The sequence below is a fragment of the Hyla sarda genome, chromosome 1, assembly GCF_029499605.1.
Source record: "Hyla sarda isolate aHylSar1 chromosome 1, aHylSar1.hap1, whole genome shotgun sequence".
Taxonomy (NCBI): Eukaryota; Metazoa; Chordata; class Amphibia; order Anura; family Hylidae; genus Hyla; species Hyla sarda.
This window is the reverse complement of record NC_079189.1, coordinates 449,594,527-449,666,615: the sequence shown is the minus strand read 5'-3', so window position 1 is coordinate 449,666,615 and position 72,089 is coordinate 449,594,527. Positions and strand designations below refer to the sequence as shown.

At 44.7% G+C, this 72,089-nt stretch overlaps 1 protein-coding gene across 2 annotated transcripts; it reads left to right on the top strand.

The window, feature by feature from the left end:
- The first annotated feature begins 28,229 nt into the window (after positions 1-28,229).
- On the top strand, positions 28,230-42,156 carry RAN (RAN, member RAS oncogene family). Of its 2 annotated transcripts, none has more exons than XM_056533260.1 (7): positions 28,230-28,336; positions 29,750-29,794; positions 29,874-29,958; positions 38,504-38,629; positions 40,018-40,205; positions 41,155-41,325; positions 41,762-42,156. In XM_056533260.1, exons 2-7 carry the CDS (start codon positions 29,759-29,761, stop codon positions 41,804-41,806), a joined length of 651 nt encoding a protein of 216 aa, XP_056389235.1. In that variant the 5' UTR covers positions 28,230-28,336; positions 29,750-29,758; the 3' UTR covers positions 41,807-42,156. The 2 variants fall into 2 exon arrangements, with proteins under 2 accessions (XP_056389235.1, XP_056389245.1); XM_056533270.1 differs by having other exon boundaries at positions 28,234-28,336; positions 29,747-29,794.
- Positions 42,157-72,089: the final 29,933 nt, after the last annotated feature.

Here is a 72,089-nt window from a genome sequence, read left to right as displayed (position 1 = left end):
CAGCGGATCCACAACCCGTAAGCCGAATCGTGACAACCAAGATAGCCATCCCAGACATCTTCCTATTAGAGACTGCGAGGAAGGACTGGGGGTAAGAGTGTTGAAGAAATTGGAAGGATCCAGAATGGTCAAAGTGCATCTCCTGAAGGAAGACAATATCAGCACGCAGGTACACCAGCTCACATTGCAGTAAACGCCTCTTAGAAGGGGAGTAAAGGCCCTTAACATTCAAGGAGACACATCTGACCATGGTGGATGATGGGAGGAAGAAGAAAGCCAATTAAGAGTCATACTCACGAAAGACCGTGGAAAGGCTTCAGCAGACCTGTGGAGAGGAGACAAGGGATCCTTTGCTGCAAAGAGGAAGCATGAGGAAAGGTGACCTATGAAAGATAGAAAGTAGGAGAGGGGAGGGAACGGAGGAAAACATAAAGACTGACAAACAAACAACACACAAACAGGACAACAACAAAAAAAGATAGCAAAAACAAAATAGTACAAGTAAAGGAACCATTGACAATAAAGCCAATGCAGAGGCCAAGACCACCAAGGTGGATCGAGAACCAAGGCATGGACAATCCATTGCTATAGCCTCGAGAGGGGAAATGGAAGAACACCACCAAGGGATGACTACAAGGAAGGGTAAGCATCCCACCCCGAGGCCACAGCAAGAATCACACAATCTAGAATGAAATTAAACTACAGGTGACCAATAATGCAAATGTAGAACAAATGAAAATAAACTATGCAAACAAAGTGAATGAGTAGGAAAATAGCTGGCGGTCCGTGCAAGACCGGATCAAGTAACATGAGAAAGTCTCAAGCCAGGAGTAATCAGGATAAACGGAAGCCGTCTAAGACAACTCAAGGGGGGATCCGCGGGGAGCCCCTGGAGTCACGAGGACAGGACTTCTTCTGAGCTCCAGGCCTGAGGGACCGGACAGGTTGCCACACAGGAGGCAAAGGTGGGGGAGGAGAGGTGAGGTCCCAATCTACCAGCGGGGGGACTGGCAAGTCCAGAGCAGAACAGAAGGCTGAGGGGTCAGAGAAGGAGCGCAGAACAGCAGAGCGTCCATCCCTACGGGCATGTAGAGCAAACGGGAAAGTCTATCTGTAAGGCACCTGGTGGGAGCGAAGGACCGCCAAGAGAGGTTGGAGCATGCGACGCTTCCATAGCATCAGCCAGGATAGGTCTTGGTAAAGCTGGACGGGGGCTCCATCAAATTCGAAATTCCGTAGCGAGCCGGCCATGATGCCCTCCTTCACCTGGAAATCGTGCACACAACAGACAACATCCCTGGGGGCACAAGTAGCGGACTTGGGACAGAGGGCCCTATGTGCCCTGACCCGCTTAATCTTGTGGGAGGGTGACTCCCCCAACATCAGGTTGAAGATGGCTTCCAGGGTAGCAAATAAGTCTTCCTCACGTGTTGCCTCCGGAAGCCCACGCACCTGTATGTTGTTTTGCCGACCCCGATTATCCAAGTCATCCACATGGGCATGGAGGTCACAGAGAAAGTCAGTTTGGGAAGCAATGGCGGAGTGGGGTTGGGCAATGTAAGCTCTGGTGGTATCATGCGCATCCTCCGGACCCTCTACCCGGTCAGAAACATGCTGTAGATCTTGTCGCATAGAGGCAATTTCTGCCCGACAGGTATCCTTCACCTCAGCAATAAGGGAATGAAAATTCTCCTTCGTCAGAATTTGGGAAACAAGCTGACCAAGGTCTGGCAGTGTAGAGGGTAGCACTGGCTTGCCGGAGCAAGGCATGTCAACCTCGGAGATAGCATCCCAGGATGAGGAGGCTGCTCCAGAGGAAGAGGGCACAAGGGGTCCAGGGTAGTGGGAATGAGACCCCTGAGAGGACAGATGAGGAGCACCAGCAGACATCTTAGCAGGCAGTGGAGTCGTCTGTTGCTTAAGGGAGAGTGACTGAGGCCTTTGGGCAGCAGGGTCCTCCAGGGTGGCAGGGTAGGAGAGTGCAGGTGAGCCCAGATCCTGAGAGAGAAGCTGAGGAGCGGGCTGCACAGGTCCCCAGGGTAGACAGGAGGGTGCAGGGGAGCCTGACCAGGGGAGGCTGCCAAGGGCTGTTGCAGAGGAGATGGAGGAGGATGCCTCAGGCCCTAGCAATATTCGCTGGCGGGCGGGCCCTCAGTCCAGGATGATGTGGAAGGAGGGTGTTCCCCAGGGGAGGGAGGTTGAGGGGGAGTGCAGGAATCCCCACGGCCGTGGGGCAGGGGACCACAATCACTCACCCCTACACCCGAGCAGGCAGGAGTCCCAGAGGTAAATCCGGCAAGAACGGAGGCCACAGCAGGAGGTGTCGGCATCAGCGGCGCAGCAGGCAGCTGAGGAGGCCGGGCAGGTGCACAGAGTCGGCGTGAGGCACTATGGGTCCACGGCTGCAGTGAAAAGCGCGGCACTAGGGACTCCGGTCATGGCGGAAAGAAGACAGCGGGAGCACAGTTCAGGGCTACAGCAGATGGCCCCAAACGTGATCTCAGGCACTGCGCCGGCCAAGTAATGGCAGGTAGGCGCGCGAGGTCTGAGGCCGGCGGCGACTGCAAGTACCTCCGGATGCCTCCAGGCGAAAAGGTCGGCTGCCGGGTAAGTGCTAACGGGGTCCAGGGCTTGCAGGAGGTCCTCCCCATGTAAAACAGCTGGGTCACCGGGAGTTTTCAGGCATGTGTATGGCCACGTGTGCGGAAGCTCTCTCACAGCACGGCCATTCCGTAGCGCGCCAAGCCACGCCCCCTTGGTTTTAAAACTTTCACTATACCCCTTAGTGAATACCTTGAGGAGTCTAGTTTTTAAAATGGGGGTCACTTGGGAGGGGGGGGGATCCTATGTTCTACCACCTCTAAGTATATGCATAACACATTAAAAATATGCCCTTTTCAAATTTCCAAAATGTTCTAAATTTCAAGTAAAATTGTTATGCTTCTAATTCATTTAAAATATAAATTAAAAAAAAGTGTTGTCAAAATAACGTAGACATCTGAAAGTATAAGTTTCATAAACTATTTGCTCAGTAAGCATAAATATATGCAACCTATTAGTGTTAAAATAGCAAAAATTCATTGTTTTTTTTTTTATTTCATGATTTTTTGCATTGTAAAATAACTACAAATGATATCAGCTTACCTTTACTATGTACATGAAGTACAACTTGTAGGGAAAAAAAACTATGTCAGAATTATAATGATTGACAAAACATTACCAGAGTTATTCCCTCATGAAGTTAGACATCCTCGATTTGAAAAAAACAGGCTTTGTCTTTAAGGGGCTTACAGGCCTAATTGTATTGGTCCTTAAGGGGTTAAGGGTATTTTGATCATATAAATGGAAAGCTTTTCAGAAGAATATACATGCTCCTGACTGCTTTCAATGCTGAAATAAAACAACATATTTCGTCCTGACACTTTTTTCTTAGCACTAAAATATTTTGGCCTTGAATAGGAGGCTTTATTAATGTACAAAGCTATTGACATAGTAAACTTAATAAGGATTATTATATTATTGTGCATGGAAACTAGTTGACGTCAGCAATTTTTATTTGCAATAATAATATACCACTCTTCCCAATAATGAATTTCATGGTGACAATAATTTAATTGTACATATTTATTGCAAAATAAATATGATCATGGGCATGTCTAGAAAAGCACACTGGGTAGTACACATTTGTAGGGCAATAAAATGCTAGCAGCACACCAAATAAGCTTCACATAGCAAGTGAGTATACATGAAATTCATAACTCACGATTTCTTTGGAAATATTCTTCCTGTTTTATTGCATCATTCCTTATTGCACATGGATTCGTCTCACAGGACTAGATTAAACAGCATAGTAGCAGCAGAAAAAAGCAGCATTTTCAGTGATTTCACCAGTCATGGCACAACGTTTCTGGGGCGGAACCCCTTATTCATGCGCCAGAATCCGCCCCTGAAACGTTGTATGTTATGTATATATTAATGGAAAAAAATTGATTATTTTCATGTAAAATTTCTAAAATAAACAGTTATATAAAAAGAAACTACATATACTTTGCAAAGGTCATCTTTACACTTTTGGGTGCCCTAAAGGGGACGACCAGCTCTTTTCCCATGATTCCAGCCCAAAGCATGACTACACCACTGTCTTGCTGATGTCGCAGCCTTGTTGGAACAGGGTAGCCGTCCACCAACCATCCACTACTCCATCCATATGGACCATCCAGGGTTGCACGGCACTCATCAGTGAATAGGACTGTTTGAAAATTAGTCGTTATGCTTTCTGTTCAATGCAGCTGTTTCTGCTTGTGATCATTGGTTAGTGGTGGTCCATTAGATGGTTTATGCACAGTTACAAGACTCTGGAGGACTCTACACCATGATGTCCGTGGGACTCCAGAGGCACCAGCAGCTTCAAATATTTATTTGCTGCTATGTAATGGCATTTTAGCAACTGCATTCATGATCCGATGCATGGATATGGCTGAAATCTTCCTCAATGTGCCTTTATTTGCACGAACCCATCTGTGTTCTGAATCAGCCACAAATCTCTTAATAGTGCAATGATCACACTTAAGTTTTCATGAAATATATAATGTTTTCATCCAAGGCATTGAACTATTTCACTCCTTTCTTCCCCATATTGCTTGAACATGGTGCTCTGCGGAACACCGGCCCTTAGTAGTTTTTCCTTAAATTGGGCTCCCCTGGCAATCTAATTATCACAGGTGTCCGAGATTGTTTTCAGTGATCAAAAGAGCCCTGAGACACAATGCCATTCATGAGTTAAACTGAAAAACAAAATATTTAATCTTTGTGACACTTAAATAGAATTTGCATAATAATTTAGAATCGGGTGCATTAGCTACATAGTAGCCTAAGAAATTTATTGTGCACAGGACTATTGTTTAAAATGTTCCATATTACTTTTGGACTGTCTATTTGGGAACAATTATATTGCCAAATCCCTGGATAACGTCTCCCAACCCTCCCATATTTTTATTATTTTATTTTAATCTGATGCACATTTTATCATTAGTGTATTCATTTCTGCTTTATTTATTTACTAGCTGAGTACCCGGTGTTGCCCGTTTTTTCCTTCCTTATCCTTGTTGTGGAGGAAAATCAACAGAGGAAGCTTTTGACTTCATATCCCGTCCTCATATATTGTTGTCATATCCCAACCCCTTATCCCATCCTCATACCCCGGCCTCCTATCCCGACCTCCTATCCAGTCCTCCTATCCTGTCCTCCTATCTCGACCTCCTATCCTGTCCTCCTATCCTGTCCTCCTATCTTGACCTCCTATCTCGACCTCCTATCCCGTCCTCCTATCTTGACCTCCTATCCCAAACTCCTATCCCTTCCTCCTATCCTGTCCTCCTATCTCGACCTCCTATCCCGTCCTCCTATCTTGACCTCCTATTTCAACCTCCTATCCCGTCCTCCTATCTCGACCTCCTATCCCCACCTCATATCCTGACCTCCTATCCCGTCCTCCTATCTCGTCCTCCTATACCGACCATCCCGTCCTCCTATCTAGACCTCCTATCCCGTCCTCATATCTCGACCTCCTATCCCGACCTCTTATCTCGACCTTCCATCTCGACCTCCTATCCCGACCTCCTATACCGACCTCCTATCTCGACCTCCTATCCCGTCCTCCTTTCTCGACCTCCTATTCCGACCTCCTATCCCCACCTCATATCCCGACCTCCTATCCCCTCCTCCTATCTTGACCTCCTATCTCGTCCTCATATCCCGTCCTCCTATCCCGACCTCCTATCTCAACCTCCTATCTCGACCTCCTATACCGACCATCCCGTCCTCCTATCTCGACCTCCTATCCCGACCTCCTATCTCGACCTCCCATCTTGACCTCTTATCCCATCCTCCTATCCTGTCCTCCTATCTCAACCTCCTATCTCGTCCTCATATGCCCACCTCCTATCTTGACCTCCTATCTCGACCTCCTATCCCAACTATCCCGACCATCCAAACCATCCCGTCCTCCTATCTCGACCTCCTATCCCGACCTCCCATCCCGTCCTCATATCCCGACCTGTAATATGTGTACCAGGTATTGAAATATCTCCAGCCGTACAGAAGTTATGTGGGAACATACATTTCCCATTGATTTGCATGGGACTTTAAACAAAAACCCCGACCCTCACAAATGGGGGTAGTTAAGGGTTAAATTAACTATCCTATATTTTAAGTGGACATATAAGTAACATATGACCAAGTATTATCGAAATATCTGCAGCCGTTTGGAAGTTATGCCGTAACATATATTTCCCATAGACTTGTATGGGACTTTAAACGAAAAACCCCGACCCTGGCAAATGGGGGTGAGTAAGAGTTAAATTACCTATCCTATGTTTGTTGTTGACATATAAGTAACATGTGTGCCAAGTTTCATGTTAATATCTTTAGCCGTTTGGACGTGATTGTGGAACATACATACACATACGGGGACATTTATCATCGTTGCTTTGGTAAGCAAGTTCTGTAGTCATTTTTTTCTTGCTATTTTTTTGCTTATGTATGACAAATTTATCATACTATCACAGGGGGTTGATAAATTTGGCTTACATGAGCAAAAACCAAGAAATCACTTTTAAATACCATTTTTTTAAGCACACATAAGCAAAAACCAAATAATGACTACAGAACACCACTTTGCCGCTTTGAAAAAAAATGTGCACACACACATATATATATATATATATATATATATATGTATATATATATATATGTATATATATAATGTGTGTGTGTGTGTTTATTACATTTTTTTAACACTGTTTTTTCTCCCTAAATGTACTTACTCATTTTTTTTTGTTACTTCTTCTACAGATCCGTGTATCCTGTGGACTCCTTCGGATTCGGTGGACTACTTTGACGACCAGAAATGGTTAAGGAGGGCTTGTGGGGGAGTGTTTTTTTGTAATAAATTTTTTTTAAAACCTGTTGTGTTTTTTTTTTTTACTTACTTGACAGGCTTAGTAGTGGAAGCTGTCTTACAGACGGAGTCCATTACTAAGCCGGGCTTAGCGTTAGCCACAAAAACAGCTAGCGATAACCCCCACTTATTACCCCGGTACTCAACACCACCGGGGTGCCGGGAAGAGCCCGTAACAACAGGCCCGGAGCGTAAAAAATCGCGCTCCTGGGCCTAGGCGGTAACAGGCTGGCGTTATTTAGGCTGGGAGGGCCAGGAACAATGGTCCTTGCCCATCCTGGTAACGTCAGGCTGTTACTGTTTGGTTGGTATTTGGCTGAGAATAAAAATAGAGGGGACCCTATGTGTTTTTCTTTTAATATTTAATTATTTATTTAAAAAAAAAACTCATAGGGTCCCCTCTATTTTTATTCTCAGCCAAATATCAACCAAACAGTAACAGCCTGACGTTACCAGGGTGGGCGAGGACCATTGTTACTGGCCCTCCCCAGCCTAAATAACGTCAGCCTGTTACCACCTAGGCCCAGGAGCGCCATTTTTGACGCTCCGGGCCTGTTGGTACGGGCTCTTCCCGGCACCCCTGTGGCGTTGGGTACCAGGGTAATAATTGGGGGTTAGCGCTAGCTGTTTTTGTGGCTAACGCTAAGCCTGGCTTAGTAATGGACTCCGTCTATAAGACAGCTTCCACTACTAAGCCTGTCAAGTAAAGTAAGGAAAAAACACAACAGGTTTAAAAAAAATTTTATTAAAAAAAACACTCTCCCACAAGCCATCGTTAACCATTTTATTAAAATCAAACAAAGAAAAACGCTGGTCATCGAAGTAGTCCACCGAATCCGAAGCAGTCCACAGGATACACGGATCTGAGATGAGAAGAAAAAAAAATGGGTCAGTACATTTATCATCACCTGCTCGCACATCTCCCGCCCCGCACGACTACAACTCCCAGCATGTCCTTACAGTAAGGACATGCTGGGAGTTGTACTTGTGTGGTCCAGGAGATGTGTGGGCAAGTGATAAGCTTGTCCCCTGCCCCCAGCTGCAGGACTACAACTCCCAGCATGCCCTTACAGTAAGAACATGCTGGGAGTTGTAGTCCTGCAGCTGGGGGCAGGGGACAAGCTTGTCATTCGCCTGCACTGCACAACTACAACTAGGAGCATGTCCTTATAGTAAGGGTATGCTGGGAGTTGTAGTCCTGCAAAGGGAGCCCGGGCACACACACACAGAGAGTCACACACAGGCACAAACCCACACAGTCACACACACCCTGCGAGTGACCTCACTGACGGAGGGAAGTTAGGCCGGCGCAACCGATGACGTGGGAGTGGAGGCAGTGCACAGTGCAGTTGAAGGCCGGGGGGGGGGTGAGAGGGGTGCTGGTGGTGGCGGAGGCCGGGAACAGTGCAGGTGAAGGCCGGGGGGGGAGGTTACGGACGGGCACAGCGCAGGTGAACGCCGGTGGGCGGGGGGGGGGGGGTGTATGCTGACGAACCCCCCCCCCCCCCTGACAGACTCCTATATCCCATAATCATGTCACTGTTCCGGTCGGGTCGTGTGATTGGCTGCTGGTCCTTGCCAATCACAGGACCCAGCGGGAAATGTGAAATGACAGCAGGGGATTTAGGAGTATGCGGTGCCGGTATACGTTATAAGGAGCCCGGGCTGACATTACAGTGCAGCCGCCCGGGCTCCTCAGGGTGCGTTCACACGGAGTAAATGAAGAGTAATTCACACTGAAAAATTTACGGGCGAAAAAAATAATTTTTTTTTCGGACGAAATTTGCGGGAAATACGCACGGAATTGCGCGCAGACATGGGGAAGAAAGAAGTCAAGGGTTTTTCAGCCATTTGTGCGCAAATTGCACGCAAATTCAGCGCAAATTGCCCGCGAATTGAGCCCGAATTCCGCGCGAAAATTATGTCGGGCCGAATTTTTTTTACCATTGACTTCAATTGATTTATGCTAGCGGATTCCGCTTGAAAAATGAACATGTTCTTTCTTCAAGCGGAACGGAATTCTGCGTTAGAATTCTGCTAGCAGAATTTCCGCAGTGTGAACAGGCCAGCAGAAATAACATTAAAGTCAATGGGCAGAGGAGATGTGAATTAATTTGTAGAAGAGAATTCAAGAGGATTTACTTGAGTAAATTCCTCTTGAATTACTCCGTGTGAAGGCAGTTAATAAATACCTGACTAAAGCAAATCCATTTTGAAAAATTAACTACGTAAGCAAGTTTGAATTTTCTTGCTTTTCTTGTTCTTCACGCAAATCGCGTGAAAGTGTCGCACGAAAACACACGTAGTCGCAGTTGCGACAATTATAGTAAAGAAAACCTGACTAAACCCCTTGATAAATGTCCCCCATAGAGTTTTATATTATATAGATTTATTCATTTGTGCACTTGTAGCTATTAGTAAGGTGACCGCAAGGGCCCTGCCATCTCACCTGTAAGGCTGTAACTGGTAGTAATAACATCAGATTTGTGTGCATAGTCAATAAAAGCCATTTTAGTTCAATGGTCTACCGATCTCTGCTCTAATGTCTGTTTTCTTTTCTTTTCTCACTCCCTTCCCCCTTTTTCTTTTTTTTCTTTTCTTCCCACACCTAGTCCTAATATATATCCCACTTTAGAATATCTTGAGGAGTGTACAGTTTTTCGTTGGACACAACATGTATAGTGTTTTTTTTCTTTTTAAATATAAATTACTACTTTTTCACAATAATTTTTGAATCATTGCATTCCAAAAAGCATTACTATGAAGAAAAAAAGTGCAGAGCCTCCCATGGGACAGTATGTATGATAAAGTGTGAATTTGCAATGTGGTGAGATATTTACTCACCTCTCCGGGTTGTGTTGGCAGACACAAGCACTTTGCAAAGCCTTGTGTAGGATTTGCGGTGCAGCCACCCGGGGATCAGGTCCTGGATGATCCAGCTGATTGTGGTAGATAGATATGGGGATAGGAGTGCTATCTGAAAAATGCCGGGATGAAGAGGCGCAATCCGCTTGAACGTATGACAATACAAGTGTGGTATTGTACAAAGATTTCTTTATTGAGCCCGTATCAGACGTGTTTTGGGACCACACATCCCTTTCTCAATTAAAAATCTTTGTACAATACCACACTTGTATTTTCATACGTTCAAGCGGGTTGTGCCTCTTCATCCCGGCATTTTTCAGATAGCACTGCTATTCCCACATCTATTCCAAAAACAATAATATTTTAATTATTTCATTGATGTTATTTTCTAAAAGAACCATTTTGGGGTACATACAAATCATGATTAACTTTTAACAATAAAGTTAAACTGAGTTTTAAAGTTAATTATGGCTGCCTATACTTATGTATAGCAAGTATATTATATATGAATATAGGATACTATTTTTATTTGTTATTTTACACTGACATTTATGTGTTTGTTACTTTAACCTCTGACCTTGCCACCATTTTATTTTTCAATTAGTGTGTGTATAAAAAGCCAATTTTTTTGGTGTACTGTATCAATCTGTCAATCTGAAGAAGGGGTTTGAACTTTTATTAACTTCCATGACTTGGTTGTGAGCCTCCTCTGGACACCTGAGCGCCTGCATGAAGGTAATCTTTCTCTTGCCTTATCCAGTTTCACTACAGGATCGCCATCTGGATTTATACTGAGACCTGAGACCTATCACGAGATACTCTATTGTACCTGATTGAGGTTATATGCGTATTTACAATACGCTCCAGGTGAGCAGCCATTTTATAGATTCTCCATTCACCCCCCACTCAATGTGGGGAGACTTTTGTTGTCTCCTAGGGTAATGCACTAGGCACCTTTTTTTCTACTTCTATACAGGCCCATCCTAGTATGCCGGCTGACCAAGGAAGTCCTCCTGTACCATTTACGGGTGAATCTGTCTGGACTCAGTCAAGATTGGCATTGCTGGCTTCACTGAAATTGACTTTTTTAGTTACTTTTTCAGTGAAGACTTTGTTAATCTAATGGTGGAGCAGACAAATCTGTACTCCCAACAGTGCACACCCGGGCTCCGTTTTGGCTAGGCCCAATGGATGGTCCACTGTCAGTGCAGCCAAAATGAGGACATATTAGGGCCTCGTGCTGCATATGGGCCTAGTCAAAAAACCTAGTGTCAGGCAATACTGGAGTGGGGACATCCTCTACCAGACCCCACTCTACAGTATTGCCATGACACGGAGACGTTTTGAGGCCTACGGAAATGCCCTTAATTAAGTGGATAATGCAGCATGTCCCCCCCCCCCCCCAAAGGGATTCTGCGTATGATCTCCTGAACAAAATCAGGCCGGTCATCGATCACTTTGGAGCCAAGTTTTTGGAGGCCTATGTACCTCAAAGGAAGGTCTCTGTTGATGAGTCTCTCATTAGTTTTAAGGTGAGACTCATTTTTTGCCAATATATTCCCACTAAGTGGCCAAGGTATGGCATGAAGCTCTATAAACTCTGTGAGAGTACCTCAGGGTAAACTTACAAGTTTAGAGCATACAAACCTCCCCATTCTGTGAGTCAGCGGGAAGCTCATGTGGGACCTTTTACACCCACTGCTGGATAATGGTAACCACCTTTACATGTATAACTTTTATACCAGTATCCCCCTTTTCAAATCCCTGGCCACCAGAACCACGTCCGCCTGTGGGACCATGCGTAAAAATCACAGAGGCCTCCCGACCTATCTCCTCCAGGCACCAATCCCCAGGGGTGAGAGCAGGGCCCTTACCAGTGCAAACCTGTTGCTGGTCAAGTATAAGGTCAAGAGGAAGGTCTGTATGCTGACCACAATTCATGGTAATGGCAGTACCCCTGTCCCTATGTGAGGTACCGTAACACCAGTCCTCAAGCCTGATAGTGGACTACAATCAGTATATGGGGGAGTTGATCTCTCTGATCAAATCCTCAAGCCATATAACGCACTGCGCAAAACCCGGGCATGGAACAAAAAAGTTACGGTCTACATGGTCCAAGTTGTCATCTACAATGCACCTGTACTATACTGGAGAGTTGGCAACACAGGGAGATTCCTCCAGTTCCAGGAGGTGCTCATAAAAGTCCTGATCTTTAGTGATCAGGGGGGAGCTGCCCCCGAGTCCTTCCCGAACAAGAGGCGCCAGGATCTTCCCAGCCCAACACGCTCCAGGTGAGGTCCCCACACTGGAAAGAAGGAACAGTCCCAGAAAAAATTGTCCCAGGAGGGGGATAAGGAAGGACACCACCACTTAGTGCGACACATGCCCCAATCATCCGGCCTCTGCATTAACAATTGTTTCAGTGTGTGTGGGTTTTTATCTCACTTGAGCACTATTTTTTGTTGCATGTTATTGTTACATTATGCTCTCTGGACGCACACACTGGCCGTGAGTGCATGGTCCCGTTACCTGCTGCTGCTGGCGGGGCTGGGATTCGCATCCCGGGAAGGGCCACATGCGAGCCCCAGTCCATCACTCACCTGATGCTTCTCCTGCCCCAGCCTCTGCCTCACTGCTCCGGCGAGCGTGTCCGCATCCCCTAGGGCGCGCGCCGGAGCTTTAAGATTTAAAGGGCCAGTGCACTCATTAGTGTGATTCACCTGTGGCTCATTTATACATTCCTCCACCCTCCTCACTCCCCTGCCGGATCTTTGTTGCCTTGAGCCTGAGAGAAAGCATTAATGTTTCTGCCTTTCCGAGTATCTGATCCTTTGCTTTGTGACCAGACCTTGCTTCTCTGCCGCCTGCCTATTGACCTCCTGCTACGTCCTGACTACGCAACCGTGCCACCTGCCCTGACTATCTGCTATCCAGACTACAAGCTGCCTTATCCCTCCTGTGCCTCGCATCTCCTCAGCCACCTGTGTGGTCAAGTCGTGTCAGGGATAGCGACCCGGGTGCCGCCTGCCGCAGCAAGTCTATCCCGCTTTGCGGTTGGCTCTGGTGAAAACCAGCAGCACCTTAGTCTCCAGCCATGCATCCCGCTGAGGTACTCCTGCATGAAGTCGCGGATCTTCCCTCCATTGTGGTACGTCAGTCACAGCAGTTGTCCAGACAGGCGCAGCAACTTTCTCAACTTTAAGCTATGATGCAACAGCTTTTGGCCTTGCAACAGCAGCAGGTCCCACAACCTGGCCCACTCCCACCACCAGCTCCTGCAGTGTCTTCTGGCTCCCAGCTATGCCTGCCTTTACCTTCCAAGTATGATGGAGATTCCGAGTCATGCAGAGGCCTTCGTTACACAGTGCTCCATGCACTTGGAGCTCATGTCTGAACTGTTTCCGACAGAACGTGCGAAGGTGGCCTTTGTCATTAGCCTACTGTGCGGCAAAGCCCTGGCCTGGGCTACACCCCTTTGAGACCACAGTGATCCAGTAGCTTCCAACTTAACAGCTTTTCTGGCAGAATTTCACTGTGTGTTTGAGGAACCCGCACTTGCCTCTTCGGCTTTGCTGAACCTATGTCAAAGGAATTCCGTTGGTGACTACGCGGTTCAATTCCGCACTCCAGCCTCAGAACTGGCATGGAATGATGAGGCCTTGTGTGCCACATTCAAGAAAGGACTAGCTAGCAGGATTAAAGATGTCCTTGCTGCACGTGATCCTCTTTTTCTCTGACTGAACTTATCCACCTAGCCACACGTATTGATGTGTGTTTTGCTGAGAGGCAGGAAGAATTGCACTTAGAGATGCCACCTGCCCGAACACCGAGGTATCCCCGCCTGGCACACGTGTTTCGACATTCACCTCTACAGTTTCCTGCACCTCGAATAGGCTATGCAAGTGGGTCATTCCCGTCTTACACAACAGGAGAGATCACGACGACGCAATACTCGTGACATACATTTTGAGTATCTCGTAATGCCATTTGGTCTCTGCAATGCTCCAGCCGTTTTTCAAGAGTTTGTCAATGATATCTTCCATGATCTTTTCTACACCTGTGTTGTCGTATACCTAGATGACATCCTGATCTTCTCTTCCAACTTAAAGGAGCATCGTACTCATGTTCATCTGGTTCTCCAGCGACTATGGAAGAATCATCTCTGGAGAAATGCCTGTTCGAGAAATCTAGCCTTCCGTTTCTTGGCTACATTGTTTCTCACCATGACCTGCAGATGGATCCAGATAAATTGTCTACAGTATTGGATTGGCCTCTTCCTTCGGGCCTACATGCTATTCAACGCTTTCTGGGGCTCGCAAACTATTATCGTCAATTTATCCCACATTTTTCATCCTTGGTTGCTCCAAATGTGGCTCTCACTAAGAAGGCATCTAATCCTAAATCTTGGCCTCAAGAGGCTGAAGAGGCCTTCTCCCGTTTAAAGTCTGCGTTTTCCTCAGCTCCCGTGCTTACAAGACCTGATCCAGAGAGGCCCTTGGCATTGGAGGTTGATGCCTCATCTATTGGAGCGGGTGCCGTTCTTACTCAGAAAACGCCAAGGGCAAGACTGTTACTCATGGGTTCTTCTCCAAGACCTTCTCTCCTGCTGAGAGAAATTACTTCATTGGAGATCGTGAACTCCACACTATCAAGCTAGCTTTATAGGAATGGTGACATTTATTGGAAGGTTCTTCTCATCCGTTCAGCATCTACTCCGACCATAAAAATCTTCTATACCTTCAGTCTGCTCAGCGTTTGAACCCCGGCCAGGCAAGGTGGTCACTATTCTTTTCTAGGTTCATCTTCTTCCTTCACTTCCGTCCAGCAGACACGAACATCAGGGCTGATGCTCTCTTCAGATCCTCTGACGTCATTGGTTTGGACTCCATGCCTAGGCATATTATTCCTCCTGACCATTTGATTCCTGCAGCTCCTGCTGAGATTCAGCATGTTCCTCCTGGAAAATCCTTTGTGCCCGCCAGATTGAGATGCAAGGTTCTGAAATGGGGTCATTCTTCCTTGACAGCAGCACATTTTGGAATGCGCAAGATTCTACTTCTTATCTCCCGGCATTACTAGTGGCCCCATCTTGAACTTGATGTTTCTGATTTTGTTCGTTCCTGTGAAACTTGTGCCCACGACAAAACTCATCGACAGAGACCTGCAGGACTCTTACAGCCTTAACCCATTCCAGAGACTCCCTGGTCCTATATCGCCATGGATTTCATCACCGATTTGCCACCATCTTATAATAACACTGTCATCTGGGTCGTTGTAGATCGGTTTTCCAAGATGGCTCATTTCATTCCTCTACCAGGTCTTCCTTCTGCCCCGCTGTACTTCTTGTTGCATGTCTTTCGTTTACATGGTCTTCCTCAGCATATCGTTTTGGATTGAAGTGTGCAATTTGTCTCTAAGTTCTGGCGAGCCCTTTGTAACCGTCTGGACATCAATCTGGACTTCTCCTCGGCCTACCACCCTCAGTCTAACGGACAGGTAGAGAGGGTTAATCAAATCCTAGAGACTTTTCTTTGGCATTTTGTTTCAGCTCGCCAAGACGATTGGGTCGACCTTTTTCCCTGGGCTGAATTCTCAAATAATCATAAGGATTGCGAGTCCACGAGATCGTCTCCCTTTTTTGTTGTCTACAGACTCCATCCCCATCCTCCTCTTCCTCTCCCTGTCTCCTCAGGTGTGCCTGCTGTTGATGAACTGGTCCGTGACTTCTCTACTGTGATAGCCTGGGGGGTGTATGGTATGGGGAGTGTAGCTGTGCGGTAATCAAAGGGTGCTTGTTAACCCTTGCTATTCGTGACGCCAGGGTGAGGGCTCCTCTATAAAGCTTTTCTTACCGCCACCCTTCCCAGGAACGATAGGGAGGTAGATGATAATAGGCTTGAGGTAGATAATAATATGGATTGTTCACAACCGGAGAGCTTCTGTAAACAGTGTTAACTTTTACTGAAGATTTTCTGTACACTTCATTAATATAACAGTCTCTTAGTATAACAACCGCTTCTTTGGAGATTGACAATGGTTGGGACTTTAGCATTAAGAGTCTTTTAAGATATTGCGTTGTTCCACTGGATTTAGGGGAATTAGTTGCGGTCCAGTAGTCACGCTTGCATTAGCAGGAATTAGAGTAAAACTCACGATTTTTGGTTCGGCTGTAGCCGTAGGTTTTGAGGCCTAGCGTGTCTTTGAAAGTTGCGTAGCACACTGTCCTGTTAGTCCGGTATCCACGAGAGCAGCAACCCAAGAGAGAGATAATTGGACGCAGCTCCCTTATATGGGCAGGGGCTGGACTAACGCTAATTGGTCCATACTGATGTCAATCACCATTACAGAGATTTGTGGGTAACACGTGACCAAAGGACCTCCTAAGGTCCTGCAACATACCATAGAGGTTAGTAGCATGGTCACATGACCGAAGGTCCTGCGACGCTGCACAAGGTAAGTACTATACATTTCTATAAAATATAGATATAATTATTAATATATACATTTATTAACATTACAGTTAGACTTAAGGAGAGGCGACTAAGGGCTGCCCCACCTGAGGAACCCTACCTGAACACAGTTACTCTGACTTTGGGGACCTCTACACTAGGTACTGGATGCAATACGGTATCGGGACACCACACTACCATCTGGCAACAAACCCGACAGTCGTTATCTCAGGCTTCTTCACGCAGCGGATAAAAGTAGCGGATAAAAGTAGAAGACCTCCTCCGTCCTTCTCTCCTGGTGACATGGTGTGGCTTTCATCCAAGTACATACGCTTTAAGATCCCATGTTACAAGCTCGGTACTCGCTACCTTGGTCCCTTCCAGATTCTACAAAAAATCAACCCTGTCACCTACAACTCCGTTTGCCTGCTACGTTACGTATTCCTAATTCCTTCCACGTCTCTCTACTCTAGCCTTTTGTCATAAACCGGTTTTCTCAGAAGAATCTTGTCCCCTCACCTGTCTCTGGCACTTATGACATATTCAAGGTTAAAGAGATTCTTGCTACAAAGACTGTGAGGGGTAAACTATTTTTTTTGGTCGACTGGTAGGTTAACTGAGGAGAGATCTTGGGAGCCAGAGGAGAATATCCTGGACCCTGACCTTCTCATAAGTTTTCTGAGTCGAAAAAGGAGGGGGAGACCAAAGGGGTGAGGGATAATGTTACGTTATGCGCTCCGGCCGCACACGCTGGCTGTGAGCGCATGGTCCCGTTACCTGCTGCTGCCGGCAGGGCTGGGACTCGCATCTCGGGATGGTCCCGAATGTGAGCCCCAGTCCGTCACTCACCTGGTGCTTCTCCTGCCCCAGCCTCTTCCTCACTGCTCAGCGCATGTCCACGTCCCCTAGGGCGCGCGTGCGCCGTAGCTTTAAGATTTAAAGGGCCAGTGCGCTCATTAGTGTGATTCAGTTGTGGCTCATTTATATATTCCTCCACCCTCCTCACTCTCCTACCGGATCTTTGTTGCCTTGAGCCTGAGAGAAAGCATTCCGGTTTCTGCCTTGCCATGTATTTGATCCTTCGCTTTGTGACCCTACCTTGCTTATCTGCCGCCTGCCTATTGACCTCCTGTAACGTCCTGACTACGCAACCGTGCCGCCTGCCAGGGCTATCCATACTATGAGCTGCCTTATCCCTCCAGTGCCTTGCATCTCCTCAGCCACCTGTGTGGTCGAGCTGTGCCAGGGATAGCGACCTGGGTGCCGCCTGCCTCAGCAAGTCTATCCCGCTTTGTGGCGGGCTCTGGTGAAAACCAGCGGCACCTTAGACTCCGCTCCCTGGTACGGGCCGAGTCATCTGCCTCACAGGTCCAGCGGATCCACATCCACCGAGGTTCCTGTCTTCTCGAATGTAAGTGTTACAGTTATGGAGTTTTAACCCCTTAAGGACGCAGCCCTTTTTCACCTTAAGGACTAAGCCCTTTTTCGCAATTCTGACCACCGTTGCTTTACGAATTAATAACGCGAAAACGCTTTTACCGAATATTCTGATTCTGAGATTGTTTTTTCGTGACATATTCTACTTTATTTTGGTGGTAAATTTTCAGCGTTACTTGCATCCTTTTTTGGTGAAAAATCCCCAAATTTCATAAAAATTTGGAAAATTTTGCATTTTTCTAACTTTGAAGCTCTCTGCTTGTAAAGAAAATGGATATTCACAATAAATTTTATTTTTAGTCACAAATACAATCTGTCCACTTTATGTTGGCATCATGAAATGGACATATATTTGCTTTTTGAAAAAATTAGAGGGCTTTAAAGTAGAGCAGCAATTTTCAAAAAATTCATGAAAATTGCTAAATCTGAAGGGACAGATGTTACAGAACTACAACTCCCAGCATGCCTGGGCAGTCGAGGCATGCTGAGAGTTGTAGTTTGGCAACATCTGGAGGGCTACCGTTTGGGCACCACTGTAACAGTGGTCTCCAAACTGTGACCCTACAGATGTTGCAAAACTACAACTCCCAGCATGGGCATGCTGGGAGTTGCAGTTTGGCCTTCCTAGTGGTTGCCACAGTAAAGATCACTTTACTTTCACTTTCAATTCCCTCCCCCCCCCCCCCCACTGTGGTTTCCTTTCCTTACCTGACCCAGGATCCAGCAGTCTCCAGCGACGATCGGGGATCTCCAGGCATCTTCTCCTGCAGGTACCGGCCTCCATCTTCTTCCCACGATCCCCTCGACATCCAGGGAAGGGCAGAACGGGGGGTTGCCATGGCAACCCACTGTCCTGCTCTGCCGTTGGTCAGAATCAGTTCTGACCAATGGCAGGGGATAGGAGGAGATCGCAGCTCTGTGACCTCACTCCTAGCCCTCAAGATGATCAGGGCTGTCCCTGACAGCTCTGATCAGCGATATTTTCCGGGTTATCGGGTCACCAGAGACCCGATCAGCCTGGAATAGCAGAAAATCGCATGTCTGAATTGACATGCGATTTTCTGCGATCGCCGACATGGGGGGTCTCAGGACCCCCCTGGGCGATGTGCCTGGGTGCCTGCTGAATGATTTCAGCAGGCATCCCGATCTGGTCCCCAACCGGCTAGCGGCGGGGACCGGAATTCCCACGGGCGTATGCATACGCCCCACATCCTTAAGGACTCGGTATGCAGGGCGTATGCATACGCCCGGCGTCCTGAACAGGTTAAAGGGGTATTCCAGGCAAAACCTTTTTATATATATATATATATATATATATATATATATATATATATATATATCAACTGGATCCGGAAAGTTAAACAGATTTGTAAATTACTTCTATTAAAAAATCTTAATCCTTCCAATAGTTATTAGCTTCTGAAGTTTTCTGTCTAACTGCTCAATGATGATGTCACGTCCCGGGAGCTGTGCATGATGGGAGAATATCCCCATAGGAACTGCACAGCTCCCGGGACGTGAGTCATCAGAGAGCAGTTAGACAGAAAACAACAACTCAACTTCCGAAGCTAATAACTATTGGAAGGATTAAGATTTTTTTATAGAAGTAATTTACAAATCTGTTTAACTTTCCGGAGCCAGTTGATAAATAAAAAAAAAGTTTTGGCCTGGAATACCCCTTTAATATGTAGTTTCAATAAAGTATATAAGTTATATAGGATCTGGTGGAGCTGGAGTACCCTCTATTGGATTGCATCTACTTGGACTGAGAATGTGGCTAGGCATCTTCTCCTGGGCTCCCTGCTATGAAGTTGCCTTTGTTGAATAGTCGGCACATGGTGAGCTGGTGCATTTTGTTTTGTCTTTTTTTCTTGCTTCAGGGAATGACACACTGCCATGGAGTAGTAAATTTAAAATCCTCTTACCCCATTTAAATTCCCTTAATTTGACCCCAAGGTATCTGTCCACTGTACATTGTCTTCCAAATTTTAAACCCAAAAACCCCATTAACATAATACTCCTGATAAAACCTCTTGGGGTATTGGATCATGAGTCACTTACATTGGGGGTTTTCAGGTTGCCTCAAATGCGCAGTGCTCTCTCCCCACCTGTGCATTTTAAGCATTTGCAGGCAATAGTTTCAGGACGGCCACACACAAAGCATTCCTAGAATGATAAAGCAGAGCATAGGATTTTGGGCAGGCATAATTTTACTTTTGGCTATTCTTTGGGTCATCATTCTGGGCACCTAATTGGTATATTAGTAGGAAAATTGCAATTTTCATTTTTCCCAAACTACACTGCACCCATTCCTGGAAAATAAATTTAAGAAACACCCATCCATTCCAAATGTCCACTTCACCCCCTATACACCTTCCTCAAGGGGTGTACTGTCTGTAATGGGGTCACATGTGGGTGTTTATTTATTTATTTTTTCCTCTAAACGTATGTAGCTGTCAGTTACTGATAGGGGTGTAGTTTTCTTGAGGGGTGTAGTTTCCAAAATGGTGTTGTTACGCCGAGCGCTCCGGGTCCCCGCTCCTCCCCGGAGCGCTCGCTACACTCCTCTCACTGCAGCGCTCCGGTCGGTTCCACGGACCCGGGGCGCTGCGATACCGCCTCTGGCCGGGATGCGATTCGCGATGCGGGTAGCGCCCGCTCGCGATGCGCACCCCGGCTCCCGTACCTGACTCGCTCTCCGTCAGTTCTGTCCCGGCGCGCGCGGCCCCGCTCCCTAGGGCGCGCGCGCGCCGGGTCTTTGCGATTTAAAGGGCCACTGCGCCGCTGATTGGCGCAGTGGTTCCAATTAGTGTTTACACCTGTGCACTTCCCTATATCACCTCACTTCCCCTTCACTCCCTCGCCGGATCTTGTTGCCTTAGTGCCAGTGAAAGCGTTTCCTTGTGTGTTCCTAGCCTGTGTTCCAGACCTCCTGCCGTTGCCCCTGACTACGATCCTTGCTGCCTGCCCCGACCTTCTGCTACGTCCGACCTTGCTTCTGTCTACTCCCTTGTACCGCGCCTATCTTCAGCAGCCAGAGAGGTTGAGCCGTTGCTAGGGGATACGACCTGGTCACTACCGCCGCAGCAAGACCATCCCGCTTTGCGGCGGGCTCTGGTGAAAACCAGTAGTGACTTAGAACCGATCCTCTAGCACGGTCCACGCCAATCCCTCTCTGGCACAGAGGATCCACTACCTGCCAGCCGGCATCGTGACAGTAGATCCGGCCATGGATCCCGCTGAAGTTCCTCTGCCAGTTGTCGCTGACCTCACCACGGTGGTCGCCCAGCAGTCACAACAGATTGCGCAACAAGGCCAACAGCTGTCTCAACTGACTGTTATGCTACAACAGTTACTACCACAGCTCCAGCAACCATCTCCTCCGCCAGCTCCTGTACCTCCTCCGCAGCGAGTGGCCGCTTCTGGACTACGACTATCCTTGCCGGATAAATTTGATGGGGACTCTAAGTTTTGCCGTGGCTTCCTTTCCCAATGTTCATTACACTTGGAGATGATGTCGGACCAGTTCCCCACTGAAAGGTCTAAGGTGGCTTTCGTAGTCAGCCTGCTGTCTGGAAAAGCCCTGGCTTGGGCCACACCGCTCTGGGACCGCAATGACCCCGTCACTGCCTCTGTACACTCCTTCTTCTCGGAAATTCGAAGTGTCTTTGAGGAACCTGCCCGAGCCTCTTCTGCTGAGACTGCCCTGTTGAACCTGGTCCAGGGTAATTCTTCCGTTGGCGAGTATGCCGTACAATTCCGTACTCTTGCTTCTGAATTATCCTGGAACAATGAGGCCCTCTGCGCGACCTTTAAAAAAGGCCTATCCAGCAACATTAAAGATGTTCTGGCCGCACGAGAAATGCCTGCTAATCTTCATGAACTTATTCACCTAGCCACTCGCATTGATATGCGTTTTTCCGAAAGGCGTCAGGAGCTCCGCCAAGATATGGACTCTGTTCGCACGAGGCGTTTCTTCTCCTCGGCTCCTCTCTCCTCTGGTTCCCTGCAATCTGTTCCTGTGCCTCCCGCCGTGGAGGCTATGCAGGTCGACCGGTCTCGCCTGACATCTCAAGAGAGGACACGACGCCGCATGGAGAACCTCTGCCTGTACTGTGCTAGTACCGAACACTTCCTGAGGGATTGTCCTATCCGCCCTCCCCGCCTGGAAAGACGTACCCTGACTCCGCACAAAGGTGAGACAATTCTTGATGTCCACTCTGCTTCTCCACGTCTTACTGTGCCTGTGCGGATGTCTGCCTCTGCCTTCTCCTTCTCTTCTGTGGCCTTCTTGGACTCTGGATCTGCAGGAAATTTTATTTTGGCCTCTCTCGTCAACAGGTTCAACATCCCAGTGACCAGTCTCACCAGACCCCTTTACATCAATTGTATAAACAATGAAAGATTGGACTGTTCCATACGTTTCCGCACGGAGCCCCTTTTAATGAGCATCGGATCTCATCACGAGAGGATTGAACTTTTGGTCCTCCCCAATTGCACCTCGGAGATTCTCCTTGGACTTCCCTGGCTTCAACTTCATTCCCCAACCCTGGATTGGTCCACTGGGGAGATCAAGAGTTGGGGGCCCTCTTGTTCCAAGGACTGTCTAAAACCGGTTCCCAGTAACCCTTGCCGTAACTCTGTGCTTCCTCCAGTAACCGGTCTCCCTAAGGCCTATATGGACTTCGCGGATGTTTTCTGCAAAAAACAAGCGGAGACTCTACCTCCTCACAGGCCTTATGATTGTCCTATCGACCTCCTCCCGGGCACTACTCCACCCCGGGGCAGAATTTATCCTCTCTCTGCCCCAGAGACTCTTGCCATGTCTGAATACGTCCAGGAGAATCTAAAAAAGGGCTTTATCCGTAAATCCTCCTCTCCTGCCGGAGCCGGATTTTTCTTTGTGTCCAAAAAAGATGGCTCTCTACGTCCTTGCATTGACTACCGCGGACTTAATAAAATCACGGTTAAGAACCGCTACCCCTTACCCCTCATCTCTGAACTCTTTGATCGCCTCCAAGGTGCCCACATCTTTACTAAATTGGACTTAAGAGGCGCCTATAACCTCATCCGCATCAGAGAGGGGGATGAGTGGAAAACAGCATTTAACACCAGAGATGGACACTTTGAGTATCTGGTCATGCCCTTTGGCCTGTGCAACGCCCCTGCTGTCTTCCAAGACTTTGTTAATGAAATTTTTCGTGATCTGTTATACTCCTGTGTTGTTGTATATCTTGATGATATCCTAATTTTTTCGGCCAATCTAGAAGAACACCGCCAGCATGTCCGTATGGTTCTTCAGAGACTTCGCGACAATCAACTCTATGCTAAAATTGAGAAATGTCTGTTTGAATGCCAATCTCTTCCTTTTCTAGGATACTTGGTCTCTGGCCAGGGACTACAAATGGATCCAGATAAACTCTCTGCCGTCTTAGATTGGCCACGCCCCTCCGGACTCCGTGCCATCCAACGCTTTTTGGGGTTCGCCAATTATTACAGGCAATTTATTCCACATTTTTCTACCATTGTGGCTCCTATTGTGGCTTTAACCAAAAAAAATGCCGATCCCAAGTCTTGGCCTCCTCAAGCGGAAGACGCCTTTAAACGACTCAAGTCTGCCTTCTCTTCGGCTCCCGTGCTCTCCAGACCTGACCCATCTAAACCCTTCCTATTGGAGGTTGATGCCTCCTCAGTGGGAGCTGGAGCTGTCCTTCTACAAAAAAACTCTTCCGGGCATGCTGTTACTTGTGGGTTTTTTTCTAGGACCTTCTCTCCGGCGGAGAGGAACTACTCCATCGGGGATCGAGAGCTTCTAGCCATTAAATTAGCACTTGAGGAATGGAGGCATCTGCTGGAGGGATCAAGATTTCCAGTTATTATTTACACCGATCACAAGAACCTCTCATACCTCGAGTCTGCCCAACGGCTGAATCCTCGTCAGGCCAGGTGGTCTCTGTTCTTTGCCCGATTTAATTTTGAAATTCACTTTCGGCCTGCTGATAAGAACATTAGAGCCGATGCTCTCTCTCGTTCCTCAGATGCTTCTGAAATTGAACTCTCTCCTCAACACATCATTCCTCCTGACTGCCTGATTTCCACTTCTCCAGCCTCCATCAGGCAAACTCCTCCAGGAAAGACCTTTGTTTCTCCACGCCAACGCCTCGGAATCCTCAAATGGGGTCACTCCTCCCATCTCGCAGGTCATGCGGGCATCAAGAAATCTGTGCAACTCATCTCTCGCTTCTATTGGTGGCCGACTCTAGAGACTGATGTGGTGGACTTTGTGCGAGCCTGCACTATCTGTGCCCGGGATAAGACTCCTCGCCAGAAGCCCGCTGGTTTTCTTCTTCCTCTGCCTGTTCCCGAACAACCTTGGTCTCTGATTGGTATGGATTTTATTACTGACTTACCCCCATCCCATGGCAACACTGTTATTTGGGTGGTCGTTGATCGATTCTCCAAAATGGCACATTTCATCCCTCTTCCTGGTCTTCCTTCAGCGCCTCAGTTGGCTAAACAATTTTTTGTACACATTTTTCGTCTTCACGGGTTGCCTACGCAGATCGTCTCGGATAGAGGCGTCCAATTTGTGTCTAAATTCTGGAGGGCTCTCTGTAAACAACTCAAGATTAAATTAAATTTTTCTTCTGCATACCATCCTCAATCCAATGGACAAGTAGAAAGAATTAACCAGATCTTGGGTGACTATTTACGACATTTTGTTTCCTCCCGCCAGGATGACTGGGCAGATCTTCTACCTTGGGCCGAATTCTCGTATAATTTCAGAATCTCTGAATCTTCCTCCAAATCCCCGTTTTTCGTGGTGTACGGCCGTCACCCTCTTCCCCCCCTCCCTACCCCCTTGCCCTCTGGTCTGCCCGCTGTGGATGAAATTTCTCGTGATCTTTCCATCATATGGAGAGAGACCCAAAATTCTCTCTTACAGGCTTCTTCACGCATGAAGAGATTCGCGGATAAGAAAAGAAGAGCTCCTCCCATCTTTTCCCCTGGAGACAAGGTATGGCTCTCCGCCAAATATGTCCGCTTCCGTGTCCCTAGCTATAAGTTGGGACCACGCTATCTTGGTCCTTTCAAGATTTTGCGCCAGATTAATCCTGTCTCTTACAAACTTCTTCTTCCTCCTTCTCTTCGTATTCCTAATGCCTTTCATGTTTCTCTTCTTAAACCACTTATCATTAACCGTTTCTCTCCCAAATCTGTTCCCCCCACTCCTGTCTCCGGCTCCTCGGACATCTTCTCCGTCAAAGAGATTTTAGCATCCAAAAAGGTCAGAGGGAAAACCTTCTTTTTAGTGGATTGGGAGGGTTGTGGTCCAGAAGAGAGGTCCTGGGAACCTGAGGACAATATCCTGGACAAAAGTCTGGTCCTCAGGTTCTCAGGCTCCAAGAAGAGGGGGAGACCCAAGGGGGGGGGTACTGTTACGCCGAGCGCTCCGGGTCCCCACTCCTCCCCGGAGCGCTCGCTACACTCCTCTCACTGCAGCGCTCCGGTCGGTTCCACGGACCCGGGGCGCTGCGATACCGCCTCTGGCCGGGATGCGATTCGCGATGCGGGTAGCGCCCGCTCGCGATGCGCACCCCGGCTCCCGTACCTGACTCGCTCTCCGTCAGTTCTGTCCCGGCGCGCGCGGCCCCGCTCCCTAGGGCGCGCGCGCGCCGGGTCTTTGCGATTTAAAGGGCCACTGCGCCGCTGATTGGCGCAGTGGTTCCAATTAGTGTTTACACCTGTGCACTTCCCTATATCACCTCACTTCCCCTTCACTCCCTCGCCGGATCTTGTTGCCTTAGTGCCAGTGAAAGCGTTTCCTTGTGTGTTCCTAGCCTGTGTTCCAGACCTCCTGCCGTTGCCCCTGACTACGATCCTTGCTGCCTGCCCCGACCTTCTGCTACGTCCGACCTTGCTTCTGTCTACTCCCTTGTACCGCGCCTATCTTCAGCAGCCAGAGAGGTTGAGCCGTTGCTAGGGGATACGACCTGGTCACTACCGCCGCAGCAAGACCATCCCGCTTTGCGGCGGGCTCTGGTGAAAACCAGTAGTGACTTAGAACCGATCCTCTAGCACGGTCCACGCCAATCCCTCTCTGGCACAGAGGATCCACTACCTGCCAGCCGGCATCGTGACAGGTGTCACATGTGGGGGGTTTCCGCTGTTCTGGCACCATGGAGGCTTCCTAAATGTGACATGCCCCCAAAAAAACATTTTAGCAAAATTCCCTCTCCAAAAGCCCATTGTCCCTCCTTTCCTTCTGAACCCTCTACTGAACCCAAAGAGCACTTTACATCCACATATGAGGTATTTCCTTACTCAAGAGAAATTGAGTTACAAATTTTGGGGGTCTTTTTCTAATTTTACCCCTTGCAAAAAATGAAAAATATGAAACGCCTAAAGGCTTAACCCCGGACCAGGCCAATTTTCACTGTAGGACCAGAGCGTTTTTTTGCACATCTGACCACTTTTACTTTAAGCATTAATAACTCTGGGATGCTTTTACATTTCATTCTGATTCCGAGAATGTTTTTTCGTGACATATTCTACTTTATGTTAGTGGTAAAATTTTGTCGATACTTGCATCATTTCTTGGTGAAAAATTCCAAAATTTGATGAAAAAATTTAAAATTTTGAATTTTTCTAACTTTGAAGCTCTCTGCATGTAAGGAAAATAGACATTACAAATAAATTATATTTTGAACAAATACAATATGTCTACTTTATGTTTGCATCATAAAGTTGACATGTTTTTACTTTTGGAAGACATCAGAGGGCTTTTTCACAAAATTTTCAAAATCAGAATTTTTCATGGACCAGTTCAGGTTTGAAGTGGATTCGAAGGGCCTTCCTATTAGAAATATCCCACAAATGACCCCATTATAAAAACTGCACCCCTTAAAGTATTCAAAATGACATTCAGTAAGTGTGTTAACCCTTTAGGTGTTTCACAGGAATAACAGCAAAATAAAGGAGAAAATTCAAAATCTTAATTTTTTACACTCGCATGTTCTTGTAGACCCAGTTTTTGAATTTTTACAAGAGGTAAAAAGAGAAAAAGCCTCTCAAAATGTGTAACCCAATTTCTCTCGAGTAAGGAAATACCTCATATGTGTATGTCAAGTGTTCGGCAGGCGCAGTAGAGGGCTCAGAAGGGAAGGAGCGACAATGGAATTTTAGAGAGTGAGTTTTTCTGAAATGATTTTTGGGGGGTATGTCACATATAGGAAGCCCCTATGGTGCCAGAACAGCAGAAAAACCCCACATGGCATACCATTTTGGAAACTACACCCCTCAAGGCATGTAACAAGGAGTCCAGTGAGCCTTAACACCCCACAGGTGTTTGATGACTTTTCTTTAAATTCGAATGTGTAAATGAAAAAAAAAAATTTCACTAAAGTGCAGTTTTCCCCCCAAATTTTCAATTTTTATAAAGGGTAATGGGAGAAAATGCCTCCCAAAATTTGTAACCCCATCTCTTCTGAGTATGGAAATACCCCATGTTAGGATGTAAAATGCTCTGTGGGCAAACTACAATGCTCAGAAGAGGAGTCAAATTTAGCTTTTGGAAAGTAAATTTTGCTGAAATGGTTTTTGGGGGGCATGTCGCATTTAGTAAGCTCCTATGGTGCCAGAACAGCAAATAACAAACAAACAAACGGCATACTATCTTGGAAACTAAACCCCTCAAAGAAACAAGGGGTATAGAGAGCCTTAACACCTCACAAGTATTTCACAACTTTTTGTTAAAGTTGAATGTGTAAATGAAAAAAAAAAAACTTTTTCACAAAAATGCTCGTTTTCCCCCAAATTTGTCATTTTTACAAGGGGTAGTAGGAGAAAATTGCCCCCCAAATTTGTAACCCCTTTTCTTCTGCATATGAAAATATCCCATGTGTGGACGTCAAGTGCACTGCGGGCGCACTACAATACTTAGAAGAGGAGTGCCAGTGAGCTTTTGGAAAGGGAATTTGGAATTTGTTTGGAATGGAAGTCAGGGGCCAAGTGTGTTTCCAAAGCTCAATCCCCCCGTGGCGCCAGAACAGTGGACACCCCCCCCCCACACACACATGTGACCCCATTTTGGAAACTACACCCCTCACCGAATGTAATAAGGGGTGCAGTGAGTTTTTTGGAACAGTGGGCTGAGCAAATGAAAAATTACATTTTTCATTCTCACAGACCACTGTTCCAAAAATCTGTCAGACACCTGTGGGACCTAAATGCTCACTATTCTCAGGTGAGTCTGAAATTTTTCTAAAATAATTAAAGCCTGTGCGATTTTACTATGGTGCAGCACTACAAAAGCAAAAGAAACTGAGCAGAAAAGCCTTCTACTACACGCAGCTATTCATACATTCGGCCTGGAGTGCCATCTTCCCTTTCTGTACGGTACTAGCGCTGCCCGGTACTCTCTGCACATGCGCACACGTACGCTCTCATCCCTTCCCAAGATTCCAACAAAAAGCTTCCCGCCCTTTTGGATTCCGCGCGCCGCAGTGCTGGCTGCAGTGACGTCAGCCCCCTCCCACGTGATCGCCCCTCCCTCCCAGTGCGCGCCCTGCTATTTGAATCCAGCTTCCGCCATTTTCTTTCGCTGCCTCACAGACGCTTCTGGAAGGTGAGAGCTCATCTCTGGGAGAATCGCGCGGCCTTGCTCCTCAATCCGCGGCTTATCCCTGCCATCCGTATCGGTACCGATAGCTCTTTACGTGTAGTTGCTGTGTAATGTACTCGGAGTTTATCTGTGTAGCTTTGGGAGGGATCCCCGTCTGGTTAGTGGAACGGGACCCCGGGCGGCGGTGGAGAGGGTCTCCTGACAGGGGGCGGGGAGGACATAATACTTGGCGCGCTTTTCTCTTTACGGTTCTTATGGGTAGTGTGGCCGGCGCTGTGTTTCTCTGCTGGGAGTTGTGTACTTAAGGTTGTCCGGGCTGCTTTGTAGTGTTCCGGTGTGTTGTAGGCCTCGTCCCCCGGGCTGTTCTCGGCTCAGCTCGTGACTATGCTGTATCCGAGCACCGCCCGCTTAATTATGTATATCATCCATCCTTCCTGTATAAACAATAGGGGCGAGTAACGAGCAGACACCGGGCCTGTTTCGGGAAGTGAGTAGGAAGCGCGCGCGGCCGCCATTATCGCTGCCCCGGCCCCACATGTGCGGGGAATGGCGGGAGGAACCCCCCACCTGCGGCAGAGTGTAACCCCGGGGGTTCCCAGTCATTAATCTCTATGGGCCCTATCTCTTGGACTCCTTTGTGTTGGATACGGATGGCCGCCTTTTATATATCGCTTATTTCCGCATTGGGAACGGCTGTACTGCATGTGCTCACCAGGGATGGCCACACTGCAGCTTCTCCCATCACGTGATTCAGTAATGTTACTTAGAATAACAAGTATAGAGGGTGCTGTGGGGGGGATCAGCTCTAGATATGTCCTGGCTGAAGTTAGTCAAACTGTAAGCCAGTGTTTCCCAAGCAGGGTGCCTCTAGCTGCTGTAAAACTATCTCCCAGCATGCCCGGACAGCCGAAGGCTGTCCGGGTGTGCTGGGAGTTGTAGTTTTACAATAGCTGGAGATGCCCTGCTTGGAAAATACTGCTGTAAGCAAATATCTGAGGTGGGATGTGATCTTCTATTGTTAACTAACCAGTGTGCCCTGTTATGACACTACAACTCCCAGCATGACTGGACAGCCTTTGTCTGGGGCCATGCTTGGTGTTGTAACTGCTGGAGATGTTTGGGGAAACACTGGAATACAGTTTCCAGCCTCGTGTATTGTGCTTTTAAGGTATAATGTAACATGTTATGGTTAGAAGGGAAAACTCCCTCAGGATGCGGCGTATCCCTGAGCATAAAGCATCCCCTTTCACAGTCCACATGGCAGTGGGTGTACATGAGGGGTGGCTCCCTCCGAATGAGGCCTAAACGGTCTGCTCTGGGGATGAGTGGCCTATTATACGACTCTCAATGCTGCTCCTCATGTTGCTGACACCATCAAAATCTGAACATCACTTTTTTTTTTCTCCTCCAAAGCAGATATAAGCCATGGCAGCCCAAGTAGAGCCTCAAGTTCAGTTTAAGGTAAAAGTAACACTTGGCATGTGTTATTACCTCTATTAACCTGCCCCTCCCTGTATTAACCATCTATTCTGTTTTGTAGCTTGTCCTTGTTGGGGATGGTGGTACTGGCAAGACTACTTTTGTAAAACGTCACTTGACTGGTGAATTTGAGAAGAAATATGTAGGTAAGTAGTGTTTTATTTTTCTGTTTTCTATCTGGAGAAGTCAGGCAATGGTGGGTCAGTAATGTGACAGATGCCACACTTTGGGGGAATTTCTGTGCTCCTTGTATAATTGGCACGTAGGAGGTTCGGTAGCCTGGTGGTATTATACAAATGGCAAGGACTAGCACTCGTAACAGTACTTTACTTATGTTTAAAAGTTAGTCATTGGGAAGCAATTGGCTCTTACTATTGAGTACTAGATGTTGCATATCACAGGATGTTAAATGACTTGACCCTTTTTGCAATCTGTGCCAGACTGGCCGTAATTTTCCTACCATGAAAATGTCTGAATAGGTGGACGTAGTCATTAATGCTTGACACCAGAAAACAAGCATAAGCATCAATTTTTGCTAATGTTTTATTCTGAAGACTTAGACTTGGTGTTATAGGAAGTGTTTGTCTGAAAGGTATAGTAGTCTTTCAAGCTTGATAAACTCTACAGACCGTGTGGTTATGGGATGCCTAGAAACTGAATGACTTGCAGCAGAATTGCAGTTGTATTACTAAGCAAAGGCTTCTAGAATTCCTTAATTGTAAAATATAGCTGGAGGTCACTTTGACTGCTCAAAGGGGTTATATGGCTATATTTTCAAAAAAATCCTGCCCAGCTGTGTTAAATCTAACTTTCCTCCGGTATTGCTTCCCCATCCTTTGGGTTGTAAAGGGAGCCTACCATGCCAGAATAGTCCATTTGGTAGCTAAAATGTTAAAGCAGGTTTGCTTGAGCAGTCTTGTGGGGGAAAGTGGCAAGGTAACTTGTCATTTGAATCTCTGATTCTGAATTAAGTCAGATGGGGTGGTCATACTTGGTAACTGATACAGGGGTGATCCAGGATTAGGGTGCCTTCACACCATGTTTTTGCAATACAGTTCCCGTATCAGGTGTTTGATGAACAGATTCCTCAAAACCGTACTAAAATGTCAAAACATGTACAAATTTTAACCCATATATGGTTTGAAAAATGTCTGGCTGCATCCATTAAGAAAAACGTTTATGGATTAACTTTTCACTCCATTAGGCTGGGTTCACACCACGTTTTCTTAAATACGGTTTGCTGGAGGGTGCAGGGCTTAATCGCGGTGCCCGCACTCAGCCGTATTCGGGAACCGTATTTAATGCAAGTCTGAGCCGACCAGAGTGAACCGTAGCCTCAGGCCGGCTTCGTTTTCGGCCGTATGCGGTTTCCTGACCGCAGGCAAAAAACGTGGTGAACCACGTTTTTGCCTGCGGTCAGGAAACCGCATACGGACGAAAACTAAGCCGACCGGAGGCTGCGGTTAACTCCGGTCGGCTCATAGACTTGCATGAAATACGGTTACCGAATACGGCTGAGTGCTGGCGCCGCGATTAAGCCCCGTCCCCTCCTCCGAACCGTATTTAAGAAAACGTGGTGTGAAGCCAGCCTTAGGAGGTTTCATTTGTTTAACCCCTTAAGGACTAAAGGCGTACCTGTACATCCTGAGTCCGCTCCCGTTCTGTAACGCGGGGCCACGAACGGCTGTGACCCGTGGCTAATAGCGTGCGGCACTGATAACGGTGCCGCGCACTATTAACCCTTTAGACGTAGCATTCAAAGTTGAACGCCGTATCTAAAGTGGGTGTAAATTGTTGCCGGTTAGCTCGGTAGGCTGTTCTGGATCGCTGCAGCAAAATCGTGGCCTCCCGAACAGCTATAAGACACGAGGAGGGTCTCTTACCTTGCCTGGTGTCCGATCACCAAATGACTGCTCAGTGCCTGCGATCCAGGCATGAGCAGTCAAGCGGCAGAATCATTGATCAATGGTTTCCTATGAGAAACCATTGAACAATGTAAGAGATCAGGGCATGCAGTTCTATAGCCACTAGAGGGGGCTAGAACACAAAGTACAGAGCACTCACACTGCGACTCTTTCAAAGGGGCTGGGTGATGGTTTCAGTCCCGGTCTTCCATAGCGGGGAGGCTGTAGGTGTATCGAGGGGAGCCTCAGACGCCGGCCACGGACCGCATCCCGCCCACTGGTGCTTCGTCAGGCTGTGTATATAAAAATATATATAGTTAAACCACTGTCAATGGCATGCGCGCAAAAAAAAAAATTCCGAAGTCCAAAATAGCATATTTTTGGTCACTTATTATCATGAAAAAAATGAATAAAGAGCTATCAAAGTCAGATCAATACAAAAATGGTACTGCTATAAACTTCAGATCACAGTGCAAAAATGAGCCATCATACCACCATGTATGCGGTAAAATAGTTATAGGGGTCAGAAGATGACAATTTTAAACATACATTTTCCTGCATGTAGTTATGATTTTTTTTGTTTTTTCCAGAAGTACAACAAAATCAAACTTATAAGTAGGGTAACATTGTAATCATGGACCTAAAGAATAAAGATAAGGTGTCATTTTTACTGAAAAATGTACTGTGTAGAAACATTACAAAATGGCGTTTTTCTTGAATTTTGTCGCACAATTAGTTTTTGTTCCCGTTTCGCTGTAGATTTTTGGGTAAAATGACTGTCATTACAAAGAATTGGTGGCGCAAAAAATAAGCCATATGGATTTTTAGGTGCAAAATTGAAAGGGTTATGATTATTTTTTTTTAAACATAAGGAGGAAAAAAACGAAAGTGCAAAAATGGAAACTAATGCTAACACAAAAGAGGAAGGGTCCGGCACAGCCCTATATACCTGACGGTATAGTCCTTTAAAATGCACAATGAAAAAAGGCACTAGGTGTTCGTTCACCTGCAGGAGGTGCTCTACGCTAAAGATATATACAAAATCAAATACCACAGAGCGAAAAGGTAGCGGAGCGACTCGCCCGGTCATGAAGAGGTTGATTCAATGATCATCGCGGTCAGGCGATGTTACGGGGGGAAATCGGGCGTCAAGCCACAGCCGTATCGCACCTCTTGGTGCTCCGTCAAGCTGTGGCCCAACGCCTGATTTCCCCCCCCCCGTAACATCCTCCACCTCCCGCTGCATCTTCGCCTGACCACGATGATCATTGTCTGAATCAACCTCTTCATGATCGGGTGAGTCACTCCGCCACCTTTTCGCTCGGTGGCAAAAATGGAAACGTTGAGTCCTTAAGGGGTTAAAATTCTGAGAAACAGTGCAAAGTTGAAAACCAGATGGAACCATATGCACATACGATTCCCATTGACTTCCATGTTTAAAAAAGGTATATGGTTTCACTACAGTTTTATATATTTTTTTCACCCGGACCAAAAAACTTTGTAGGCTATGGTTTTGGGTACAGGAAAAATCTGACAAAACTGTACAAAACACAACGGATGCATTGTTTGCATTGACTCTCCATTGAAAACTGTGTGCCAACAGGTTTTCAATCTGAAAACTTATATGGGAACTGTATTGCAAAAAACATGGTGTGAATGCAGCCTTAGAAAGGCATAACTGACTTTCTTACTGAAACTGCCACTCTTGTCCTCAGTTTGATATTGCAGCTCAGCCAAGGTTGGCACTGTCTTTGGAAAATCCTTGATACTGTCTTTAACCCCTTAAGGACGCAGGACGTACTCAAACGTCCCCTTTTCCGAGTCCTTAAGGACTCAGGACGTTTGAGTACGTCCTGTCAAATCCCGGCCCCCCGCCGCTAGCCGGAGGGGAGCCGGTGCCCGATGCCTGCTGAAATCGTTCAGCAGGCATCGGGGCATATCGCCCAGGGGGGTCATTATGCCCCCCCATGTCGGCGATGGCCGCAGATCGCTGGACAATTCAGTCCAGCGATCTGCGGCAGATTCCGGGTCAATCGGGTCTCCGGTGACCCGGAATTACAGGCTGTTCGGGGCCATCTCCGACGGCCCCGAACAGCCAGAGCCTGCAGGGGTGAGGTGGCACTGGTGCCACCTCACGATCGCCCTGATTCGTCGGCCGGATTACCGGCCGACCAATCAGGGCGCCTGCTGCGGGTGTCACTCCCGCAACCTGCTCCGCCCCTCTTCCGGAGGACGTGAGCGGGTGCGGGACGTGCACCCCGGGTGCTGGGGACCCCGATCCCCGGCGTCAATGTTGGGATCGGGGCCCCAGGAGCGACGGCCGCGGCGCAGACGACGAGGGACTGACCTGTGCGGCGAGGATCGTTGGAGGTGAGTGACAGCCTCCTGCTGTTGCTTAGCAACAGCTCCCAGCATGCAAAAAGGGCATGCTGGGAGCTGTAGTTATGCCACAACAGGAGGCAGACCACCACAACTCCCAGCATGCCCTTATGGGCATGCTGGGACTTGTAGTTTTGCAACAGCTGGAGGCACATTTTTTCTATGGAAAAGTGTACCTTCAGCTGTTGTGTAACTACAACTCCCAGCTTGCACCAACAGCTAGTGCATGTTGGGAGTTGTAGTAGTGCATCTGCTGGTTGCATAACTACAACTCCCAGCATGCCCGTTGGCTGTCGGTGACTGCTGGGAGTTGTAGTTTTGCAACAGCTGAAGGCACACTGAGTTATGTAGCAAACCAGTGTGTCTCCAGCTGTTGCATAACTACAGTCCCCAGCATCCCCAGCCAAAGTAGTATGCCTCCAGCTGTTGCATAACTACAAGACCCAGCATGCCCTTCCGCTGTCCGTACATGCTGGGGGTTGTAGCTTTTGCAACAGCTGAAGGCACACTGGTTGCAAAACACTGAGTTTGTTACCAAACTCTGTGTTTCACAACCAGTGTGCCTCCAGCTGTTGCAAAACTACAACTCCCAGCATGCACTGATAGACTGTATATGCTGGGAGTTGTAGTTTTGCAACAGCTGGATGTTCTCCCCCCCCCCCCCCCCCAATGTGAACGTACAGGGTACACTCACATGGGCGGAGGATTACAGTAAGTATCCAGCTGCAAGTTTGAGGTGCGGCAAAATTTCTGCCGCAGCTCAAACTGCCAGCGAGAAACTACTGTGAACCCCCGCCCGTGCGACTGTACCCTAAAAACACTACACTACACTAACACACAATAAAAAGTAAAAAACACTACGTATACACATACCCCTATACAACCCCCCTCCCCAATAAAAATGAAAAACGTCTGGTACGCCACTGTTTCCAAAACGGAGCCTCCAGCGGTTGCAAAACTACTCCCAGTATTGCCAGATAGCCACTGACTGTCCAGGCATGCTGGGAGTTTTACAACAGCTGGAGGCACCCTGTTTGGGAATCACTGGCGTAGAATACCCCTATATCCTCCCCTATGCAAGTCCCTAATTTAGGCCTCAAATGCGCATGGCGCTCTCACTTTGGAGCCCTGTCGTATTTCAAGGCAACAGTTTAGGGTCACATATGGGGTATCACCGTACTCGGGAGAAATTGGGCTTCAAATTTTGGGGGGTATTTTCAGCTTTTACCCTTTTTAAAAATAAAATTTTTGGGAAAAGAGGCATTTTAGGTAAAAAAAAAAATTTTTTTTTTACATATGCAAAAGTCGTGAAACACCTGTGGGGTATTAAGGTTCACTTTACCCCTTGTTACGTTCCCTAAGGGGTCTCGTTTCCAAAATGGTATGCCATGTGGGGTTTTTTGCTGTCCTGGCACCATAGGGGCTTCCTAAATGCGGCATGCCCCCAGAGCAAAATTTCCTTCAAAAAAGCCAAATGTGACTCCTTCTCTTCTGAGACCTGTAGTGCGCCAGCAGAGCACTTTTCACCCCCCATATGGGGTGTTTTCTGAATCGGGAGAAATTGGGCTTCAAATTTTGGGCGGTATTTTCTGCTTTAACCCTTTGTAAAAATGTAAATTTTTGGGGAAACCAAGCATTTTAGGGAATTTTTTTTTTTTTTTTTTTACGTATGCAAAAGTTGTGAATCACCTGTGGGGTATTAAGGTTTACTTTACCCCTTGTTATGTTCCCCGAGGGGTCTAGTTTCCAAAATGGTATGCCATGTGTTTTTTGTTGCTGTTCTGGCACCATAGGGGCTTCCTAAATGTGACATGCCCCCCAAAAACCATTTGTCGCTCCTTCCCTTCTGAGCCCTCTACTGCGCCCGCCGAACAATTAACATAGACATATGAGGTATGTGCTTACTCGAGAGAAATTGGGTTTCAAATACAAGTAAAAATTTTCTCCTTTTTACCCCTTGCAAAAATTCAAAAATTGGGTCTACAAGAACATGCGAGTGTAAAAAATGAAGATTGTGAATTTTCTCCTTCACTTTGCTGCTATTCCTGTGAAACACCTAAAGGGTTAAAACGCTGACTGAATGTCATTTTGAATACTTTGGGGGGTGCAGTTTTTATAATGGGGTCATTTATGGGGTATTTCTAATATGAAGGGCCTTCAAATCCACTTCAAACCTGAACTGGTCCCTGAAAAAAAGCGAGTTTCAAAATTTTGTGAAAAATTGGAAAATTGCTGCGGAACTTTGAAGCCCTCTGGTGTCTTCCAAAAGTAAAAACTCATCAATTTTATGATGCAAATATAAAGTAGACATATTGTATATGTGAATAAAAAAAAAATTATTTTGAATATCCATTTTCCTTACAAGCAGAGAGCTTCAAAGTTAGAAAAATCAAAATTTCAAATTTTTCATCAAATTTTGGGATTTTTCACCAAGAAAGGATGCAAGTTACCACAAAATTTTACCACTAAGTTAAAGTAGAATATGTCACGAAAAAACAATCTCGGAATCAGATTGATAACTAAAAGCATTCCAGAGTTATTAATGTTTAAAGTGACAGTGGTCAGAATTGCAAAAAATGGCTGAGTCCTTAAGGTGAAAAAGGGCTCAGTCCTTAAGGGGTTAAAGGGGTACTCCAGCGCTGAGACATCTTATCCCCTATCCAAAGGATAGGGGTTAAGATGCCTGATTGCAGGGGTCCCGCTGCTGGGGACCCGTGATCTTGCACGCTTTACCCCATTACGATCAGTTCACGGGGCTGGAGCATTGTGGCGTCACGGCTCTGCCCCCTCAATGCAAGCCTATAGGAGGGTGCAGGACGGCTCCCATAGGCTTGCATTGCTGGGGCGTGACTAGAGATGAGCGAACTTACAGTAAATTCGATTCGTCACGAACTGCTCGGCAGTTGATGACTTTTCCTGCATAAATTCAGCTTTCCGGTGGGCTGGAAAAGGTAGATACAGTCCTAGGAGACTCTTTCCTAGGAATGTATCCACCTTTTCCAGCCCACCGGAGCACCTGAAGGCGGAACTAATTTACGTTTTCATAAACTGCCGAGCCAAGTTCGTTCCAAGTTCCTCTGGATAGGGGATAAGATGTCTTAGTGTCGGAGTACCCCTTTAACTTTTTAGTACAGGTATTTTTCAGTGACTTGTTAGGACCCTGCATATATACTTGGCCCAGAATATGCAGTTGTTTACATATCAAGTTCTGGTTCTCCTCCTGCAACACAACTATCTGCTTAGCTCCTCCTGATCTGTAACATGATGCCCATAGACTGGACTGCATTTTTAGTAGCAGGTTCCCTTTTAATACCTATTCTGTAGTTCACTAGTTATCAAACTGGCACCACAATTGTTGAGAGGCACAAAAGACTAAAAGGGTGCTCCGGTGGAAAGCATTCTTAACAGGTGCCAGAAAGTTCAACATGTGTAAATTCTGTTTAAACATCTTAAGCCTTCCAGTACTTATGAGCTGTATGCTCCAGAGGAAGTTGTGGAGTTCTTACCAGGCTGACCACAGTGCACTCGGGACAGTTCCTGTCATGGACAGAGGTGGCAACAAAGTAGTAGCAAATCCCCATAGAAAACCTCTCCTGTTCCTGACACGGACAGAGGTCAGCAGAGCATTGTGATCAGACAGGAAAGTACTACAATGTCCTCTGTAGTATACAGCAGCTAAGTACTGGACGGCTTAAAGAACTCCAGAATATAAAAATTGTCCCCCCATACCGCTGCATCGGTCTCCGCCGCGATCCTCTCCCTGGTTGCCGGTGGTCAGCGAGTTATACTTCGCTGAGCCGGTCACCGTCCGCAGTGAAGTCCCGACTCTGCCACCGATAGGCTGAGCGGCAGTGACGTTTTCGGCCCATTACCGGCCGAGTCGGGACTTCACGGCGGCTGGTGATTGGCTGAGCGCAGTATGACTCGCTGACCACCGGCAACCAGGAAGAGGATCGCGGCAGAGACCGGAGCCGGTTACCGGAGGCCCCAGGGTAGCGAAGGTATGTACATCTTTATTTATATTTTTTTACTGCAGGCTGTATGGGGGACAATTTTTATATTCTCCTTTTAAGATTCTTAAATGAAAGTGTGTGTGTGTGTGTGTGTGTGGGGGGGTTCTTTCAATACAACTGGTGCTAGAAAGTATGTAAGGTTTCACCAGAGTGCCCCTTTTAAGCTGCACAGTACTTTCCCTGGATGCCACAAGCTTTGTTTAGCAACATTTTATCACTGTGCAGTCCTGCTGGGGAAAAGAATGTTGTGTCTAATGTTGGAGATTCCTCTTAATGTGTAAAAACCTAATTAGTCACAAACATATGATAGACATGCAGCCCACTTTTGTTTCAGGCATGTTTGAAATTTAATCTCTAACTACCTTTAATTTTATATTTTTTTTTCTTCTCTCTAGCCACACTTGGTGTTGAAGTCCACCCACTGGTATTCCATACTAACAGAGGTCCTATTAAATTCAATGTATGGGATACTGCCGGTCAGGAGAAGTTTGGTGGTCTTCGTGATGGTTACTACATTCAGGGTATGGTTTTAAACACCTATTATAACACCTTGATCTTCATAATGCTTTCTGCGATTTATTTAATTTTTTTACACCCCCCCCCCCCCCCCCATTCAAAATTGTCATTATTCAACACCATGGAAAAATGCATGTGGAGAGCTATTAGCAGTAAGAGGAAAGGGCTCGTGTCACTTTCCAGAGCACTGGCGAGACCTAACTTGGCATATTGTGCAATATACTGTAGACCCTAGGGAAGATTTATCAAAACTTGTGCATAGTAAAAATAAAGCGCTGGTTGCTATAGGCAACTAGACAAATTTGCCTCTGCACAGGTTATAATTGCCCTGTCTATGAAAGGTTATAGGTACTCTAGATTTCAGAGGACTACTAAATAGACTGCTGGAATAAACTTACCATTAAAGGACCCTAAAGTGTAGCTTTGAAAAAGAGAAGTTAGAAACTCATATGTAAAGGGAATCATCACAGTAAATGAAGTGTGGTTAAAAAATACTACCACAAGATAAGTTTTAAACCTGTCCCTTTTAAGGCTGGGTTCACACTATGATTTAACTATACAAGAACCGGATACTGTGAGGGAGTGTGAAACCCAGCCCGACTCGGCCCGTATCTAATTCATTTCAATGAGCCGACCGGAGTCAGTGGCTCCGGTCAGCTCATTTTTGCCCAATATCCGGTTTTCTGACCGGACCTAAAACCGTGGTATGCCACCGTTTGACTCCAGTTGGCTAATTGAAATTAGATACGGGCCGAGTCCGGCTGGGATACGGAACTGCCCGGTTTTCGCTCTATTCTCCCCCAACCCCCCCCCCCCCCAGCCGTATCCGGATCCCATATAGTTAAATCGTAGTGTGAACCCAGCCTAATAGTGTGTTCAGGAAACATTGGATCTTGTCTGCCAGCACTTTCTTTCTATAATTTTGAAAGGTGGTGTGAAAAACAAATGCTATTGCCAAAAACACTTAGTAGTGGGAATAAAACAACCTACCTAAGAGTCTTCAAATCCTTCTATATTGTCATTAGAGATGAGCGAACTTACAGTAAATCTGATTCATCACGAACTTCTCGGCTTGGCAGTTGATGACTTATCCTGCATAAATTAGTTCAGCTTTCAGGTGCTCTGGTGGGCTCGAAAAGGTGGCTACAGTCCTAGGAGTCTCCTAGGACTGTATCCACCTTTTCCAGCCCACAGGAGCACCGGAAAGCTGAACTAATTTATGCAGTATAAGTCATCAACTGCCGAGAAGTTCGTGATGCATCGAATTTACTGTAAGTTCGCTCATCTCTAATTGTCATGATTTTCTTCATACTTGTGTGCTTAATTATGACTACACTTGGATGCAGTATTGTGGCATTACCTGGCTATTACACTAACAATCTTTTTGTTACAGCTCAATGTGCCATTATAATGTTTGATGTTACATCAAGAGTCACATACAAGAATGTACCCAACTGGCATAGAGATCTTGTTCGAGTATGTGAAAATATCCCCATAGTCTTGTGTGGAAACAAGGTGGACATTAAGGACAGAAAAGTTAAAGCAAAGTCTATTGTATTCCATAGGAAGAAAAATCTTCAGGTTTGTATTAATTCCCTGCCCCTTTCTTAAGAGTGCAGCATTTTCATTGGGAAAATGCTGCCCTCCATGTGTCTTGACTGGTGTAAATAGATTTTGTTAGTATTCTGTGCACTTTGAAATGCAGCCCCATACAAACCCTACAAAAATAGGCATTTAAAATTTATTTTAAAAAAAAGTTGCCCGGTTTTTCCTTCCTAATCCTTGTTGGGAAGGAAAATAAACATAGGAGGAAACTTTTGACTTCATATCCCATCTTCGTATATTGTTGGCATATCCCGACCTCCTATCCCGGTCCGTAATATGTGACCAGTTATTGAAATATCTCCAGCCGTATTGAAGTTATGTGGGAACATACATTTCCTCTTGATTTGCATGGGACTTTAAACCAAAACCCCTACCCTCACAAATGGGGGTAGTTAAGGGTTATATTAACTATACTATATGTTAAGTGGATATATAAGTAACATGTGTCAAAGTATTATCGAAATATCTCCAGCCGTTTGGAAGTTATGCAGTAACATATATTTCCCATAGACTTGTATGGGACTTTAAACATAAACCCCGCCCCTGGCAAATGGGGGTGAGTAAGGGTTAAATCACCTATCCTATGTTTGTAGACATATAAGTAACATGTGTGCCAAGTTTCATGTTAATATCTTTAGCCGTTTGCACATACACGCACATACACGCACATACACGCACATACACGCACATACACGCACATACACGCACATACACACACGTTGAGTTTTATATATAGTTTTTATGCAGATATGAAGCTTTCATAGCATTTCTGCCTTTAAATCCACTTTTTTCTATCTTACACTGAATACAATTAAAACCTTCCTTTGTTTTATAGAAGTTTTTTTTTTCAATGTGTTTACTAGTAATTCAAGAAGTTTAATATTAATGGAAGGAGCATCTGACACAAATTTTCTCTCTCCTTTAGTACTATGATATCTCTGCAAAGAGCAACTACAACTTCGAAAAGCCATTCCTTTGGCTTGCCAGAAAACTGATAGGTGATCCTAACCTTGAATTTGTTGCTATGCCTGCTCTTGCACCACCAGAAGTGGTTATGGATCCTGCACTTGCAGCACAATATGAAAGTGATCTACTGGTAAGAAACATTGAGTGATCAGTTTACTACTGATCCTGTAAATAAATAAAAGGGAGGGTAGAGGAGCATACCTGATGTCTGACAAAGAACCGTTTAATGCTAACAGGGTGCAGGGTTCTGTACAGAGCTCACTGTATTTTCCTAACTCACTCCTCCCAGCTATGGTAATACAACATCCAATTAAGTCCACTAGTGTTATCAGTTATGAAGTAAGGGGCTGGAAAAACTAGTAGAGCTCCATTTTATGGAACCTGTTACAATGTTTACAGCAGGAGCCAGGTTAACTTTCTTTTCCCTGCTTGACTTCTTGTATGAGAACTTTCCTCCCTGATGTATTTGTTGGGTTATCAAGTTTCCCTTTTTAGATCTGAGATGAAGAATTTCAGTATGCAAATTTCACTGCTTAGGAAATTAAAAATGTGTTTCTCACCCTTAGGTTGCCCAGACCACAGCACTGCCAGATGAAGATGATGATCTGTGAGGTGAATGAAGTGGGAGCCCAGAGTCAGAAGTCTAGTTTTATAGGCAACTGTCCTGTGATGTCAGTGGTGCAGCGTGTTTGCCACTTTATTATTTCTGCTTAATCTTTCTGGGATGCTGAAGGAGATGAATGGGCTTCGGAATGAGTGTGGCAGTAAACAAACTAAATAAACCCTTCATATTTTGGACCTGCATACTTAGCTGTTTGGGACTGCAAATATTCCCTAAGATCTCCAATAAGTTAAGACTGCTACAGTCACATCACAATATTCAGTGGTAAATCCTGTTTGTTACGGCATTCCCATACCTTTTTCGTTTAGATCATAATAAAGTTGTCTTTCAAATACCCTAGTTCCTTGACATCAATGACAATTGCTCTTGCTTTTTAATTGTTTACAGTAGTTTCTCAGCCTAATGTGACTAAGATTTTCTGTATGTTGTAAAACACTTGGCTTTAACTCTCGGTAAAAAATTAGTCACATTTTTAGAACTTGTTTCAAGACTTTATTTTGCGTCACAGGGTACACCATGCCATATTCTTAATGCTTGTCAGTTATGTTTACTGGGTCAGATTAATGAACTGCATTTTGCAGCAGTGAATGCTAGGAAACTGAACAGTGTTGCTAAAAGCCATGAAACAGTTGTGGCAAAATCCCAAAAACAAAGGAAAATGACCTTGCAATCTAGACATGTGGCACAAATCTGAGACTGTTAAACTACTGTAGCTGATGCGAAGGATGAAATTCAATCTACCTTTTACATTCCCATAATGGACTAAAGTCATTTGTTAGAATAGGTATACAGAAATGTAATATTTAAGAGGGGCTTTCTATTTTAATGTAATGTTGCCAGGAGTTTACTTCCTACTCTACAGCTTGCTTCTGTTCCGACCTTTTGTATCACTTCTGGCAGGGGAAACACAGTTGAGGGGTGATTTTTGACTTTGCTGGGCCGAAATTGTTAGTGGTACTCAGAAGAGAAAATGTTTTCAAATCCACTGGTGCCCATAGTGTATATATACAGATTTGTAAATGTATCCTTCCAGTACTTATTTGCTGTATGCTCCAAAGGAATGTAGTTCCAGTCTGACCTAGTGTTCTCTGCTGCCACCTGTCTGTTAAGAACTGGACAGAGCATAAACAAATGGCACCTCTCCTGCTGCAAACCGTTCCTGATAGACAGGGGTGTCAGCAGAGAGCACTCTGGTCAGACTTGAAATGACAACACAACTCTCTCTGTAGCTTACAGCAGCTATGTACTAGAAGGATTAACATATTTTAATAGTAGTAGTTTACAAATCTAACTTTTTGGCACCAGTTTATTTTGTGAATTTTTTAAAAACCTTAATCCTTCAGTATTAGCTTCTATTTGCTCCACAGGAAGTTCTTTTTGGATTTCCTTTTGTCTAGCCACAGGGCTCTCTGCTGACACCTCTGTATCAGGAACTGTCCAGAGCAGGATAGGTTTGCTATGGGCTTAAAGGGGTGCACACCACTAATAGTACAAGCTATACATTTTATTATATTTATACAAACACAGTAGCCTCTCAAGATAAAAACATTTAAAAATGAGGGGCCACCACCTCTCAGCCACAACTCCAGAGCCTTGAACGCTCCCCAAGGGACACCTGATCTCCATATATAATTATAAAGCTCATGCAATAGCCAAACCCCCCACACAGTAAACTAGTCAAATATAAACAGCAGCTGTAGCATAAAGTGGGCAATCAAAGCCATGTTGAATAAGTAAGACAAGTAAATAAGCAGCTGAATAACTAAACAATTATACAAAGGTAAGTAGGCAAAGGAGGAGGCGGCGATACATCCCAATCATAAGAGCATGTGTTTCTCCCCCACATATGTTTGTGGGAGACACCTGCTCTCATGACCGTAATATATCTCCTCCTCCTTTTGCCTACTTACCTTTGTATAATTCAGTTATTCAGATGCTTATTTACTTGTCCATTACTTATTCTACCTGGCATTGATTGCGCTCTTTATGAGACAGCTGCTGTGTATATTTGTCTAGTTTGTGTTACTGTGGGGCTTTGGCTATTGGAGGAGCTTTATAATTATACTATTGAGATTATCAGGTGTTCCTTGGGGAGCTTCCAGGGCTCTGGAGTTCCTCTCTGTGGCTGAGTGGCTAGGAGGTTGTGCCCCCTCATTATTAAATGTTTATCTTGTGAGGCTACTGTTGTATAAATATCATAATAAAATTGCTCATAATTAGTGGTGTGCACCCCTTTCTTATGCCCTTGCTTTTCTTGAGTAGATTGTACAAAATATTGTGGCATTGGTAGCACCCTTGTGGCCATATTGGGTGGAGCCCTCTATCTTTGACTAGGTTTGCTATGGGGACTTGTTCCTGCTATGGACAGAGGTGTCAGCAGAGAGCACTGTGGTCAGACAGAGGAAACTCAAAAGTACTTCCTGTGGAGCAAATAGCAGCTGATAAATACTGGAAGGATTAAGATTGTTTAAAAAAAAATTTTTTCCAGCAAACTATTAAATCAACTGGTGCCAGAAAGTTAAAATTTGCAGAGTACTCCCCTTTAATATGCCAGTGATTTACAAAATCTGTCTGTGCTCTTTTAAAATGTAGAGTGCTCAATGCCAGACCTGCCTGCTACATAACTAGAATAGTGATGTCCTGTCTCAGCCAACAATTTTGACAGGTCTTGCAGAAAAGCAAGAAGATTGGGTTGGGTGGTAGGTGGCAACACTTTTGTTAAACATAGGACTATCCCTTTAGGTGACCGTTAACTTGTTGGAAAGAAACTCTTAGCCCACCAAAGGTCCAAGCCCATTTTTACCTTAAAGGGGTTCTCTAGTTCAATTTTTTTTATTTTTAAATCAACTAGTGCCAGAAAGTTAAACAGATTTGTAAATGATAATAATAAAAAAAAATCTTAATCCTTCCAGTACTTATTAGCTGCTGAATACTACAGCGGACATGGTTTTCTTTTTGGAGCACAGAGCTCTGACATCTCTGGACAGTTCATAAAATGGACAGAGTAGGAGAAAATCCCCATAGCAAATAGCTGATAATTTACACCGATATTCCGGTATAGGTTATCGGCCTGAAAGTCCAGATTATCAGTATTTGCCCTAAAAAAAATATCTATCAGTCAATTCCCTACTAAAGTACTGGAAAGATTAAGATTTTTTTTAAAAGACATAATTTACATATCTAACTTTGTCACCAGTTGATAAAAGGGGTATTTCTGTGGAATTTTTTTTTAAAGGACCAGGCTAATTTTTTTTTTCCTCCCTTCCTAAAATCCATAACGCTTTTATATTTTCATCTACAAGCCCATATAAGGGCTTGTTTTTCTGCATGACAAATTATACTTTAATGTAATTTCTCATTTTACCATAAAATGTGTGGCAAACCCAAAATATTTTAGGGTTCATTCCCACACAGCGTATACGCAGTGTATTTCATGCTGCGCAAAATTTACGTATTCCTTGCTCACTATACACAGGGCTTTCTGGCAGCAGCCCTGTGTGCAGTGAGTTTTGAAGGCGGAGCTTCGCGTCAGTCACGCTGGCACATGGCCCCACCTCAAACTCTCTACACACAGGGCTGCTGTCGGAAAGCTCTGTGTATAGTGAGCAAGGAATACGCAGCATATTTCCCGCTGCTGCCGTAAATTTTGCGCTGCGTATACGCTGTGTGGGAACGTACCCTTAGGGAGGAAATTTAAATGAACACAATTTTGCAGATTTTTGGAGTTTCGTTTTCACACTATACACTTAACGGTAAAAATGACGTTCTTTATTCTGTTGGTCAATACAATTAAAATGATACCCATGGCTAGATTTATTTATTTTGTACCACTTAAAAAAATCAAACTTTTTGTACAAAATCAGTAATCTGAAATCGCCCTATTTCGGCCGCCTAAAACTTTTTATATTCCGTATATAGGGCGGTTTGAGGGCTAATTTTTGTGCCATCATCTGTACTTATCAATACCACATTAGCATATATAAAAATTTTAGATCACTTTTTTTTTTGGGAATAAAATGACTAAAAGGCAGCATTTTTGGGCTTTTATTTTTTTACGTTTACGCTGTTTACCATACAGGATCATTAACATATTTTGATCAGACATTTAGGCACGTGGCAATACCAAATGTTTATAGAAAAGTGTACACTTTTGGGGTAAAATGGGAAAAATTTTACAATTTTTAATTGGGAGGGGATTTTTCGCTTAACTCCATTTTTCAACTTTTTTTTTTTACACTTTTTTTTTTGGTCCTCCGTCTGCCATTTCAGATCAGATTCCTGAGGCAGCGCTGAGGGCGATCCGATCATCTGTTAACATGCACACTGCTGCAGATGCAGTGATCTGTACTGATCACAGCATCTGAGGGGTTAATGGCGGAAATCTGCGCGATAGCGCATGTTGGCCGGAATCTGTCGTGTATGACACGAGCACCGCTCCGATGCTCGCGGTCATACACAGGATGTAAAATGTACGTCCTGGTGCGCTAAGTACCGCCACACTATGACGTACATTTACATCTGTGGTTAAGGGGTTAAAGTTAGGTGTTCTTACGGTCACGGTATAATTTTGTTGTAAGCTTAGACATCAATTGCACAATTGTGTATGCAAAATGTGTTTTTAATGTTTAAAAATTGTTCAGTGGAACCTAAAGCAATATGCACCAACTCTTACATGCCCTCTCCCACCATCTAATACTGGGTGGGATGGTTCACAAACTGTCCTATGCCCCAGGCTGGTGTGCAACACTGCTCCTCCAAAACTGTTGTTGGATCAGGTATAGAGGTAAGGTACCTCTGTCATGGACTCCCCTTTTTGGGCATATGAGAATACTGGCACTGCTAAAATAGAACAATGTAATTTTAAATGGGCACTGTCAAATACTAAAACTTATGTTGTGCGCCTTGGCAAAACATTAACCTTTCTATTATACGTCAGAAAATTGTATTTCCTTTTTAGAGTGCATTCACACATTTTTTGCAATACAGTTACCATATACGTTTTCAATTTGAAAACCGTATGCATTGACTCTCCATTGAAAACTGTATGCCAAATGATGCATCAGTTTTGCCCGTGTTTTTTGTTTTTTCTTAAACCGATTCAACCGGACATTTTTCATGGTTTTAATCGAATATGTGTTAAAATTTGAACAAGCGTTCTGGTTCAGTTTAGTACAGTTTTGAGCAATTCGTTTTTCATCAAAAACCAGATACGGGAACAGTATTGCAAAAACATGGTGTGAATGTAGCCTTATAGAAATCATGGCTTTGTCCTACCTGAAGCACATACATGGATGAAGTCCAGTATGAGAGTAGGGTTGGCACTCTGCTCTGTCCTCAGACAGGAGAAAGTGCTAGTTCCTCACTTACTGGACTTTGAAATGGAAGGAAACGGATTCCTTTGTGAATATGATAAAGGAAAAAAATGTGTGGTGAGAATTTTTAGAATCAGAGTTGAACGGTAAGGAGCCTATAGCAGAAATGGTAGTTTGGGCACAAATGAAAAAAGTTATGAAGGTGGAAGGTTCATTAGAATGCACAAGATTATTTAATAAGAGATTTAAAGAATTAGATGAACAAGAGTGGAGGTTTGGGATAAATATAATTTTAAATATGTTGCACAATTTTTTGAGGGTGGAGCACAACATAATTCCAAATATGTCTTTATTCAGATATACACAATTAAGAGAAGCAGTAAAAAAAAGAGAAATTAATTTTTCACGAGTGTTCAATAATGAGGGTTTTATGGGAAGGCATGAATAGAAAAATTAATTTCCAAGTTGTATTAAATTATGTTGGAGGTTAAAAAGTCAATGGTTGAGACACTTAAAGGGGTACTCCGCTGCTCAGCTTTTGTGACAAACTGTTCAGAACGCTGGAGCCGGACCTCGTGATGTCATAGCCTCGCCTCCTCATGATGTCGCAGCCTCATCGCCTCATGCCCCGCCCCCTCAAAGTCTATGGGAGGGGGCATGACAGCTGTCATGGCGGAGTACCCCTATTAAATATGAAGAAATGAAAAAAGGATGTAGGACAAGTGTCAGCGAAGGAGTGGAGAGAAATTTGGGAAGACCGTTCTATTAACCCCTTAAGGACCAGGGTTTCCCCCCCGTTTTTGCACTATTTTTCCTTCTTACCTTTTTAAAAAATCATAACTTTCAATTTTGCACCTAAGAATCCATATGATGGCTTATTTTTTGCGCCACCAATTCTACTTTGTAATGACATCAGTCATTTTATCCACATATGTATGACAAAACGGAAAAAAATAAAAATCGTATGACAAAATTGAAGAAAAAACGTTTGTACCTTTTGGGGCTTTCGTTTTTCTACACAGTACTTTTTTCGGTAAAAATGACACCTTATCATTATTCTGTAGGTCCATATGATTAAAATGATACCCTACTTATATAGGTTTGATTTTGTCGTACTTATGGAAAAAATCATAACTACATGCAGGAAAATGTATACGTTTAAAATTGTCATCTTCTGACCCCTATAACTTAAATTTTTTTGTGTACTGTGTACAGGGCTCATTTTTTGCGCTGTGATCTGAAGTTTTTAGCGGTACCATTTTTTTTATTGATCAGACTTTTTGATCGCTTTTTATTCATTTTTTCATAATAGAAAAAGTGACCAAAAATCCGCTATTTTGGACTTTGGAATTTTTTGGCGTGTACGCCATTGACTGTGCGGTTTAATTAACGATATATTTTTATAATTTGGACATTTCCACATGTGGCGATACCACATGTTTTTATTTTTATTTACACTTTTTTTTTTTTTTTTTTTTTTTTTTTTTACTTTTGATTCTAACTTTCATTAGGGAAGGGGTTAAATGATCTTTGTTACCTTTTTTTTTTTTTTTTGCAGTGTTGTAGCTCCCATAGGGGGCTATAACACTGCACACTGATCTTTTACATTGATCAATGGTTTCTTCTAGAAAACCATTGATCGATGATTCTGCTGCTTGACTGCTCATACCTGGATCTCAGGCACTGAGCAGTCATTCGGCGATCGGACACCAGGACGAAGGTAAGGGGATCCTCCTTGTGTCCTACAGCTGTTCGGGACGCCACTATTTCACTGTGGTGATCCTGAACAGCCCCCTGAGCTAGCCGGGGGTAGTTTAGTTTCACTTTAGATGCAGCGAACAACTTTGAACGCCACATCTAAAGGGTTAATAGCTATTAGCCATGGGTCCCGGCAGTTGTTAGAGGCCGGGTCCAACCTGCTATGATGCGGGGCCACACATTATAGAAAGGGAAAGGACCCAGGACATATAGGTACGCCCTTGGTCCTTAACAGGTTAAAAATGGATCACCTAGGTTTACACAATTTTTTGGAACACGCAGGCTTTATTATACGCAGCAACTTTTGTCAAAAATAGACAAATCGAAAAAATATAAATGTAATGTGATGGTGAAGAAATGTTTTTTTTTCCATATGTATTTTGATTGCCCAATACTGAAGGAATTCTGGTCTGAGAAAAGGTTAGGGTTAGAGGTAGAGATGAGCAAAGTTACAGTAATTCGATTTGTGACAAACTTCTCGACACGGCAGTTGCTAACTTTATCCTGCATAAATTAGTTCAGCTTTCAGGTGCTCCGATGGGCTGGAGACACTCCTAGGACTGTATCCATCTTTTCCAGCCCACCGGAGCACATGAAAGCTGAATCACTGTAACATCGCTCATCTCTAGTTAGAGGAGGGAGGAAAATGAATAACCTGGTTAATAGGTGGAGGAAGATCGGAAGGAAGTAGGATGGATAAGGTTTTAATAGGTAAAGTACAATTTGTATCCAGACTTTTAGTGGCGAGAAAATGGATGTCTAAAGGAACCCACAATATTGATGAGCTTTATGTTCCAGTACGTAAAATAAAAAATTTTGGGTGGGCAGTTAAGCCAGGGTGTCTCCCATTTCATGCAATTTGGGATAAATGGATCGAAGGTATGATGGGGAGAGAGAGATTATGCCTGGTAGAAAATCCTAGATAGGAGAGAGAACTTAAAATGTGGTGGTGTTTCTCCCCCCCCCCTCCCCCTTCTGCTTTGGGTCCGGGGTGGTGTGGGCGAGTAAAAGGGGTAGAGGGAGAGGATAGATAGGGCTATTTTCACTTTGTAAGAGGTGGTGCCAAAAATAAAGAAACATAATGCAGTTTGAGGGGACTAGCTTGTTTACACATTTGTAAATAAAAATATCATCTGAGAACAGTTTTTACTAATTTAACACCGCGCCTGTCCCTAAAATAGGAGTTAGGCAGTAAAAAAAAATGTTTGCCTACTAATAAGAGAGGGAATCGAAAGGAAAAAATAAAGGGTTAGGGAACATCTTATGCACCACAGACCATACCCATTGTCTTGCAAGGAGGTGTACAACAAACTTAATAAGAGCAAAGGATTGTCCCATCCAAAGCAGTGGCTACATTACTGAGGTCTAAGACTATCCACCAATGTGTGCATACTAATTTGGATGCCAGAAAGTAGTAATACATCTTTGGGGAAGCTAGGTCCCCTTGGTGCTTGGCTGTTTGCAGGGAAGCAAGACACAATTTTGGAATTTGCCCCTTTTAGATAGCTGCAGCCCATCAAGATGCTTAAAGGGGTACTCCGGTGCTTAGACACCTTATCCCCTATCCAAAGGATAGGGGATAAGATGCCTGATTGCGGGAGTCCCGCCGCTGCGGACCCCCGTGATCTTGCATGCGGCACTCCGTTTGTAATCAGTCCCCGGAGCGTGTTCGCTGTGGGACTGATTACCGGCGACTACAGGGCGGGCGGCGTGTGACGTCACACCCCCGTGTGATGTCACGCTCCGCCCCTCAATGCAAGCCTACAGGAGGGGGCGTGATAGCTATCACGCCCCCTCCCGTAGGCTTGCATTGAAGAGCGGAGCGTGACATCACACGGGGGCGGGGCTGTGACGTCACATACCGCCCGCCCTGTAGTCGCCGGTAATCAGACCTTTAGCGAACACGCTCTTGGGACTGATTACAAACGGGGTGCCGCATGCAAGATCACGGGGGTCCCCAGCAGTGGGACTCCTGCGATCAGGCATCTTATCCCCTATCCTTTGAATAGGGGATAAGATGTCTAAGCACCGGAGTACCCCTTTAAAAAAGTTTTGGAAAGTATTACCAGGAAAACAAATATTAGATTTTAGGGAGTTATACCATTTTAAATATATCAATTCTCCCATCAAAGTCTGGGAATTGTGGCCCGGCCAATGGAAGGATGCAACCTGGAGAGAAGATGGATTTCAGTTTCAGCTAACGAGGTTACTGATTATGGGGAAAATAACTTAAAGGGGTATTCCAGGCCAAAACCTTTTTTTATATATCAACTGGCTCCGGAAAGTTGAACAGATTTGTAAATTACTTCTATTAAAAAATCTTAATCCTTGTAATAGTTATTAGCTTCTGAAGTTTTCTGTCTAACTGCTCAATGATGATGTCACGTCCCGGGAGCTGTGCATGATGGGAGAATATCCCCATAGGAACTGCACAGCTCCCGGAACGTGACATCATCATTGAGCAGTTAGACAGAAAACAACAACTCTACTTCAGAAGCTAATAACTATTGGAAGGATTAAGATATTTTTTTTTTATGGAAGTAATTTACAAATCTGTTTCACTTTCCGGAGCCAGTTGATATATAAAAAAAGGTTTTGGCCTGGAATACCCCTTTAACATCCCCTTCGGATAGGGGATAAGTTATATTGCACTACAGTTACAGTGGTCCCTCAACATACGATGGTAATTCGTTCCAAACGACCCATCGTTTGTCGAATCCATCGTATGTTGAGGGATCCGTGCAATGTAAAGTATAGGAAGTTATACTTGCCTGTCCCCGCCACTCACTGCTCCCGATGCTGTCCCGCTGCTACGGGTCCACTTCGGGATCCTCCGGCTTCTTCCGCATCTTCTGCAGGGTCCGGGCCTCGCTTTCTGTTATTACGCTGCTGCGCCATGTGTAGCGACGTAATAACGACGCCGGAAAGCGAGGCCCGGACCCTGGAGAAGAAACAGAAGACGGCGGAGGATCGCGAAGTGGACCCTGAGCTGCGGGGATAGGTAAGCGAACGTGCCCGGGATGCTTAAACTGCTATCCGACAGCAGCTTAAGCATTTTGCGCTGTCGGATAGCAGTTAATGTGATGGCCCCGACATATAAAAGCATCGTATGTCGATGCTGACATCGACATGCGATGGCCTCTGAGAGGCCATCGTATGTCGATTTGATCATATGTCGGGGCCATCGCATGTCGGCGTTAAAACTTTATTGCATCAGAGCATACAATATGCAACGTTTCGGCTAGCCTTTCTCTATCATTTTTTTTTTAATTATTTACCAATTAAAGAGGTTATCCGGGCACCTTAAAAATTAACAAAACAAAAAAAAACATGGTGTGGAATGTACTTACATAGTCCCCCTTGCATCAGATAGATAGGGATGGCTTAATTAGGTGATGTTAGAAAGGGGGCGTGGTCTGTTTGTATGATGTCAGAAAGGGGTGTGGCTTATAAGTGAGAACACTGAAAGCCGGGACAAAGTGTCACATGATTTCTTTCTCCCCCAATAAAAATAAAATTCCTCTCTTTCCTATTTTACAAAAAAAGTGTAAAAGAATTTAAATACATCAACATATTTGGTAGCGCCATGTGCATAAATGTCTGATTTATTATGCTAATGATCCTGTACGGTGAACGGCGTAAACGTAATAAAATGCAAAGTCCTATTGCAGATTTTTGGTCACTTCACATCCCCCAAAAAAAGAATAAAAAGTAGAGCTGGGCGGTATGACCAAATATGTGTATCACAGTATTTTTTTGTAAGTTATGGCAGTTCCACGGTATTTAACCTTATTTTCCACCCCCCCCCCCAAATCATGTGACCCGTGGGCACTGCTTCTCTAACCCCCCGCCCCCCCAGTTTATCAGCCCAGCATCGGGGAACTAATCATATGTCACCTCGTCCTCCTGTGAGTCGCCGACGCTGGAAATCTGTACTGTACTACATATTCTTTGTGCCAGGGCTGCAAAAATAAACAAAACAGACAAACAAAAAAAAAACATTAACTCACCTTCCCACGTTGCTCCGGTAACTGCCTCACGCTGGGGATGGGAACGTCACAGAGCCATCAGCCTATCACCGGCCGCAGCAATGTCCCGCCTCGGTCGGTGATAGGCTGAGCACATTGTCCTGTAGAAGGAGCCGGCCAGAAGAGAGGCAGAACAGCGCATCGTGGGTCACATGATCTGTTCCCTAATGGGACAGCGCGCTGCGGCTGATAATTAAGTCATTCGAGGGGGAGGGGCTCAACCGGTATTGCGGTATGGGAAAAATTCATATCGTGAGGGGAAAAAAATTTCGGTATGAACCGGTATACCTCCCAGCTCGAATAAAAAGTAATCAAAAAGTCACATATGCAAATGTGGTACCAATAAAAACTACTGCTCATGGCGCAAAAATTAAGTCCTCATACAACAACTTTTTTATTTTTTTTAAAGTAGTACATTAAAGAAAAGCTTTAAAACATGGGTATCGTTTTAATCCTATATACCCACAAAATAAAGATAACATGTCAGTTTTACTGTAAAGTACAGTGGTCCCTCAACATACGATGGTAATTCGTTCCAAACGACCCATCGTTTGTCGAATCCATCGTATGTTGAGGGATCCGTGCAATGTAAAAGTGCATTAAATACTCACCTGTCCCCGCCGCTCCGGACCGCGTCCTCACCGCTCCCGATGGTCTCCCAGGGGCTCCCGATGGGGTCCCGCTGCTCCGGCGTCTTCTTCTGGGTCCTCCAGCGTCTTCCGCATCTTCACCGGGGTCCGGGCCTCGCTTTCTGGTGACGTTGTTGCGTCGGGACGGCGTGCGCAGCTACGTAATAACGACGCCGGAAAGCGAGGCCCGGACCCCGGAGAGGACCCGGAGCAGCAGGGATAGGTAAGTGAACCTGCTGGGGCACATTACACTGCTATCCAACAGCAGCTTAAGCATTTTGCGCTGCCGGATAGCAGTTAATGCGATGGCCCCGACATATAAAAGCATTGTATGTCGATGTTGACATCGACATGCGATGGCCTCTGAGAGGCCATCGTATGTCGATTTGATCATATGTCGGGGCCATCGCATGTTGGGGGGTTACTGTACTGCATAAAAACTAAAACCCCCAAAAGTTGCAAAATTGCGATTTCTTTTCAATTTCCTACCATAATTATTTTTTTAGTTGCACTGTAAATTTTTATGGTAAAATAAAAGGTGTCACAAGCCCACACATGCCCACACATGGCTCTGTAGATGGAAAAATAAAGAAGTTATGGCTCTTAGAAGGCGAGAAGGAAAAAACGAAAATGCAATCATGAATTTTCCTGTGTCCTTAAGGGGTTAAATGTATTCTCAGTTGTTTTATTATTATTTATGTATTTTACAGCTATCATTTAAAAAAAATTATAATATCTGTTCAACTATTTTTTTTTAGCATTTTAGTAATTTTACTGTTTATTGTAATACATATACACCAATTTTCTCTTATTGTATCTGTTCTATAAACTTTACATTTATATATTTTTTCGGATTAAAAATATGTTAATGTTTATTTAAATTTTAATAAAAACAATAGTGATAAAATATCAAATTCAACAAACGCAACTTATCTATGTCTGTCCAAAAAAGCTGTTTGTGAGTCTTTGTGAGGGCAGATAGTGATTGACATGGCACAGAGTAAGGCTAGGTTTCCACATTGGTCTTTTCTGGTGTTTTTTTTAATTTTTAAACTGCTACTGCAGTTCATAAATGGTTACTCCGCTCCCCAGCATCTGGAACATTGTGTGTGGGCTTCCATGTTCATGCCTGCCCCCTCATGAAATCACGTCCCACCCCCTCAATGAAAGTCTATGGGAAGGGGGCGTGACGGCCGCTCCCTCCCATAGACTTGCATTGAGGGGGTGGGACGTGACGTCACATGACGGGGTGTGACATCACGAGGGGGCAGCGTGAACACGGAAGCCGGCACACAGCGTTCAGGAACTCAGTGTTCCGGACGCTGGGGAGCGGAGTAACCCAAAGTCAGAAGTGCATCCAGCAGAAATGAGAAGTATAAGTCGTTTTTTTATATTTCCAATTCCTTTTGAATATACTTATGGCTTGGCTCAAAAACTGCAGGTGCGATTTAAAAAAATATAATAAAAAAGCAAACGTTAAAAAAAACCTGTGTTGAAACCTAGCCTAAATGGTGCTTGATGTTCTGACTACTTTATTCAAGTACAAATCGCCCTGGTGTAACACTGTAGAGGGATGGTGTATACAGTTTAACTGTCTCCAATGCAGCAAGTCTTCTGTGGTCTATGAAACTCCTACCCTGGAAAAGGCAACCCTGTGCAACTGTCCCAATTAATGCCCTGCAATACTTAGTTTCAAACAATAGCTTTTGTCATGCCCAGACATGTTTCTACTGAGTTGGTTTGATACGGTTTCATCAGTGTGGAAATAACTACAACCAGTGTCAGTATCACTGATTCCTTATACACAAAAAGACATTCAGAATATGAGTGAGTGGTCTGTACATGGAAAGTGGTATCATCCCTTAATTTTCTGTGCATTGCCATGGAATCTTTTGCAGTCATCGTTTTTTTTAACATTGTTTAATCCTGTTACCGGTCTGCTGATGAACCCTGATATCAATACATATGAAAAAGGTGGGGAAGCGTTGGAACATTTTTTAGATTGTATTTATAACAGTAATTCTTGTGCTGGATTTAAAGGAGTATTCCGGCCTTAGACATCTTATCCCCTATCCAAAGGATAGGGGATAAGATTTCTGATCGCGGGGGTCCCTCCACTGGGACACCCCTGATATTGGTGCAGCTCCCATGATTCTACTCCTATCACACCTAGCCGTACATCTTGCAATATATTATATAACTAATCATTTAGTGAAGCTTCCTAGAAGGTATAAAAAAGTGTTTTAAAAAAATATAATACATTTGAAATCCCCTCCTTTGTTCCATTTTTCAATTAAAAAAAATTAAACATAATAGGCCAGATTTGTCAAACTGTGTGAGAGAAACACTGGAGTGATTTTCCCATAGCAACCAATCACAGCTCAGCTTTCACTTTACCATTGCTCGTTAGCTGAGCTGTGATTGGTTGCTGTGGGAAAATCACTCTATATTTTTTCTCTCACACAGTTTGATAAATCTGGGCCAACAAGTGTTGCCACATGTGTGTGTGTGGAAATGTCTCCTTTACTAAAATATAACTATTAATTCCACAAGGTGAACATCAAAAAAGAAAAACATCAACATTTTAGAAAACATATAAGAAGCAATGAAAAGTCCCATTCATGTTAAAATGGTACCAATAAAAATTACAGCTCACCATGCAAAAAATAAGCCCCACACAGTTTTAAATAACTAAAAATAGGAATATTAACAAGTTCAGATGTTGCTCTATGACTCTATACACATCCTATGAAGCAGCAGCATGGAGGGTATTTTAGATCAGCACTGAGCAGTCGAACCTGTAAACTCACAATACACTGGTGTTCTCTCTTTCCAGTCTCTATTTTGGCTATCTCCAGTAAATAACTCCCCCACCTATGTTCTTCCTCACCCCTCCCCTCTCTAGACTTGTATGGGCAGCATGTATCTGACCCCTCAGTGAGTTGCTAGTCCCTCTTGAATTAAATGGACACTGTCAAATTCAAAAACCTTTTATATGTTGTATACCTTTCTAATATACTTTATAAGAAAATGTTATTTCCTTTTTATAGAAATCATGGCTTAAATAAAGCGCCACTAGGGGTCCCCATAACATCCAGAACATAATCCTGGCCCGCTGCAACATCTTCCATGTCTAAGCTGAAGCACAGGCATGGACAAAGGCCAGTAAGTGAGCGTGGGACTAGCACTCATCTGTGCTCACTCCTGTTCTATCAGGCTGTAGCTTGAAAACATGAGTGGGTTACAGATCAAGGTAGAAAATCACAGAATGTGTGCAGCTCACTCCTAAAATAAACAAGGTTAAAATGGATGATGCAATTTCTATATACTACAATGAACCAAAATTCCAGTCATCAAAAATATCACCAGGTTAAATAAACTAGTGCACAATGATATCTCCTAATTTAACGTATATTTACATCCTGTACATGACCACGAGCATCAGAGCGATGCTCGGATCATGTGTGGCTGGTCCCGGCTGCTGATCGCAGCCAGGGACCTGCAGGTAATGGCCGACATCCGCGATCGCGCGGATGTCTGCCATTAACCCCTCAGATGCCGTTATCAATACAGATCGCGGCAGTGTGGTCAGAAATATGGATGATCGGATCGCCCGCAGCGCTGCCGCAGTGATCTGATTGTCCAGAACGGCACACGGAGGTCCCCTCACCTGCATCTGCCGCCCATTCCACTGGTCTTCTGCTCTGGTCTGAGATCGAGCAGACCAGAGCAGAAGATCACTGATAACTCTGATCAGTGCTATGCCCTATGCATAGCACTGAACAGTATTAGCAATCAAAGGATTGCTATAAATAGTCCCCTATGGGGACTATTAAAGTGTAAAAAAAGTTTAAAAAAATTCAAAAATCCCCTCCCCCAATAAAAATGTAAAATGTCCTTTTTTCCCATTTTACCCCCATAAAGTGTAAAAAAAAAATTATTAATACACATATTTGATATTGTTGTGTGCGTAAACTATTAAAATATTATTTTATTGATCCCGTACAGTGAACGGTGTGAGCGTAAAAAAAAAAACGAAATAGTTTTTTTGTCACATTTAATTCAAAAAATTATTTATAAAAAAAATTATTAAAGTTTTATATACACAAATGTGGTATCAATAAAAAAGTACAGATCATTGCACAAAAATTGAGCCCTTATACCGCTGCTTATACAGAAAAATGAAAAAGTTATATGTCATCAAAATAGAAGGATTTTAAACATACTAATTTGGTTAAAAGGTTTGCGATTTTTTAATTTTTTTTTTAAACTGTAATTTTTATTAAAGATTTTACATGTGAATAAATCCAGACAGGGATATAACACAAAAAGAACATTGCAGAGGCCGAGGCCCCAAATAATTCCACAAGATACGAAGCAGAAACAGGCAGGTAGGTAATCAGATCAAGCCCGTAGGCGGCAATAAAACCAAACACCCAGCAATCAACAACTGGAAAGTAGTCAGGGTAATCAAGCAATCCACCGCCAGGTGAAAGAACTGAAAAGGCTTGGCAAGCCAAAAACAAGGGAGGGGGTGGAATGGAGTTAACAGACAGACAATACTAAAGACAGACACAACCGACCACAAAAGGGCAGAGGAAAGGGAGGAAAAAAGAAGGGAGAGAGAGGAAAAAGTCAAGGCGGCTGTCTATCGGAGAATCGATCCCAGGGCTCCCAGACCAATAGGAATGAAGGGATAGTGTTATTCAAGGAGGCCGTAAGGAACTCCAACGACCAGATCTCACGGATCCGAGCGAGTAAGTCAGACTCCGAGGGAGGAAGAGGATTTTTCCAACACCTAGCAATAAGGGTTTTAGCAGCCAACACCATATGCATAAATAGCTTAAAATGTTTCTTAGCCAGGACAAGGTAAGAAAGGTGAAGAAAATAGACCAGCGGATCAAAAGGAACCAACACTACCAAAGCCTCACAAACCAGTCTCTGTACCATAGTCCAGAATGACCCTATGAGAGGACACGACCAGAATATATGCTCCACCGTACCCAGCCTCACTCCACAGCGCCAGCACTGAGGAGGGATAGCAGGATTCAATCTATTCAACAACTCCGGAGTGTGATACCAACCCATAAGCAGCTTGTACTGGGTTTCTTTGTAGGCAGTACAAATAGCAGTAGGCAGTACCAGCGCCTCATATAATTATGTGACACCGGAACACCCTCGGGAGGTTGGAGGAGGAGAGAGTAAATGTCAGAGAGGAGGCCCTCGTCTGAGGCCCACTCCTGCAAAGTCTTTCAAATCCAGTCGGCAAAGATACCGACGTGGAGCACAACACAGTCGACATAAAATGCCTCAATTGCAGGTAATGGAAGCGTTCAGACGAAGGGAGATCCCAGCGAGACATCAACTGCTCAAACGGCAAGAGAACACGTAAGAGGATCCACAACATCAGCCCAACAAAAAAAAAAAACAGAGACCCCATTCCCGTACCATCACAGATGTCAAACCAGAAGGAAAGTCAGGGTGGTAGAGAAAGGATATAAGAGGGGAAGGAAAAGAGGACAAACGAAACTTCAGAGAGCAGTAGCCCCAGACATATTTTGTGAAAGCCATGGGGCCTAGGAAAGGAGATAGAATAGTAGTTGATGCCGGAGGGGACCACAGAAGAGCATTAGGGTGATAAGGTGCTAGCCATAGGTGTTCAATTTGCATCCAGCGGCTGTAAGCATGATAGGAGGACCAAGCCGCAAGATGCCGCAGGTGGGCAGCCCAATAGTATTTAACTACATCCAGGACAGCCAAACCACCCAACTCCCGACTAGCCATCATAACCGACATCGGCAGCCGATGTCTCTTCCCATCCCATATGAAACGAAAAATAGCCGATAGCGGAACCCGCAGCGGCAATGTCTCAAAAAAATAGAGCAATTTCGGGAGGATAGTCATTTTCACCACCGCAATACGGCCAAAAAAAGAAATATACTGCGAGCGCCACTTATCTAGCAGGGCCCGTAGGTCCTGAAAGAAAGGGAGATAGTTGAATAAAGAGAGGAGTAGTGAGAAGTAATATGAACCCCCAAATATCTAATAGCAGAGGAAGACCACCGAAAAGAGTAGTTGGAGCGTAGCTGGTTAGAAAGAGATAAGGGAAGATTTAGCGGAAGGGCCTCTGACTTAGAGAGATTAACTTTATACCCTGAAACCTCTCCATAAGCGTTTAGAGTTTTGCACAGATTAGGAAGGGAAATTAGAGGACGTGTGAGGGTAAGAAGAACATCATCAGCAAACAGGCATGTCTTAAAGTCCTTGTCATGTAAAGAAACACCAGCAATGTCCGGGTCCCTCCTGATCATGGCCGCCAGGGGCTCAATACACAATGCAAATACCAGAGGGGACAGCGGGCATCCCTGACGGGTTCCATTAGACAGGGGAAAGACAGGAGAAGGAGCATGAGGAAGCTTAAGAGAGGCAGTGGGGAAGGAGTATAGACCCATCAAAGCAGTTAAAAAGTTACCCGTGATCCCAAATTTCTGAAGGGTAGCAAAAAGGAAAGGCCATCCAAGTCTATCAAAAGCCTTCTCAGCATCTAAACTAAGAAGTAGCGCTTGCTCAGACCTTCGATTGACTAAGTCAACGAGATCTATTACCCTCCTGGTGTTGTACCCTCCCTGACGGCAATGGATAAACCGAACTTGATCCTTGTGTATGAGGGAGAGGAGAAAAGAGCAAAGTCTGGTCGCCAACACCTTGGAAAATTATTTCAAGTCGGAATTGAGAAGGGCAATAGGACGGTAACTAGAGCAATCGTGAGGGTCTTTACCCGGCTTGGGTATCAGAGTGATAAGAGAGTGCAAAAAGGACTAGGGGATCGGCTCACCCTCCATAAAGGAGTTAAAGAGTGGAACAAGCTTAGGGATCAGGGTGGAGGAGAAGGTTTTATAATAAAGGTATGTGAAGCCATCTGGGCCGGGGGAACGACCCACAGGTAGAGACTTAAGCACCTCAAGGAGTTTCTCCCCTGCTATAGGTGCATTCAAGACACCCCGATCGGCTTCCGTCAGTGAGGGCAGGCCAAAACGGGAGAGATAAGATTCAAGGGCAGCAGCCCGCTCCACCAGATCAGATGGCAATTGTGATGGTAGAGAGTAAAGTTTCGTATAATAGTCCACAAAAAGGCGAGAAATAGTAGCGGGATGGTAATGGAGAACCCCAGAAGAATCCTTTAAAGCAGAAGGGGATTGAGCAAACGCTCAGTCCCGCAGGCGCCTGGCTAGCATAGTATGAGCTTTATTGCCCTTCTCATAAAAACGTTGTTTAGCAAATAGCAACTGACATTCAACCTTATGAAGAGCCAGGTCACCCAGCTGGGCCCGCGCGGCCACCAAGCTCCGTAGAGTCGTCAAAGAAGGTGCAGATAGCAAGAGGGCCTCCAGGCGAGAGATCTCCGCGTGGAGTTCCTTGGAGCGAGTCACAGCATCACGTTTAAGTTTAGCGCCAAGAGCAATACAATGCCCTCTGACCACAGCTTTATGTGCCTCCCAGAGGACAGCCTGAGAAATGACTGAGCCCTCATTGGTAGCAAAATAGTCAGCGATGCTTTTCTGAATCAACTCCCGGGAAGGCAGCGATTTGAGGAGAGAATCATTCAATCGCCAGTGGCAAGATCGAAGAGAGGGAGGTGTGGAAAGGAAGGACAGGAGGACAGGACAGTGATCCGACCAGGAGATAGGATCAAGGGAAGCACCTGAAAGCATGCGCACCATAGGCAAATTACAAAAAAAGTAATAAATACGTGTATGTAATTTATGGGGGTGGGAGTAGAAGCTAAAAGAGCGCTCCGTCGGGTGATCTATACGCCATAAGTCATACAACGAAGACGCCCTGATAAGTTGTTGAAAAAGCGACGCTAAGCGCAATTGGGAGGGGGGTGTAGGAGCATTAGTCAGGGAGTGACGATCCAGAGAAGGAGAGAAAATGAGATTGAAATCCCCCCCAAGCAACCAAGCAGAGGAAGGGTATGTATGCAACTTAGCAACAACTCTACGTAGAAAAGGGATCTGAGAGGTATTAGAGGCATATACATTATAAAGCAACAGCGGGACACCACCCAGGACACCCTCCACCACCACATAACGCCCCTGAGGATCTAGAAGGGTAGAGGTAACCTGGAGGGGGCAAGTCCTAGAGACTAATATAGCCACCCCAGCAATTTTCCTACTAGATACAGCTGAGTATACCTGCGGGTAGAGGTGCTGAAGGAATTGGAAAGATCCAGAACAGTTGAAGTGCGTCTCCTGAAGGAAAACTAGAAGCCCAATGAGCTCCCACTGCAACAAGGGCCGTTTAGTAGGGGAATTGAGCCCCTTAACATTCAAAGAGACGCACTTAACCATTGTGGATTGAAAGGAGAAATGAATAGCCTATAGGGATTTATACTTACAAAAGCGTCCAGAGGGATCAGTGTAGAACAGTGGAGAGGCATTAGCGGGCTCAGCATCCCAGGATCAATTCTCCAAGAGAAGAAACCTGTAGCAAAGGAAGAAGATAGGAGAAGGGAAAGGGAAGAACATAAGGGGAGGGACACAGACCACAGACCAACAAGACAACAAGAAACAATAAAAAAAACAACAAATAGCAAAAAAAGGAACCATTGACTGAAAAGCCAATGTGGAGGCCACAACCACAACAGTGGGCCCTAGACCTAAGCATGGGCACACTATTGCCATGACCTCAAGGGGGGAAATGGGAGACACCACCAATAGAGTGCCACAAAGAAGACCAAGACCCTGCTCCGAGGCCATAGCAAAACAAAGTATAAAGACTAAAACCATCAGTGACCGAAAAATGCAATAACAGAGTAAACAACAGCATATAATAATAAATCTAAGAGCGCCAACAGTGAAGGGAGGGGAGGGATCCCCAGCAGCCAGGGAGGCAAAGGGATCAGAGCAGGCCTAGGAGAGGCACATCACAGTAAAAAAATAAAAACCCCAGGCCACTCTCGTCAAGTCAGGGGGGGGGGGGGGAGCTCTGGGAGGACCCCCCCCCAGCTCGCGGAGGAGCCGACTTCTTCTGGGAACCAGCACGTCGGGGCTGGACAGCCTGCCACACAGAAGGCAATGGAGGAGGGGGTGACATCAGGTCCCAGTCCATCAGCTGAGGTGTCGGCAGATTCAACGTGGAGCAGAAGTCCGGAAGGTCCGAGTAGGTACGCAAAACTGCAGAGCGTCCATTCCTACGGGCATGCAACCCAAACGGAAAAGTCCATCTGTAAGGCACCTGATGAGAGCGGAGGCCGGCAAGGAGAGGTTGAAGCAAACGTCTCTTCCGTAGGGTCAGCCACGACAGGTCTTGGTAAAGCTGATGCAAACATAAAGTAGACATATTGTATATGTGAATCAATATATAATTTATTTGGAATATCCATTTTCCTTATTAGCAGAGAGCTTCAAAGTAAAAAAAATGCAAAATTTTCAATTTTTTCATCAAATTTTGGAATTTTTCACCAAGAAATGATGCAAGTATTGACAATATTTTACCACTAACATAAAGTAGACTATGTCACGAAAAAATTATCTCAGAGTCAGAATGAAAAGTTAAAGCATTCCAGAGTTATTAATGTTTAAAGTGACAGTGGTCAGATGTTCAAAAAATGGCCGGGTCCTTAAGGTATAAATGGGCTGGGTCCTTAAGGGGCTAAATGTGACATGCCCCCCAAAAACCATTTCAGCAAAATTTGCTTTTCAAAAGCCAAATGTGACTCCTTCTCTTCTGAGCATTGTAGTTTGCCCGCAAAGCATTTCATGTCCTAACATGGGGTATTTTCATACTCAGAAGAGATGGGGTTACAAATTTTGGGGGGCATTTTGTCCTATTATCCCTTGTAAAAATTTTAAATTTGAGGGAAAACCAGCATTTTAGTGAAAAAAAAAAAAATAATTTACACATCCAACAAAAAGTTGGGCTCACTGGTCCCCTTGTTACGTGCCTTGAGGGGTGTAGTTTCCAAAATGCCATGTGTTTTTTTTTTTTTTGCTGTTCTGGCACCATAAGGGCTTCTTAAATGTGACATGCCCCCCAAAAACCATTTCAGAAAAACTCACTCTCCAAAATCCCATTGTCGCTCCTTCCCTTCTGAGCCCTCTACTGCGCCCGCAGAACACTTGACATACACATATGAGGTATTTTCTTACTCGAGAGAAGTTGGGTTACACATTTTAGGAAGATTACTCTCCCTTTTACCCCTTGTAAAAATTCAGTAACTGGGTCTGCAAGAACATGCCAGTGTAAAAAATGAAGATTTCGAATTTTCTCCTTCAATTTGTCCTGTGACACACCTAAATGGTTAATAAACCTTTTGAATGTCATTTTGAATACTTTTAGGGGTGCAGTTTTTATAATGGGGTCATTTGTGGGGCATTTCTAATATGAAAGCCCTTCAAATCCACTTAAAACTTAACTGGCCCCTGAAAGATTCCGATTTAGAAAATTTGGTGAAAAATTGGAAAATTGCTGCTATACTTTGAAGCCCTCTGATGTCTTTCAAAAGTAAAAACATTTCAACTTTATGATGGAAACATAAAGTAGACATATTGTATATGTGAATCAATATATAATTTATTTGGAATATTAATTTTCCTTATAAGCAGAGAGCTTCAAAGTAAAAAAAATGCAACATTTTCAATTTTTTCATAAAATTTGGGAATTTTTCACCAAGAAATTATGCAAGTATCGACAAAATTTTACAACTACCATAAAGTAGAATATGTCATGAAAAAACCATCTCGGAATCAGAATGAAAGGTAAAAGCATCCCAGAGTTATTAATGTTTAAAGTGACAGTGGTCAGATGTGCAAAAAATGGCCGGGTCCTACAGTGAAAATTGGCTGGGTCCTTAAGGGGTTAATCAAAGTATACTAAAAATATTTTTTATTTATCATAAGGATGCAATAGAAAAAAAATTGTTTTAATGAGAGTGCCCATTTAAATGACTGATGCTAATTGCCACATACTAATAGAAAAATCCCTTCCTGATTCCAAATGGCATCAAAATGAAAGTTGATGAAAGTTCTTATCCATTTAGCCTGTAATGGTATGACTCTCTAGAAATGTATCCAGGCACTTTTCTGACTTTTATTGAGTTCACCATGACCTCTTCTTCAGGCAGAGAGTCCCATAGTCTCATTGCTCTTACGGTAAAGAACCTCCCAGTCTGTGCTGGTGCAGAAACCTTATTTCTTCTAGACGTAGAGAATGCCTCCTTGTTATAGATACAGTTCTGGGTATAAATAGATCATGGGAGAGATCTCTGTACTGTCCCCTAATATATTTATACATAGTTATTAGGTCGGCCCTAAGACAGGACTGTACAAGCCTTCCATGATCCACAATCGTGTCCATGTATCGATCCCTGACCTACATTCAATAACTGGTTTACATTCCATCCAATCAGGTGATTGGATCATAATTATAAAGTTCCAACAGAAGAGGGTAGAAGCTACACTGGTCCTTTCCAAGTGCTGATACAACACCGACATCTCTAAAGCTTGAGGACAAGGACACCTGGATCCACGGCGGCCACTGCAAGAAGCTGCTGAAATACACAGGAAACGGGTCTAAGTAGCAGTGTCGGCTACTGTCTTACCTTTTCCACCCTAGGTTTGTGCATGAGTGGCCGTCCTAATCTGTTATTCAGAATACATGTGGGGGGGGGGGGGTCTGTATAACTTCAGCAATGACCATAACTCATGCATAACCCTCAGCAAGGGTTTTCTGGTGATCCGCAGGTGTGTTTTTATTTCAGCTTTGGAGTCAATGACTTGGAAATCACAATGTGTAAGTATAGTGTTGAAGTCAGCTTAGCAAAGCATTAGGCGGCTTTAGAGATTGGTCTATTGGTGATTGGTTGAAGCGGGTTGGAGTATATATATATTAACCCCTTAAGGACGCAGGGTTTTTCAGTTTTTGCATTTTCGTTTTTTCCTCCTTACATTTTAAAAATCATATCCCTTTCAATTTTCCACCTAAAAATCCATATTATGGCTTATTTTTTGCGTCACCAATTCTACTTTGCAGTGACATTAGTCATTTTACCCAAAAATCCAGGCTGAAACAGAAAAAAAAATAATTGTGCGACAAAATCGAAGAAAAATAACGCCATTTTGTAACTTTTGGGGGCTTCCGTTTCTACGGAGTGCATATTTCGGTAAAAATGACACCTTATCATTATTCTGTAGGTCCATACAGATAAAATGGTACCCTACTTATACAGGTTTAAAGGACAACTGTAGTGGTACACTTTTATATGTGCCCATGCCCGGGCCTCAAAAATAAACAAAATAAACTCATACATACCTTCCTACGAGCCACCGTTGGTCCGGCACAGGCCTCACTGTCCGGCAGTGCTGACGTCATTCCACTTCCTGGGGATGGGGACGCCGCAGAGCCGTCGGCGTATCACCAACCGCGGCGATGTCCCGCCCCGGCCTGTGATAGGCTGAGCCCACTGTCATGTAAGGAGCTCTGACCGGCTTCTTACATGACAGTGGGCTCAGCCTATCACAGGCCGGGGCAGGACATCGCTACGGCCGGTGATACGCCGACGGCTCTGCGGTGTTCCCGTCCCCAGGAAGTGGAATGACGTCAGCACTGCCAGACCGAGAGGCCTGTGCCGGATCAACGGGGGCTCGTAGGAAGGTATGTATGAGTTTATTTTGTTTATTTTTGAGGCCCAGGCACGGGCATATATAAAAGTGTACCACTACAGTTGTCCTTTAATTTTGTCGTACTTCTAGAAAAAATCATAACTACATGCAGGAAAATGTATACATTTAAAAAATGTCCTCTATAACTTTTTTATTTTTCGAGGTACAGGGCAGTAGGAGGGCTAATTTTGTGCGCCGTGATCTGAAGTTTTTATTGGTACCATTTTTGTTTTGATCTGACTTCTTGATCACTTTTTATTAGTTTTTTAATGGAATAAAAAGTGACCAAAATACGCTTTTGTGGACTTTGGAATTTTTTTTACATGTACACCATTGACCGTGCCGTTTAATTAACAATATATTTTTATAGTTCGGACATTTACGCACACGGCGATACCACATATGTTTATTTTTATTTACACAGTTTTATTTTTTTAATGGGAAAAGGGGGGTGATTCAAACTTTTATTAGGGAAGGGGTTAAATGATCTTTTTTTTTTTGCAATGTTATAGCTCCCATAGGGACCTATAGCACTGCACACACTGATCTTTTACACTGCTCCTGCAGTCTCAGGCACGGAGCACTCATTCGCCGATCGGACACCGAGGAGGCAGGTAAGGTCCCTCCCGGTGTCCTGTAGGCTTTTCGGGATGCCGCAATTTCACCGCGGCGGTACCGAACAGCCCGGACTGAGCAGCCGGGATACTTTCACTTTCGCTTCAGACGCGGTGGCTTTGATCGCCTCGTCTGAAGGGTTAATACAGGGCATCACCGCAATCGGGGATGTCCTGTATTAGCCGCGTTTATGGCCGCCGGGACCGATCCGATATGACGCGGGGTCACCGCGTGACCCCGCGGCATATCGCGGGAGCTGGCTGAGGACGTACATATACATCCTTCGTCGTTAAGGGGTTAATACTGTTCTTTTCTATCCTAATTTTATATGTACATGCTTGATGTTCCTGCGGGCCTGATGGAGAGAATCGCCAGGATCACGACCAATCTACTCTGATCAAGCCATCGTATCGCAAGTCTGAAGCCGAAACTTCCAAGCAGGAAGATCAACATCCTTTTTATTTGGACTATTTTATTATGTTTCTTATTGGACTATTATATTACATTTCTTATTGGACTATTATATTACATTTCTTATTGGACTATTATATTACATTTCGTATTGGACTATTATATTACATTTCTTATTGGACTATTATATTACATTTCTGGACTTCCTGGTGGGAGTGGCTCTTGGGTTTGCTTTCATTGGGGGGGGGGGGAGAGGAACCATCAGGCAGCCAAGTAAAATCAATGGATTTATTAGATGCAACGCGTTTCGCTGCGCATGCGCAGCTTCATCAGGCTGATGAAGCTGCGCATGCGCAGCGAAACGCGTTGCATCTAATAAATCCATTGATTTTACTTGGCTGCCTGATGGTTCCTCTCTGCGCCAGACTAACTCCTGACTCCCTGGTCATTCGGTTTTGATTTTACTCTTACCCAGGAGGGCTGCAGTGGACCTTCTTCTATATCTCTTCTGCTCTTAACCTTGTTGTGTGTGGGCGCACAACCAACTTTGGTAAGCGGCTTGGGAATTACCGTCCCCTACCCCCACCTGCAAGATCTACTGATCCCGCACATGAGGCGCCTTCCTCCCTCTCTCTAGATTTCATTGGGGGGGCTGACTTGGCCTATCTAGTTCTTCTTCCGTCTAGGTAATATACCACTAGGAAGGAATATGAAAAAATGGGGGGAACTGTTGTGGAAATATTAACCCCTTAAGGACCAGGCCAATTTTCACTGTAGGACCAGAGCGTTTTTTGCAAATGTGACCACTGTCACTTTAAGCATTAATAACTCTGGGATGCTTTTACCTTTCATTCTGATTCCAAGACTTTTTTTTCGTGACATATTCTACTTTATGTTAGTGGTAAAATTTGGTCAATATTTGCATCATATCTTGGTGAAAAATTCCAAAATTTTATGAAAAAATTGAAAATGTTGCATTTTTCTAACTTTGAAGCTCTCTGCTTGTAAGGGAAATAGACATTTCAAATAAATGATATATTGATTCACATATACAATATGTATACTTTATGTTTGCATCATAAAGTTGACATGTTTTTACTTTTGGAAGACATCAGAGGGCTTCAAAGTTCAGCAGCAATTTTCCTCAAAATTTTCAAAATCGGAATTTTTCATGGACCAGTTCAGGTTTGAAGTGGATTTGAAGGGCTTTCTTATTAGAAATACCCCACAAATTACCCCATTATAAAAACTGCACCCCTCAAAGTATTCAAAATGACATTCAGTAAGTGTGTTAACCCTTTAGGTGTTTCACAGGAATAGCAGCAAAGTGAAGGCGAAAATTTGCATGTTCTTGTAGACCCAGTTTTTGAATTTTTACAAGAGGTAAAAGGAGAAAAATCCTCTCAAAATGTGTAACCCAATTTCTATTGAGTAAGGAAATACCTCTTATGTGTATGTCAAATGTTCGGCGGGCGCAGTAGAGGGCTCATAAAGGAAGGAGCGACAATGGGATTTTGGAGAGTGAGTTTTTCTGAAATGGTTTTTGGGGGGCATGTCACATTTAGGAAGCCCCTATGGTGCCAGAACAGCAGAAATCAGGCTGATGAAGCTGCGCATGCGCAGCGAAACGCGTTGCATCTAATAAATCCATTGATTTTACTTGGCTGCCTGATGGTTCCTCTCTGCGCCAGACTAACTCCTGACTCCCTGGTCATTCGGTTTTGATTTTACTCTTACCCAGGAGGGCTGCAGTGGACCTTCTTCTATATCTCTTCTGCTCTTAACCTTGTTGTGTGTGGGCGCACAACCAACTTTGGTAAGCGGCTTGGGAATTACCGTCCCCTACCCCCACCTGCAAGATCTACTGATCCCGCACATGAGGCGCCTTCCTCCCTCTCTCTAGATTTCATTGGGGGGGCTGACTTGGCCTATCTAGTTCTTCTTCCGTCTAGGTAATATACCACTAGGAAGGAATATGAAAAAATGGGGGGAACTGTTGTGGAAATATTAACCCCTTAAGGACCAGGCCAATTTTCACTGTAGGACCAGAGCGTTTTTTGCAAATGTGACCACTGTCACTTTAAGCATTAATAACTCTGGGATGCTTTTACCTTTCATTCTGATTCCAAGACTTTTTTTTCGTGACATATTCTACTTTATGTTAGTGGTAAAATTTGGTCAATATTTGCATCATATCTTGGTGAAAAATTCCAAAATTTTATGAAAAAATTGAAAATGTTGCATTTTTCTAACTTTGAAGCTCTCTGCTTGTAAGGGAAATAGACATTTCAAATAAATGATATATTGATTCACATATACAATATGTATACTTTATGTTTGCATCATAAAGTTGACATGTTTTTACTTTTGGAAGACATCAGAGGGCTTCAAAGTTCAGCAGCAATTTTCCTCAAAATTTTCAAAATCGGAATTTTTCATGGACCAGTTCAGGTTTGAAGTGGATTTGAAGGGCTTTCTTATTAGAAATACCCCACAAATTACCCCATTATAAAAACTGCACCCCTCAAAGTATTCAAAATGACATTCAGTAAGTGTGTTAACCCTTTAGGTGTTTCACAGGAATAGCAGCAAAGTGAAGGCGAAAATTTGCATGTTCTTGTAGACCCAGTTTTTGAATTTTTACAAGAGGTAAAAGGAGAAAAATCCTCTCAAAATGTGTAACCCAATTTCTATTGAGTAAGGAAATACCTCTTATGTGTATGTCAAATGTTCGGCGGGCGCAGTAGAGGGCTCATAAAGGAAGGAGCGACAATGGGATTTTGGAGAGTGAGTTTTTCTGAAATGGTTTTTGGGGGGCATGTCACATTTAGGAAGCCCCTATGGTGCCAGAACAGCAGAAAACCCCCCACATGGCATACCAACGTTTTGTTAAAGTCGGATGTGTAGTTTTTTCAGCCAAGTTTACCATTTTTATAAAGGGTAATGGGAGAAAATGCCCCCCAAAAATGTATAACCCCATCTCTTCTGAGTATGGAAATACCCCATGTTAGGACGTAAAATGCTCTTCTGGCGCACTACAATGCTCAGAAGAGGAGGAGCGCCATTGAGCTTATGGGAGAGAGAATTTGTTTGGAATGGAAGTCGGGGGCCATGTGCGTTTCCAAAGCCCCCCGTGGTGCCAGAACAGTGGACCCCCCCACATGTGACCCCATTTTGGAAACTAGACCCCTCACAGAATTGAATAAGGGATTCACACCCCACTGCCGTTTGACAGTGGGCTGAGCAAAATTTTCATTTTCACGGACCACTGTTCCAAAAATCTGTCAGACACCTGTGGGGCGTAAATGCTCACTGCACCCCTTATTACATTACGTGAGGGGTGTAGTTTCCAAAATGAAGTCACATGTAGGTGGGGTCCACTGTTCTGGCACCATGGTTGTCTTTGTAAACACACATGACCTTCAATTCTGGACAATGGCGCTCCTTCTCTTCTGAGCATTGTAGTGTGCCCGCAGAGCACTTTACATCCACATATGGGGTATGTTCTTACTCAGAAGACATGGGGTTCCAAATTTTCGGGGCTTTTTTTCCTATCTTCCCTTGTGAAAATGAAAAATTTAGGGTAACAGCAGCATTTTAGTGATTTTTTTTTTCATTTTCCCCTCCAACTTTATAGCATTCGTGGGGTGTTAAGGCTCACTATACACCTTGTTACGTTCCGTGAGGGGTGTAGTTTAAAAAATGGGGTCACATGTGGGTATTTATTTTTTTGCGCTTATGTCAGAACCGCTGTAAAATCAGCCATCCCTGTACAAATCACCAATTTAGATCTCAAATGTACATGGTGCACTCTCACTCCTGAGCCTTGTTGTGCGCCCGCAGAGCATTTTACGCCCACATATGGGGTATTTCTGTACTCAGGAAAAATTGCGTTACAAATTATGGAGGTCTTTTTTTCCTTTTACCTCTCGTGAAAATAAAAAGTATGGGGCAACACCAGCCTGTTAGTGTAAAACTTTAAATTTTTTTACACTAACAGGCTGGTGTAGACCCCAACTTTTCCTTTTCATAAGGGGTAAAAGGAGAAAAAGCCCCCCAAAATTTGTAGTGCAATTTCTCCCGAGTACGGAAATACCCCATATGTTGCCATAAACTGTTTCCTTGAAATACGACAGGGCTCTGAAGTGAGAGAGTGCCATGCGCATTTGAGGACTAAATTAGGGATTGCATAGGGGTGGACATAGGGGTATTCTATACCAGTGATTCCCAAACAGGGTGCCTTCAGCTGTTGCTAAACTTCCAGCATGCCTGGACAGTCAGTGGCTGTCCGGAAATGCTGGGAGTTGTTGTTTTGCAACAGCTGGAGGCTTTGTTTTGGAAACACTGCCATACAATACGTTTTTTATTGGGGGGGGGGGGGACAGTGTAAGGGGGTGTATATGTAGTGTTTTACCCTTTATTATATGTTAGTGTAGTATAGTGTTTTTAGGGTGCATTCACACTGGCAAAGGTTTACAGTGAGTTTCCCGCTAGGAGTTTGTGCTGCTGTTTGTGCTGCAGCTGGAGGGCCACCTTTTAGAGATCACTGCACAGTGATCTCCAAACTGTAGCCCTCCAGCTGTTGCAAAACTACCAATCCCAGCATGCCCAAACAGCAAACAGATGTCTGGGCATGCTGGGAGTTGTAGTTTTGCCACATTCGGAGGGCTACAGTTTAGAGACCACTCTCTAATGGTCTCAGACTGTAGCCCTCCAGATTTTGCTAGGCAACTCACCGGCTTCCGTAGGATCCAGTGAGCCAGCCACACGACATCGCCGCCCGCCGATCACCGTCGCCCACAGCCTCTGGATGGGTCAAGTGGATCTTCTGCCGCCGGTCCTCTCTCGCTTTCCCCG

Coding starts and splice junctions, on each gene's coding strand:
- RAN (XM_056533260.1), top strand. CDS start 29,759: ATGGCAGCCCAAGTAGAGCCTCAAGTTCAGTTTAAG. Junction 29,959..38,503: donor ATTTGAGAAGAAATATGTAG/GTAAGTAGTGTT, acceptor TCTTCTCTCTAG/CCACACTTGGTGTTGAAGTC. Junction 38,630..40,017: donor TGATGGTTACTACATTCAGG/GTATGGTTTTAA, acceptor TTTTTGTTACAG/CTCAATGTGCCATTATAATG.